This window comes from Hemibagrus wyckioides, linkage group LG10 (assembly GCF_019097595.1).
Source record: "Hemibagrus wyckioides isolate EC202008001 linkage group LG10, SWU_Hwy_1.0, whole genome shotgun sequence".
Taxonomy (NCBI): domain Eukaryota; kingdom Metazoa; phylum Chordata; class Actinopteri; order Siluriformes; family Bagridae; genus Hemibagrus; species Hemibagrus wyckioides.
The window spans coordinates 15,662,200-15,734,288 of record NC_080719.1 but is presented as its reverse complement, the minus strand read 5'-3'; the positions used below and the strand labels follow the sequence as shown (position 1 = coordinate 15,734,288).

Genomic DNA, 72,089 nt, shown 5'->3' with positions numbered 1-72,089 from the left:
TTGCTCAAGCTATATTATTTTGTAATAAGCAAGCCTGCAGCATTGTTCCAAGAAAATATAGCTAATCTTGTATAAAATAGCTAATCTTGTTCTTGGTGTGAAGTAGAAGAATATATGTGTATCTAATCACATAGCCATTCTTACTATTAAAATTACTGGATGCAGGCATTTGCAACATTGCAACAAAGTGCCCCCCTGAGTTGTCCTGAATAGGAAAATGAACAGTTTTTTTGTATTTGGCAAGTTTGCTGACAACAGGCCTCAACAGCTTTTTGCATGAACAATGCTCGTAAACGACCATATATAGAGAGGTCCTTGGAGAACAATCTGTGGCAGACAATGCAGTCTTTTGACTTCTCTCAAGACCTCGAAGGTTATTGCAGAATCCTTTTCCATGTTCCCTACCATGCCGGAGCAAACCCTGAATGGGACACCAAGCAATTTGGGGCATCGTTGTATCCCTGTGACCACATTTTTCACACTTATCTACTGTAGTTTTTCACCACAAAATTTACTTTTGTTTACGTATTTCACAAAAACCTGCCAATGGCATCCCAATAGCAATAATCTTTAATCACAAACAAGTTTATAAAATAGGTCCTGAGCACTTAGATCTAGCATCCAGTAGATAGTATTGGTAAAAGATATGAGCAATGGCACAATTTGAAGGCAATTCTCTAGAAGAGTGATAGTCTCCTTTTCTTTTCTGTCCCACTGTGAGAAGAAACATGAAAGCAATCTCATTTCCTAATCCAAACTTTGCACAGAGACATAAAAGCTGGTGACTTTATTTCTATTGTAATTGTTTGGGAAGAATAGAATCATATATTTTAACCATAGAAATTCTAGTAAATATGATTTATATATATTATCTAGGCGGCACAGGCCTCAGGGTGTTTCAGCAGAAATGTGTTTGGCAAACTCCAACATTGATAACAACTAGATAATAGCTGTCACTGTGATTTAGGTATTTATATTTATATTAAAATTATATGGGGGGAGGGGTTAATTGTTGCTCAGATGACAGGATTTCTTGCTTTTGGATTCTACTGTGGTTGAGATGTAAAGTTGGTTGAAATAGTAACCTTGTCCGATTACATATTGTAAAACGAACTTGATAAATTTAGCTTTCATGCTAATTGATTACTGTCCGAAGCAAGCAGCAGTGTTAGACATTAGAACAATTTAGTTTTGGTTTAATTTGCAATGAAATCTTTAAGAAGTAAATTTGTAAGTAATTAGGTTTGCATGACCACAAACTCTGGTCCTCTCTACTCTGGTGCACTCACCAGACTTGCATCTGCTCAAGTACAATCAGTTACTTTTACATAAATCTTATGTGCCTGAAAAGATTTGGATGCAATAAAACTGCATGTATAAACCACTCAAATTAGTAACGGGGTTTGTTTTATCCTTTGGGCTGCAATGGTATGTATCTGCTCCTGGTGTGTAAATACACTGAGCTCCAGTGCAGTGATGCCCACTAACTAGCCTACCTTCCTGCGTCTAGACAAAAGTATGTTTCTCTCATACCTGAACCACAAGACTTTATTTTGAATACAGACCCACAGAGAGTTTTGTGAGAGACAGAGTGAGTTTGGAGGCTGCAGTTTGAACATTAATGGAAAACACAGAGCAGATCTGCACAGGCAGCATTTGAAAGCGGGGGGAGCTATTGGAGCATTCACCGCCAGACGGGTAGCTTTATTGGAACCACGGGGTTGCCCATGGGATGGTTTTGCAATTGAACGTCATGACAGAATCGGGAAGTATAATATGTGCCAAAAAATGACATCAGTTAAGGGGCAAGATGTCTCTTTGTTGACCAAAAAGAAAAATAAATCTAGGAACTGACAACTTTCAAAAAATTGTCATGAATGCCACATGAAGTAATCCTTGCTTAATTGAAATTACAGACACTAAAAAAAGGCCAGCTAGGTTGTGTAACTGTGTTCACCAGACAAGAGGTATTCACCCTTTTGTCCACACATTTTACAGATAAAGAAGGGTTTTGACACCTTTGTCAGAGCACAACCTGTCCCAGAGTGCAATAAAGATGCATGAAACACATATCAACCAGACAAAACTGCAATAAACAACGACTACTGTAAACCCAAGACTAGGCCTAAAGACAATAAACAAATGAATGAATGATAAATTGAAATACAGAACTAAAGACATGAACAAGAATTGACAGTGAAAATGACATTAGAATGTCGTGGAGTCAATGCAGTCATATTCTAGGAAGAAAGGTAAATGGTGAAATTGGCACTTCTCTATCATGATGTTCAGATTCTAGAGAGAACAGTACTGACAGGACCTATATGCACCTCCAAGTTGTGTCCTACATATATGTAACCCTGTTACCTACGTAAGTCTGAGAACACAGTAAAAATCTGGGATTTTGTTTAATTTAAATTTGGAAAGTTTTACTTTTAAAGTCACAAATTGTCTAACAAAAATGCAGAACATCTTGACTGCTCAGATGTTGCACTATTAGCAAATTGTGTAATATTGTTAATATAAGATGTTAACTCTATTGTGCAAAGGTCAGATTTTTCCATGAATTTTATACCTTCTATTGAAGCACATGTTCAGATGACAATCCAGTGGATTTGATTTGAAATGGATCATATGATTTTAAAGCTAGTTTGTGTCAGCTTTGGTGCACACTGTAAAAGTAAACATTCAAGTAAAAATATATATGAATATTTTATTTCAATTGTTGCTTATAGTATCATTTGTAATTGAAACCTTTGTGTTAAATTGAAAAGGCGTGGCAAAGAGCAGCATTTTCAGTACTGGTCTTAGACTTTTAGATCCCAGTGTATACAAATAAACAAATACATATATGCAGTATATACTGTACACTCATTGCAGGCTTTATTAGGAACACTATACGAATATTGGGTAAGGCCTCCCTCAAATCTTCATGGCATGGATTCCAAAAAAAATGTTTCTTGATTCTGGTCCATGTTGACGTGAGTGCATTATGCAATTCTTGCAGATTCTTCATTTGCACTTTGTGAATCTCCCGTTCTACAACATCCCAAAGGCGTTCTATTGGATTCTTATTTGGTGAAAGGGAAGCCCACTGAATGCCCATTTTTGATGAGTTTGTGCCCAGTGCAGCCTCAGGTTTCTGTTCTTGGTTGACAGGAGTGGAACTCGATGTGTTCTTCTGCTGTTTTAGCTCATCCGCCTCAAGGTTCGATTTGTTGTGCATACTGAGATGCTTTTGGCTCAGAACAGTTGCTCAGTGTTCTTATCTGAGTTACTATAGCTTTTCTGTCAGCTCGAACCAGTCTGGCTATTCTCTGTTTCTGGAGAATGAAGGCGTTTCTGTTGGCAGAACTGGATGTTCTTTTTTGTTGCACCATTCTGAGTAGAAAGTGTTGTGGCTGAAAAACTCAGAAGCACAGCAATTATAGAAATACTCAAACAATATTTTGTGTAGATAGAACATTTGTTTATCTTATCTATATTTGCTGTTAAAAAACACACACTTAAAATAGATTTAACTAGTAGCCAAATGCCAAGACACCCCAGCTATTACTTAACACAAGTACAGCCTTCAGACTGATAGTAAATGTGACTCTTTTTTTTTTTTTTTTTTTTAAACAAATGAGATCTCTCTTCAGAAATGCAGACCATGCCAAGTTAGTAGCTTTCACTGGTGTCCACTTAAATGGAGAATCACACATTAACTTGCTACACAAGTAAGTGTATTATGCATCCTTTGTATTTCTTATTCGTTTTGATTCTTCTTGAAATTAGAAGGGGCAAATAATGATCAATGCCTAAGAATTTTAGGCACTTTCTGTAATCTGATCATAAGTACCTTTTTATGTCTATCCATGCTGGCATCCTATGTTTATACCTGGACTGATATCTATGGTCACCAATGTCTCTATCATCAGTTTATGTTTTATTTGCAAATTGATTTCTCCTCCGTTGCCCAACAGCAAGCTTCAGTAAAGTCTGTTCAGACAGACTTTAGTGGCAGCAGTTCCACCTCTGATGTTACTGAAAAGACACAAGTGATTAATGCTGGCAGCCACTGAATAAGAAGCAGCACATGATCTCATGTTTTCATATCAGCGCCAGCACTAGTGAACCTGTTTTGTATAGTTCTCCAAAGACTGCTGTTAGTTATCAAAATACTGCTACAAATCTTTTGTCTACAGTCTGTGTGGCCCTGCTTTTATGCCTATAATAAACAGTTGTATTTGCAATTTAATTTAATTTCTGGCATGTCACAGAACAGAGTGGGGAAGCATAATAAATAGTGCAGATGCTAAATTACTAAGATCTGCTCAGGGTTACTGATGAAGGGCAGAAAGATTAAAATCTATGGAAATAACAAAGCTAAACACGAGGAACACTCTCCAAAAAGTGCCAAATCATCCTTTAGACAAAGACCAGCAAGCTCCTGACATGTCTGAGGCTTATGAGGCATAAATTAGGCAGTGTTAAACTGTTGGATATTTTGGCCTTCTACTTTTGATCGACAAACCATATGTTCTCTGCCTACTTCAAACAAGGGTTTCATATTCAAGTGGCTCAAACAGTGGCCATAATAATAATATAGTGGTAGGAAATTTGTAATGCAAATTTCTCAAAAGCCAAGTCAGGGCTGAATCAGCAACATTCAAAGTCCAAAGAACATCATAATGCACTCTCTTCAAGTAAGAAATGCTTTAAAGCATTATTTAGCAAAAAAAAAAAAAAAAAAACGATGGAAGAAACAGAGTTGTAAATATCACATTTCTGTTTTTCTGCTTGATGACGTTAGACATATACACTGTGAGAAATGTGATAAAGATCTGACCTGCTAAACTGCACGGAGCAGCACTTTTCACTAGATACAAAATGAAAATGAAGTATGATCACTTAAAACAATACACTGTTCCAGAAATACTCTAGGCAGAAATAAAGCTTGCTTTAAACTCAGACCACATCAAACAATCATGGACCCAAGGCAGCACCAGACTCTCATGAAACAGAGAGCCTCAGCAGATCTTTGGGGTGTCTCGTCAAGACTGAGCTAGACTTAAAACCACTGTGGAAGCAAAGTGGAAGTTTGGACTGAGTTCATGTAGGGTTCTTTAGCACAGACAGACTGTAGCTCTGGGCTTGTAAGTAAAATCATGAGAAGCAAGTATAGTATTTTTAGCATGTCTGCAAGGAAAAGCAGTCACCAGTAATTATCTGGTAATGTAAGACTAAACGTATTTTTAGACAGCTAGGTCATCATTGTTTGAAGAAGAAGGGTAATTGCTTATGCAGATGTGGTCTAGTCGAGATGGATTTAATTGGAAAAGGATTTATAGGTAGGAGTCATAAATGGAGGGATATGGAGCTCGAAATGTAGAGGCCAAATGGCTGGATGACTTATTGAAGAACTGCCAGTGACACTGACAAATGCTTCTCTTATACATGAGAGCCATGGAAAGTTACATTAAAAATCTATTAGATTACTGCTCATTTAAATCATATGGCCAGTGATCACACAAAACCTCAGGAACATATTTGGATGAGTTTCTGCCACGCTCATCATATGAGGGGCATGTTTTAAACTATTTTCTGATTTTTATTTCAGATCGCCTTGAGGTGCTACTGCACATCCTTCCCATGTGTTTTAATACCTGTATTCAGATTACTGTCTTTTTCACTGGTTTAGATTTTATACATATAATCCAGTTTAACTGTTGACAATCAGGATGCATGACACAACTGATGTTATGTAAAAACCCATGGATCAGCACAATGATGTTTCTCCTGGTGCTTTTCTTTCACAAAAGAAACCTATGCTTCTGTGCTATCTTCTATTATTGTGGTGGTGTGTCAATCACAGTTCTACTGTTACTTGCATATCAGTTATCAGAGATTCTACAGTAAAACACTGCAGTTACTATACAATACCATGAAAGAACCTGGTAACATCATAGTACAAAGTTATATATAGTATACACCTTACAAATTAAAACACAACTTACTCCTCCGTAGACATTTCATATAAATAAACAAAAAATTAAGAAACTCATTTAAAATAGAATGAACAGAAATAGCGGAATATGATGTTCAATATGTTATATGTAATAGCAGTACAGAATGTGTAAACATTACAGGATGGAAAGTGATGTACTGAACGTGAAGGTCAGTTACATGCAGTTACAGTAAAGTACAGTTTGCAGAATGACAGTGGAGTAAACAAGTCTTCCTAAAGGATCTGAAAGAAGGAGATGTCTTTGTTGAGGAGTCTGATGGCCTGAGGGAAAGCTTCTCCTGAGACTCTCCATTTCAGCCATCAGACTAGTCAAGTCAAGTCAAGAGACTTTAATTGTCATTTCAACTATATATTGCTGATGCAGTATACAGTGAAATGAAACGTAGGTCCTCCAGGACCCTGGTGCTACATAAAACACAGAGATACATAACACAACACAGAAATAAGTCTAAAGAGTTGTTGTTGTTGTTGTTCTTTCGGCTCTTCCCTGTTCGGGGTCGCTACAGCAGATAATTTGGTCTGCATGTTTTGATTTGGCACAGGTTTTACACCAGAAGCCCTTCCTGATTTTATTCACAACCCTCCCATTTTATTTGGGCTTGGGACCGGCACTGAGATTTAACTCTTCAAATACGGCTAAAAAGTAAAAAGAAGAAATAAACCTATTGACATAAAGTACATGTGCAAGACAAGAGACAGTGCAAACAGACAATACAATAAACTACAAGATAGATACCAGACATAAAGATTGTGCTGACCAGTAAACAGCCTGCTGGGTTGCAAACCAGTAGTAGCAGCATTTAGAAAAAGTTAAGATGTAATGTGCAAGACTATAGAAGCCAACGAGAAATCATAGTTATAAACATCATATTATACATGACTGAGTATGGAAAACATAATAGGGGTGTGTTGTTAGAGAAAAATAATACTAAACAGAGTGCGATTACTGTTAGCCCAAAGTGGATTTATTTCTTAAAACAAAATCAAAAGTCCCTCTAAAAGATGTCCTAAGATGTGTTTTATATCTTTAAAGAGCATGTCATATTTTTAATAATTTTGATAAATGTTGCAGTATATATGTGGAAACATTCTAACAGGTATATCCAGTCTCTCTACTTTTCTCTTGTGAGTTTAATAAGAAATAAATGCAGCTTGTCATGTTACACAGATGCACAAAGCCCTGAATGTCCTGAAAATGTCCTGTTTCAGAAAACTTAAAATGACAGATATACCGTTGACTCTTACAAAGTGCTGTCACCAGAGATTCCTTTTAAAAATGGAAGAAGTTGAGCTGAGGTTGAGGAACTGTCAGAGTGACAGCATTTCTTTGAATTTCAGGGGCATAATGGGTTCATATATCATTTTATAAAAGGTTTTCTGTGATAGGCCATGCCCAATTTAAAAACAAATCCAAATACAGACATAGATACTGGTACTGCATAACCCAGTGTATATGAATAGAAGTTCATCAAACACACATCTCAGGAGTATTCGATTATTATAAAGTCTTCACTCCTGTGTAGTAAGATCTTTTGGGCGTTTTACAGCAAACATTAGATTAGAATTTTTTTTTTTTCTGTAGAAGTCTGGTAAGGTGCTCTGTAAAAAAAAAAAGTATTTAAGGAATTCAGAAAGGATGAGCAGCTGTTTGTGAGCAGAGCTGAAAGAAAAGACATTAAGGAATAAGGAATGAGCGCAACAAAGGAGAATGAATTTGCAGAAGGCTCCTGTTTGGGGGGGTTAAGTGGAGCAGACAGTCTGGATTTGTCATTAGAGGATGAAGACGATGGTGAAAACAGGCTTTATTGAGAGTCGTAGTAGAGTGTAGTGATGGGAAGAATACTATGTTCTAGCAGAAATCAACTCGCTTCTTTTTTTCTTCTTCTTCTTCTTCTTCTTTCACAAAAAGCAGGCCATACATAATCGTGCTATTTTTCCCCCTCCTTTTTACTTCATTCATATATTAAAAGAAATGAATGGCAACCATTATAACTATGAATAATCTCCAGTTAAAAAAAAAAAAAATCAAATTAAACATTGAAGAACTGAAATGGTCAGGGATAAAGGCTACTGCTCTGGTAAAACAGACGTGATAGTGGGATACAGTGAGATATTAGTTCCAAAAGGTACACACATGACTGCATGATTAATGTCTTTAGTTGCACCTCCTGTGGCCTCTTAAAGAATTTCTGCTGAATGGGTGGCTTCAAAATGTTTCATAATATTCATTTTGAGCTTGCAATGATAATTTCACAGATTCTTATGGCTACATGTCTAACTATTTTAATGCTGGCTTGAAGATGCAACCCTTTATGAAAAATCAAAGTAAATATTTAAATGGTTAAATAATATCTAGGTTTGCAATGAAGACACGAACCTCATGGACAGGTATAGTTTGTGGAGGATTACTGCAGTGAAGTAATATTGTGGCCAGACTTTGGTCTGACAATCTGTCAGCAGGCTTAAGAGTCTTAGTATTCAGTTTCGATGAGTTGGTTCTCTTTTATGCGTTCCCTCCCAGAGAACCCAAAACCTCTGACCAAAATCACAACCATTATCCAAATAGATGGACAGTGGAGAATCTATTACTTTATATGGCTCTTAAGAGAGATACTACCCTATGGCTGTAAAAGGCTTTTTTAAACCACAAGAAAGCAAACTCTTCAAATGTAGAATATGGTTTTTTCTCACTCATTCCACTGGTGTTACTGGCAAGAAACAATACCTTCTTACTGTTTTCTCCTCATGATGATTCATGCCACAGATATTTTGGAATTCTACAATGTTCTTAAATATGATATGCTGATCACAGACAGAGGAAATTCGAATCAGACCTTAATGTGGGAACCATTTGTGATCTACAGGAGACTGAGTCCCTGCAGAAATGGACTGGCAGTGTTGTAAAAGTGACGTTTGGGATTTTAAGTAGTGCTGAATGAATCCTGACTGTTTGACTATTGACCTGCAATACTGTCCGAAATTAGGAACAATCTCCTGTTTGTTATCAGCGTAATAAAAAAGTTTCATAGCTAATGCCACAGCACTGGTTTGAACGCTCCTCCAGCTCCTGTGATGGAATACTGCTGCAGGAGAGACTCAATATACAATATGTAAGGTATAAAACACAATGGAATGCTCTGTTATAGAAAATAATTATCAGTGATGATGTGTCCTAAGGTTAAACTAAGTTACTGAAGTTGATTCCTAGAACAAAATGTCCAGAAGTGGTTATTCTTTATATACCAATCAGGCATAACGTTATGAGCACTAACAGGTGAATAACACTGATTACCTCCTCATCATGGCACCTGATATGAGCACTAACAGGTGAATAACACTGATTGTGTCCTCATCATGGCACCTGTTAGTGGGTGGGATATATTAGGCAGCAAGTGAACATTTTGTCCTCAAGGACAAAAGGACATAAGGATTTGAGTTTGACAAGGCCCAGATTGTGATGGCTAGATGACTGGATCAGAGCATCTCCAAAACTGCAGCTCTTGTGGGGTGTACCTGGTCTGCAGTGGTCAGTATCTATCAAAAGTGGTCCAAGGAAAGAACAGTGGTGAACCGGTGACAGGGTCATGGGCGGCCAAGGCTCATTGATGCACATGAGGCGGGAAGGTGTGGTCTAACAGACGAGCTACTGTTGCTCAAATTAATGCTGGTTTTGATAGAAAGGTGTCAGAATACACAGTGCATCGCAGTTTCTTGCGTATTCAGGGTGCCCATGCTGACCCCTGTGCACCGCCGAAACATTCATGTGCATATTACTTTGACACATACCACCTACCTAAGCATTGTTGCAGACCCTGTACACCCTTTAATGGCTGTGACCTCTTTCAGCAGGATACTGTGCCATGCCATGAAGCAAAAATGGTTCAGGAATGGTTTGATGAGCACAACAACGAGTTTAAGGTGTTCACTTGGCCTCCAAATTCCCCAGATCTCAATCCTGTTGAGCATCTGTGGGAAGTGCTGGACAAACAAGTCCGATCCATGGAGACCCCACCTCGTAACTTGCAGGACCTAAAGGATCTGCTGCTAACATCTTGGTGCCTGATACCACAGCACAACTTCAGGGATCTAATGGAGTCCATGCCTCGTCGGGTCAGGGCTGTTTTGGCAGTAAAAGGGGGACCGACACAATATTAGACAGGTGGTCATAATGTTATGGCTGATCGGTGTACTTCAGCAATACATCAACAAATAAATGTTTTTATTCATTAAAGAACATCAATATTTTTGTACCTATTTATCCATTTGCACAGCCTGCTTCATGTCACCCAACAGATTTTTCATTAAATTCAGGTCTAGACTCGGCTAGATCATTCAGTAACATCTGATCCTCTTTTGGTTAAATCATTCCTTTGTTGATTTGGATGTATGCTTTGGGTCATTGCCTTGCTGAAAGATGAAAGTTCTATTTATCTTCAGTTTACTAGCAGACACCTGAAGGTTGTGCATTAAAAGCAGATGGTATTTGTAACTATTTATGATTCCCTCCAGCATTTCTGGTTGAAGAAAAGCAGCTTTAAAGCATGATGCTGTCACCAACATGATGCACTGTGAATATAATGTTCTTTTTGTTGTCTTATTTTTCACCAAACATACCTTCTGGAGTTATGGAATTATTATACCTTTTGCCACATGCTTTGGGGCATTCAATTGGATGTTTGTTGTGACAAAGGGCTTCCATCTAGGCGCTGTACCCCATAGCCCAAACTTATGAAGAATATGAGAGATTGTTATCACATGTGGTAATCAGTACTTGTCAGATTCCTGCAGCTCCTTTAATGGTCACTTTGGCAGCCTCTATGTAAGTTTTTGTCTTGTCCTTTTATACATTTTGGGGAAACACCCTGTTCATCTCTAAAATGTTTTAGAGATTGTTTTTCATTTAATTTTTATACCTTTTATATGGTAAAGTTTATATGTAATTTCATATTGAGCGTGGTAAAAGTTCTGACATGATTGATCTTGGTTTCATTCTTTTCATCACTAAAACCTGCTGGTTTTAGTAGGTCAGTGTAAACCTTTTATATCCATTGTATATTGGATTTGTGCTTAGCACAATCAAAGTCCTTTTTTATACAACCATATCATTTTGGGTTACAGCCTCATACTTTTTAGTCTCAGCCTCATGCACTTCACCACAAAGTATCTGATACTCACTGTACACTTTCCAGGCCACAAACCCCTTAAAGGTTGCAGTGTGATATATTATCCACTATTCTGCACACAACTGACATCAGGACTTAATCAGCTTTTCAGGGAAAGATATAGTTACTGTAATGAAAAAAGTACATGCTTTATAGCTACTGTATGTTGAAAAGACAGCACTGCATTTAAACACTGAAAAATCGAGGACAATCCTTTATTCAGTGTAGATATATATTCCTGGGTTGGTGTTTTGTAAAAATCTCTACAGAAGAAAGAATCTGAAGACGTTTGGTAGGATGATGCAATGTGACCAACGTTGTTCAGAATTATTGGTAGGCCTACTAGTAATTTGTAAATCACATCGACATGGAGAAGGACAAAAAAGTTAGCCACACCTCATTGGTGGTGGTGGCTCAAGTGGTTAAGGCTCTGGGTCATTGACTGGAAGTTTGGGGGTTCAAGCCCCAGCATTGCCAATTTGCCACTTTTGGGCCCTGGAGCAAGGCCCATAACCCTTTCTGCTCCAGGGGTGCTGTATCATGGCTGACCCTGTGCTCTGACTCCAACCCTCAAGGATGGGTTATGTGAAGAAAGAATTTCACTGTGCTGTAATGTATATGTGAAAAATAAAGGCTATTTCTTTTCTCTATTATTTACACATAAGTTTCAAAATATTCTTTAGCTTTTACGTAGCTTTTGCCATGATAACGTAGTTGATGCATTTTAAATTCCAATTTAAAGGTGTTGGAACCTTTAAACCCTAATTTTTTTGCTAGTAATTTGCTATACTTCAACAAAATGCCTCAAAACACAATGGAATTTGAAGGAGGACAATGTCTATAACGTTGCTCTTGCTATAGATCAAATATGGTGTTTTTCTGGGCAAAATAGTGGAAGATTCTTGACAGGCCAAGTAAATCACTCTAACCTCACTCCCACTGAGCATGCATTTCACTTACTAAAGTGAAAACTGAAGGAGAAACAGGCCTGGCAGAGCATCCCAGGGGATGATTTCCAACATCTGGTGATCAGAGATTTCAGATGTTTTAGGTCTAAAAATGACTTATATATTATATTATATTATATTATATTATATTATATTATATTATATTATATTATATTATATTATATTATATTATATTATATTATATTATATTATATTATATTATATTAATGCGTTCTTTTTTGCAATTATATGTATAGAAATAGTGGATGTTTCTATAGTTTACCAATTCCAGACATACAATACTTCATTAATTAAATACAGAACAAAAAATATCTAAAAAGTAAAAAGAAATGTCCAATTGTTTATTTAAACAGTCGATATTAATAATATTTACTCACACACTCTACATAGTGATTGTAGATAAATTCAGAAAGAAGTTTGACTTGACATGATGCGCATTCACTGTAATGGCCTATTCTTTGCATGAGAGCAGTGATAGACATTATTTATGACAACCACAGTCCAGTAAAAGGAGCCCAGAAAATGTGAGTGAAATTAGACAACCCCAAAAGGAAATGGAGATTTCACACATCCATTTGCTAAAGTCATTATGCACACAGGTTCTGCTGAAGGTCATAAACCAGATAAAAATCTGAGGTCATGACTAAGATTGAGCATTTGTCCCGGCTAAAATTAAAACTAATAACTCTTATTTATTATTAAAGTTACCCTTTAGATGTCAGCATGTTGCCACTAATTGTCAGAGGGCCTCAGACCTGTCTTGAATTGACAATGTCAGGAGCAGCATATGTCCAAGCAAAAATCCAGATTATTTTATTGCTGCGACCGTGACAGAAGCTTGAAGAACATCCTTCTTTCTCAAAAGGAAGTGAGCTTATCTGAAGTATGTGTTTTGTTTTGTTTTTAGCCAAACTCAAATGTGGTTTTATCACCATCTTAACAAAAAAAAAGTATTAACAAAAACAAATATCTGTAGAACGTGATTGTATCTGTTTACACTTCAGTAATGCCAAAGGGCTCACAGAGGTTTTTTTTGCAGGTATTAAAGGATAAGTTATACCTCATACCAAACCAATGAGATGAAAAAGACTGTATGCAATTTCACCTTTAGTACGTAATTGTAGGAAATGTAGGAAATCATTAAAATGAGCTATACTTTGTCCTGTTTCTTAATCCATCTTTGTAAATGACTGTAGGCATTTGTCAGCTGCGCTTCCACTTTTAGAAGCCCAGCACATGCTGTGGTGTAATTTGGGCTGAGCACATCATTCCTGTGATGGCATGCAACTTCAGAATTAACCTGAATGGAGTGGCAGGTGCAGGGACGTTCTGACATGCACGGAAATTTTAGGAGGCTCTCCGTAGGAGAGGAAGGATTGGTTTTACATCAGTCTCAGAAGAATGAGTTCAGCCAGAACCTCCAGAGAAAAATACACTTCTGTCTCAGTAATGCCTACATTTTCCTCAAATCCAAAAATAATAGTTTTCAAAACCAAAAAATCAAATACTTTAATTAATCAGAGGAAAGAGGAGGTCTGTTTTTCCCCCAATATGATTTCATATTTGCAAAAAAATTCAACACATGTGTATCCTTAAATTTAAAGATGGGGTATTTCATATTTTTATATCCATTACAAATGACATAGAAATGATCAAAATAATTTAATTTGATCAATGCTAGCGTCACAGACTCTAGTTCTTCTGTTAGTCTTGTTACTGACACTATAGATTTGACTAATAAACCTTTGACTTATAGACTTTTATATACATAGACTGGTTAAAAAGAAATTAAGGCACAAGAATTAAAACTGCAGTAAAAATCATTTTAAAAAGATCGTGTGAAAGAGCTGAAGTTAAATGAAAATGTCTTTACATTCCTCCGGAATAAGTAACGTGGTCAGTAACATATAAACTAGTAACTTGCTTGGCTTATTGTTTTTTTTTAATTCATGAATAAGTGGCTTCTTAAAACCACTCTTAATAAGTTAAGAGTCAGATAAGACTAGAGCATGTTATTCTGTAAAAAGCTGTGAAAACAAGGTTAGCAAACAAAACTAGCTATCTAACTGAATTAATGTTAATCACAAAGCTAATATAGGACTTGTTGCTAATTACAGAGCTTGCTTAAATTATGAAAGCCGTGTAGTAAATTAATCTGCACTACCAAATTTATGGCATCAAAAATATGCTATCACTTGTGAGACTGCTAGCTAAGTTACTGACCTGTGGTAAAGAAGCTAAAGAAGGCTTTGGTGCTCGAAAAGCAGATTCAGGAAAACGTCCTGTGACTACATGTACTTCTTTAAAGGAAAACGTCTGTTTTCAGACCAGGTTGCGAGTGAAGTGACGTAAATCTTCGTGTTTTGACTGTGTTATAAGCAAACATTCAGTTTGGATAGATAACGCCATCACAATGTGATACCTTGAGATGGACCATTCCTTCGTCTCACATCAACTTTTGGACAAAGAAAGACGCATGTACTCAGGTTGAACTCTAATCAGGCCGCTCTCAAAGGGCCAACTGTTGTTTTTAATGCAGTGTGAGACAGAATTCAAAGCTGGAATTTATTTCCTGTTCAATTCCCTCCACAACTTGATTGTATCTGGATGAGAGGTAGTGAGCACACAATGGACGTGGCTATAAATCTCCAGCTTCTGAGTTGTTCATTGGAGAACTTGTCAAACACAGAACAGGTGTTTTAGTCTTTCTCGATCATTTGTCAGCAGCTGGACTGCATGCTAATTGCAAGTAAACCTTGAGCGAGTTTCTTGGTTTAATGTAGTCTCAGTCTTAAAGATAAATTAATGAGAACCATATTTTTGGAAAGTGTAATTGTTAATTCCTGCCTTCTGAGTTAGGGGACTTTGAGGGAGGTTGCCAGAAAGATGCATATTTCTTTGGGGAGGGATGTTTTTGATTGATGAGCTTCCCTGGTGAATGGTGGAAAAATGTTGTGTCCAGTCTTTCTCACAGGGGTGAGGTAGACATTTTGCTGAAGATAAGTTACATGCCCCAATCAAGACGTCTTATTAGGTTTTGCATTCCAATTAATTTACATTTTTTTTTATCTGATATTTTTTTTCTCATTCTATAACTAACATATCTATCATATACACAAGGCACTCTTTTTGACTTCTTTATATGTACTTAAATTTTGATTTCTGTTGTTTTTCTGAGCTTTTTAGTTTTGTTGTCTTTTTTTCTTTGCAGTTGTTTTTCTGTTTGCAAGATTCGGTGGTGTGCTTCTGATTTGCTTTTGTGTTTTTAATTTCATGTAGGTTCCGAGTTCTGTCTTTTTTTTTATTTGTTTGTTTTGTCTTGGAAAGATGTCAGATGGCTTATTTTTTGCAGTCCTTAAACAAGCAGCACAGCACCATTTACTTTTTGTCAGGGATCTAACACACTTCTCCATCTCTCCTGCTTGCTTTTCTACCTGATCTTATGGTTATATGATGAAAGTTTTATTATGTAATATTAATGGTTAGTGTATTAGTCAGTCTTTGACTATTCCCCTGCCAATAAGCTGATGGAAGTTTATGTCTGGTTCATTTCACACAGGCTGATGGAAAATTATTGTGAACCGTAATTAAATTAAAGCACGCAATTAGGGCCCCAATTTACTGCATTTTTTTCATCTGTCATGGTGAAAAAGACAGCTAATTGTTTTTGGCTGTAATAATTAAACAATTTAACATGCAAGGTTTTAGCAGGATGTCTGAACAGTTAGTCTTATAATTGTAAAGATATGAATATGAAAAGATTTCCAGAAATATGGCTTATTTTCCTCGAAAATTGTGGACATGGTAATAAATGGAAAATATTTGACAAAATAGTTCAAATTTTTTTTTTGTCCTAATGAGTCTAACTTGCAGCATTTGCTCCAGTCAATACCAGACTCTTTTTGTACTACAAACAATTTAATCTAGAAGTCCAGACATAGAATCAGACAGATCTGACTCATATGTAAAGAACGAGGTTTGTGCTGTCACTGGAAAATAAATAATGATAGCTGGTTGTTGGGAATTATTAATTTCTTTCTGTTTACATTTACATGAAATGTTGTGCAACATCTGTGAAAAGTTATCATTCACAGTCACTAAGAGTCATTCTCCAGCTTTCTACTGAAGTTAATAAGACAGAAAAATGTAGCTTGTTACTGAGAAACCACAAACCCCTCTGTCCTGAAGACCTTTCCTTGGAGGAAAGCATAAAGTTACACTTCTGACTAAAAAGAATTGTTCAGTAACTGTCTCCGTACAGAAAATATCACGATTTCAGTTATTATATTTTTATTTGTTAAATAAGAATACTTGTTAAAAAATCTGTTTATAATTAGACTTACATAATATGGAGAGGTTTGGATGGAGTGGGTTATTATGTTATGATGATGTTTTGAATGTTATGAGTTCTAATCTCAGAACTGCCAGACTTCCAAGTCAAGTCAAGAAGTCAATAAGCTTTTATTGTCATTTTGACCGTATATAGCTGATATATAGCAAAGTTATGCAGTGAAAAAATTTTTTTTTAGATTCTTCAAAGTTTCCTTGATGACAGCTTTACACACTTTCGGCATTCTCGCAAACGGTTTTATGACAGTCGGACCGTCATTTTCTACACATGTTGAGCATTGTGTATGCATAACTTACATTTACTCAGTTCGCATTTAGCAATTTTCAGTTCTGTTGCACATTCCATGTATGTTATTTTGGAATGGGTCAAAGTTCACAGATACAGTATATTGGAGTTTGCTTTAGGGTTAAATGTTGGAAAGCAAAAACCCCAAAAGAATTCCAAATGACGACAACTTACCTTCTAACCTACAATTGTGCAAGTATTAGTCACAGCAGTATTAATAACTGCTTATCTGTGTGCAGTGTTAAAATAATAAAACTCAATCAGACTTGTTCAAAGTTTTGGTATTGGATTGTAATTCTGCCTCACATTGCTTTAAATGAATGCAAAATATTATTTTAATAATATTATCTGTCATGGAAGGTCAGCATGTATTAGTAAGACAGTGGTAGTACAAATTTATTTTTATTATACAGAATTTCTTTTAATGCTGAAAAGACAGACATCTTATATTTCAACACGGTCTGAGTCACTGTCTTTATTTTTTCAGTGAAACTAATATTTCTCTCTCGGAATCAAAACCATGGAAGAATCATGGAATCAGAAGACATTTGTGTGGCTTCATCGAGACCATTGGCATGTGAAAAACATTACAAAAAAGAACAACAGTGAAAGAGTTATACTAAAATGGCACCCTTGTGGTTCACCTCACCATGCTTCCTAGCTGGGAATTATATACTGAAGTTTTACCTTGAGTAAGTGCTTTTGGCGGGACATGCTTCCTTATTCCAAGCCACACATGACTGCTAATTCACAACCAGTTTATTTTCTTACTACAGTAGGCCTATTGAGTGGGTTAAATCATGGATGCAGGCGACCAGCAGAGAACGTAGAGTGAGTTGTCAGCATGTCTACATGTCACTGCTTCTGGAAGCACCAGTCATAATATAATTGCACAACAGGTCTTAAAGTCAGATATGTGAATCTTAGCCAGGGGAACGCGTTTTTTTTATTTGTTACAGCAGCTGAAATCAAACTCCTCCAGCACTAAAGCTTTATTATGTATTGTTTAGTTAGTTATTTAGTTTGCCTATCTAACTGGCAACCTTAATTAAACAGGTTTAATCCAAGATGTTCAGAAATGAAAAGCTTTTTGGCTTCATATTTTTAGCCAAAATATTATTAAATACATTTGAATAGTTGATTAGTTGGATTATGGTCATAAATGAAATTTGTATTGAGGTAATTTATTTAATATAAAATAATATAAAATATAAAATAATATATTTATGGATAGGATTCCAGTCCCATGTATGGGATGCTATGGATGAACCGGTGACCTTGGAGCTGTGAGACTGTAGTGCTGTATCGATTTTTTTGTCTGAAATATACGCATCTTATGTTTAAACAGAATCTCCCATGTTCACATACATATTTGTAAATGTAATATCATTGAGCCCCAAATGGCACCCCAATTCTGGAATCACCAGTTAGACAGACTTTTGTTTGTCAAATACACTAAACTAACTACAAAATGGCAATAAAAGGACAATTCTAGTTAAATATCTCTAACTTGTACCTTTCTATCTCTGCACATTGTCTCATTGGTTGAGAATACACATTAAGAAAACACCAATTTATTCGAAAACATAGCTGACAGACCTGATTACAACTACCTGATTAATTCAGCCGTGTACTGATTGTGCTAAGCTAATTAGAAAATGTTAGACTAATTAGGGTTACATAACCTACTCTCTCCTGGGCTCTAATCACTGCTCTCAGTATGATTTAACTTAATTACAACATCTCAGAGGGCATCCAACATCTCCCAGGGGAGAAACACAGACCAAACATCTCTTACCAATGTAATATACCTGCAGAGTGATAACTATTCACTTATCTCTACTACAAAATTAGGGTTAGGAGTGGGGTTTATTCTTATAGCTTTTTAGAGAAATTCTTCCATCTGAGATTAAGAGGGGATTCAATCATGAATGTTTGCTTAACTTGTAGTAATTTTTTTTTTAGTGAATCTGACAGAATTGTGGAAAGGTCAGACAGGGACCAGTTTTTTTTAAAAAATTCTTATATTTATATTTTTATGCTTATTTTCCAGATATGTAAATTAATGTTTCAGCAGTTTATTGGATCATTTTATTCCTGAAGTTTTAGGCTACGTATAGATTACTCAATCTTAGATATAGATAATATATAGATATATATAAAAAAGATATAGTTTGTCTTAAGGCAAATATTTTGTCTTTACATTTTGTGCGACGATTAGGCCATGTACTGTTTTTTCTCTTTATATCTTTGCAAACCAAAGTGCATCCAAGGTGTAGTGTGACGTCTTCATCCATTAAGACAAACAGAAGTAATAATAAAAAAAAAAACTCTGGCTCTGCAAAGATGTAATATAAGTTTCTCCAGTGTATTGTTTGCGGAAAAGGATTAAATCTTTCTAAAGGATAAAAACCCTTGCATGTGAAAACACTAAATTTCCATCTGAGGAACACGGGATTGTTTTCATTTTCTCTGAGCAGCATCTGCAGCTAATATTGAAGGATTATTAGTTTTATGGGTAAGATTAGTTTTTGTATCAGGAACATCGGCTGTTTTGTTTCACTGTAATTAAATTAATTATTCTTACTTCAATATTTCACCTCTACTTGTGAACTAAACAATAAAACAGAGAAGGAGTCAAAGGCGTTTAGACCACACTGTATCTCTGTAAATCTTTTTATAACTCATGTTTTGGGGTTGTCATGGTCTTGTGACCATGTAAAAGCCAGTGGTATTTATCAGTAAAACATCAAGACAAACACTATAGGAGAGGTGCAAAATATACAGTCTGGGTATAAGGCCCTGTAAGGGGTAGGTGCTACCCTGCTGTTTAGCCATTGCTGCTCACGTAATGTATTTTATTGCAGCAATTATTCTCTTGTGAAAACTGCCTCAAGTTTTAGACTTGATTAATGGACTAATTTCATGTAGATGGAAAAAGGGAAAAGCATCTATACACCACAAATTGTATCTGGTATGGAATCTGGTATGGAAGTACATGCGATATTTGTGCAGCTGAATATCAAGTGGTGTACAAGTCTTAATAAATATCAAAAAATGTGAAAAATATCCTTATACATATAAAACCTGTTTTTAAACATCTCTCAGACAACAGCACTGTTGAATTCTTGACTCTGTTCAGAATGTCATCATTTTCTAGTTTAATATTAATACATGATTTAATATGCTATCATTTCTTTAGTGTCATCTTACACAGGGACTTGTATCAAAAATGTGTTCTCTGAGGAGACGTGTATTTAGCATTTTTGGTCTCCAGTGTTGGTTCTTTGCAACCTTCTAAGATAAAGCTGTAGCTTACATCATGGGAAAATCCTCAGGAAGGAAGGCTTTGCACCAAAGTCTCTAAATTGGTGTGGTATAAAAGGAATAATACACTTTGAAATATGTTGTTAAAGAACAATAATTAACTACAGCGTAGTAACAGTAACTTGCATTGGGCCACATTACACCACACTGTTGATTATTTTTCTATAACACCATGTCATGTTTTGTTATTTACTGCTTATAACAATTTATATGTTGCAACATATTTTTTAAATACTTCATTTTGAGCATAATCAATTTGTTTAAATTACCTCGTTTTAATACTATGTCTGTATTGCAACCCAAAGTATGATGATCACAAGAAACCTTTATTTACAGTTAATGTGAACAGACATTGCAATAATTACTTAACAAACGTTATTATGTGATCAAAAGATGGGGATTGTCATGCAATATAAGTTACCAAAGACTTACAGGAAATTCCAAAGAAGGATTTATAAAATGCTTTTATTACAACCAGAGATTTCTATCCAGACTAAAGTGGCAGCCGTATAACTTACATTGTATGCTAGGCAGTGGAGAAATTACCAAAAGCACATTTGGCCCAAGGATATTCCTGAATAAGTTATAGTCTCTCTGAAACCAGCCAGACACTTGAGAAAGGACATGTGCTTGCACTCATGGCACAGGAGATTTTGAAAGCTAAGAGGAGGCCAAGTTACCATTTCTGTATTGCATCAATGTAATTGGTTATTATCTCAATATTCCAATAGGCTGCAAATGTAATGCATATTGTGGACAATCTTACAGTAGGCAGCTTGACCAGATCATTACAAAATAATCTCAGCTGTTACCTTCAGTTTTTTATATATTGCTTGAGATATAGTTTAAAGCCTGCTGTTTGCTTTTTGGTGACACATGTGCATTCCAATTAGGACCAAAAATAGTATGAATCCCCTAGCTGTTAAATGATCTCTGCTTAATGAAAAACATATGATGCAAATGTTAAACTATCCTTGTTAAAATCTGTACAAATTAACAAATGCTTTGAATAGTTTTCCTATAATTCACAATGTCCATGGTTATACTTGGTCCAGTGGGACACATTAACAGCTCAGCTTGTCAACACTGTGGACTCTGCAGACAGCAAGACTGAATATTTCTACCATTTATAAGCCATGAAACATAATTATTTTTATGGCAGTTTTGCTCACTAGTCCCCTGCATGCTCAGGGTCAGGATGGAAAGTTAGGATTAAATGTAAATAACAAAAATGTTTAGGATTTCTCCCTTTTTAAAATATTTCTTCCTGACACAATCGATTAACTTCATGGTAGGATTCCAGACACCAGTAATACCAGACACCTTAGGCCCAGAGAACTAAATATTGTACTGTGGAATTAAAGTTCCTCAAATATCCACTGTAGCAAGATGGGTTATCTAGCTGGGGCAAGGCGTTAACAAGGATGAGCATAATGATGGACATTCAATGATAAACTTATCCTTTTACTTCAGATGATGTAGCAGAGTCTGTGGATGTTGCTGATAATCATAGTGATAACTTATGTCTGTACTGTAAACTTATATAATTCTTTACCATTTGGCAGAAAGGTTGTTTTTCCATAATTAGATTAGTTTAGATATCTAGACTTTTTGTGGAATATAATCAAATATTTAAGCTATTTTCTCAATATAGTGTGCCACACAAGTCTAGGAACAAAATCATTGTTTCTATTATTGTAATGATAGAAATGTAATACTGCTATATATTAATTGTATTCTAGATTACATTGCCTGAATTACATTTAATGTACGCTGTGAAGCGTGTTTTCTCTGTGCTTTTTCAATGCATCTGATTTGTTATTGTTCTTTGGGACTCTTGGGGTTCAGGCATGCCCACTGTAAACACAACATTCACCTCATTAAGTGCTATGTGACTTGCAGGTAAAATATCCAATTAGCATGCTATGATTGTTAACCTGTCTCTGGGAATTAAATGCTATCAAGGGCTTTGGTTTCAGAAGTGGAGGAGGTAACATCCTGCTGGAGTCCATCCCCTTGAAAGCACATATACAAAAAAGAAAACAACTAAAAGCTAAATTATGCTTTTGTACATATAGCATTTGAAGCCAGGATAATGTTAATGTTCTGAGTAGCTAGAAAACTGTAGCGTTATTATTATTTAGTGCTGTAAGAAGAGATTATCAACTCATCATATAGAGTTATATCATTTCTTGTTATCCTGCTTGATAGATTTTAATATTTCAAATGATTTTTTTTTCTATAACAGGAACCCAAGATCCAGTAATGGATTGAAATTGCAGTTGGGAGTGGGTGTAGTACACTGGTCTATGTATCAGTGATGTTGTCTATTTCAGATAAAAATAACTCAATTTCTATACATTATTCAGATTCAGTAACTGTTCATAGGTTGAGCTAAAAGTGCAGATACACATGATGAGATTATCACTTCAGGTAAAATGTGTTTATTTCCGCTATAAACGGTGAAGAATCTCTAATTGAGAAAAGCTGAAATACTGCAAAATGTCCATCAAAAGAACACTTGTAAGAAAGGTTGCTTAGGTTTTGTAGGATCTTAAAATTGCTTAGAAATAGATAGTAAGCTGGCAATACATACTTTGTGAAACAGATTTAAACTTGCATAGAGATTAGCCCAACTTTTAACAGTCCTAACACACATAGCAGATTTTATTTGGTTAGGGCTCTCAAGTCATTGTCAGAATTATTGCACGTCAAGAGACAGACAGACACCCATAAGAAACAATATACTATAACTTATATACAAACTATTGGATTTACCATGCTACACTGTACTGTTATGATTAAAGCAATGCAATACTTTTAATTTTATTGCTTTGACTCAAATTTTGTTGAAAAGATTCAGGAGGTAGTTTGGAGTCTAAAAATGGAAATGTCCTAATTTCAAACCAAGGGCTATTGTATTATTCAGTTATTCTGTCCAAAGTATCAACACAGGTTCTGTTTAGACTGCCAGTGAGATTTGCTTTCTTTGGCTTAGTTTAGTTGTACTTTGGTCAAACTGAAATATGCTTGAGTTACATTTGGGCTATTACTTTGCTAATTTGGAAAAAGAGGGAGCCAGACTAGCATTGTTTCTACTTCATTAAGGCTCTAGTCCACTAAACCACATGCATCACTCCTACTGTGAATACCTGTAACAGAATAGCAGGAGCCTTTTTTATGTACATTTTAGCGCATAATGTAGATATTATAATGTTGATCTTAAGTGGTATAAATGTAAGATCCAGAAAAGCCTGAAACAATGCACTAGTATTCATAATGTTTGAAACCTGTAATAAATAAAATTGTCCATCCTGAACATTAAAGACATTTCTTATTATATCAAGTACTTTTGGGGGAATGATGAAGCATGGTAATGACGGTTCCCTTCAGAAAACTGGATAGAATGTGTCCAGAGTGCGTTTATAACAAATAATTGAATTTGGCTCAGAAAACACTGAGTATCTAATATCCAGACTGACCGAGTTTGTCATTTCCATCATCTCTGTGAGTGTCTTCAGCCAGTATCTTCCCAACAAACTATACACAGATGAGAAGAAAAAGGAGTTAATTACTTCTCAGTGGCACATTTATATATATATGTGTGTGTATGTATATGCAGTATACTTACATTTTGGCAGATCTACTGCCTCTGTTGAGTCCGTGTACCAGTTCTTCTCCTGCTGCTGCTGCTAACTCTGCGGCTCTGCATCCTGCCCTGCTGCTCAGAAGGATATGCCACCACCTGTGCTGACCCTCTTCTGACCTGTGTTCCTTGTGATTCCCTCATGTCCCGAGCCATTTGTGACAAGGTTTGTCCAGGATTTGTTTGCAAGCGCTGAAACAGGCTCTCGCGGTTTACAGTTCTTTTTGGGCAGCTGAAGGTCAGAGCCACTCCTGAATCTGATTTCATCTCCCTTGAGAAACCATCTGAGGTACCATCAAAGCAGCGTCCTATGGCAATCTCTTTGGCAATGCGTGGGTTCTGGTCTGTGACAGTGTATATTCCATAGTTATGGCCTAGTGGATCCACAGGAGCTAACATGGTAAACGCATGAGATTCGTTGTTTTGTAGAAGAGGTGGGTGCTTTGTAAGGTACTCTTGGAGAAGACTGTTGATGCCTATTCGTCGACAGTTCCCTTGTGGAAGGACAGTAATTAGAGACCGGTCAACAGCACCTTGGTCAAAAAGCATTCCACTGCATTTGAACTCCAAGCAAGCAGCAGAGGTGTTAGGATGGTTTAAGTCACGAGTGCTGCGTATGTCCCTAATTCCATACAACTGACCCCTGGTCTGAGAATGGGTGCCTCCAAAGTTCTTTGACCTAACCATTACTTCTGTTTCCCCGTGAATCTTAACTTTGACATAGCAAGCCCTGAACTCCTGTGGGTTTGGCCACCATGACAGGTAGTCCCCAGTCCAAGTTGTGAGATCATTCTCCTGAAAAGGTACCACATTATACTCATATTTGTCTTTCTCCACACGGAAGAAACGGAAATGATTTGCATCAATTGGTGCGTTTTCACATGAAATTAGATTTTGATACGGATATATTGGTCCGTTGGTTTCATCCAGATTATTTGGATTTGGCTTGGCTAAATTTATTCTAAAAGCAGTTTTTTTGAGTGCTGGATCATCATGATCTGAGCGTTGATAATCTAATTTGTCTAAGTACGGTTGTAATACGCCAATGATGTTAGGATTCATTTTTGGTGTTGATGGGGCTGCTTCAAGTTCTTCACCTCCCATTGTGGCTGTGACATAGGCTGTGTATGCATCAGGTCTCTGGGCATCACAGAAGGCTGGAAGACAAGCTCCATTCGGACCTGTTATCACACTGTCAAAACGTCCCCAAGCTCTAGGATTTGATGTGTATCCAGGCCTGGGCTCCAGGTTTATAAGACTGATCACCACACCTTCAAGTTGCTCAGAAGGCAAGAATTTGTCACTCATGTATGCCCGAACCTTGACATAGCAGCGGCGATTTTCCGGTACATCCAAGTTGAACAGTCTGCGCTCTCTGATTTCCATGTTTCCTATTAGGAATGTGCGCTCCTCTCTTTTATTCCTCCCATTTCCACCAGTAGTAACCTGAGTAGGTTGAAAATTACTCTCTTCCTCCCAAATACCTGTGACTGGATTGAGAGACCACAGTTTCATAGTAGGTATATGCTCTGGCATTTTGACATGTTCAGTGTCAAGGAGCACCTGGACTTCTCCAGCTCCAAGGATCTCCTGATTTGCCTCATCTCTGAAATCAACAGAAAACATCCCATATGTCCTCAAAGGAAGTACATCACCTTCATCACCCACAAAGTTCAAGTCTCCTGGAATAGCTGCAGCTGTTGTGACATTGCGTGGATCAAAGAAAGTGACACTTGCTTTAACTGTACCTTCGTATGTTTCCCCGGTGTCTTTGTGGAAGGAGTTGGGAGGTATCACCAGCTGGCCGATGGGATCCTCCCCTTTCACTTCACCCAGATAAATAGTATTGCTTTCTGCAGCATTGATGTCAATTGGTTCCTGCTTTCGCATTACTTTTACATCATGGTAAACTGAACCACCCTTCTTATCAAAAACAAACACTTTGAGAGTATCTAAGAACTTTTGGGATGGGTCCACAAAGTTCACTACCAGACGTTGAGTGTCAGAGGGTACCTGAATTGTGAACCCACCCTGATAACCAGTGATTCCTATTCGGTCCTTTCCAATGAAAATGTGTCCAAATCGTAAGGGCTCATTATTGTCTGCAGCAACCACTCTACCCCGTACCAGAATTTTGGGTTGGACACATTTTTGACAGCCACATTCAGTCACAACCTTTAATGGAAGAATGTAACTGCCACAGTTGATCTCCTTTATTTCCATTTGCTTAACACCACAGCAGAAACTAGATGAATCTTTGCATCGTAGGTCAAAGTCCAATGACCCAGGACATTTGTTGTTAGTACATCGACCAGCATTATACCACTTGGATTTTGTGCCTGACTGTTTGCAGTCTAAAGGCAGTTTAATCAGGTGACTTTCAGGTGTAGAATTACATGCTGGAGTTCCTTTGGCTGTAAATTATGAAAGGGCATAAAATAAACTTACTAAGTTAAACACATTCACTTTACCACATCTGACAAGCACAGCATTCCAAGAAAAATAAATAACAAAAATTTACATTGTAAGACTAAATGCAAATAAAAAATATTTGACAAAATTGAGTTTTATGTATAATTTGTTTATAATTAAATTCTCATTAGGCCATAATAAGTGTTGTTATATAGTGCCATTATATAACAATGAATATATGTTAAGTAGCAGTAGGTAGTCTCTATCATATTCCTGAATACCAATTACAACCAGCAATGGAAAAAAAATAAACAAATTATTTAAGTTATAAAAATGGTGAATTAAGAACAAACTGCAGAACAGTAATATTGACAGTCCCAATAGCTTAATAAACTAGCTAATGCATTTTAGCTAGTTCTCCCCTTGCCAACCAGAGAGGGAGGGCTATGTGGCATGTGCTTCCTCTGATAAATTCCTGCTACTTAAGCTACATCACAAGAAATCTGAACACACATGGTGGAAAGTACTAACAAGTACAAGTACATACATTAGCTAACAGAAGTCCATTATTTTTTTTTGATTTGTTAGCAACACCTATGTTACTGTTATTACTCCAAAATGGCCATACAATTGCTGTTAGTTGCCAAGTGAACTGCCTGTGTGGCTATTTATTCATAAAATCAGGATTTCCAATTGCTTTGTCTTAAGTATATACAAAGGGATTGAGCTCCACCATTTTTGTTTGATATCTCTGACATCAGAGAAATATATGAGAAATATGCCATTTTAGTTTCATGATGAAGTGTGCAACTACAAAATAGTTTATATGACTACACTTGTTTCATTTGTACATTTACAGTAAATATGGCTGTCTTAAATATTGATTAAATCAAGAGCTTAATAATCAGTTTAGTGAATATCTAGATGTATGAAAAATAAATTATTTGCCTAAATATTCACCTATAGATCAAATTGTTTGACCACATGGCAGACTCAATAGATTAGGCTCCAAATTAATGGCTGCATTGAAATATTGAGGTGGGATTATAGCATTACTTTAAAAGCTACCCACCTATGGAAGTCTTGTAATAGACTACTTTTTGCTGTAAATTTCAGTGGTACTCAGTTAAAATCATAAAGTCATTAAAGTAGTGTCTAATTATTTTAGCACATAGAAGCAGGGTTTCTGTAAATCTACACTTTGAAAAGCTTAAAGGGTAATTGTGCAATAAGTAGTTATGTGCATCAAGGTGAAATTGTATAATAACCTGACGTCATAGATTTCATTTAAATTCCCAGAGCTTCAGACCATTCCTTGACCACTAGTTAAGTGCATAGAGAGGTCTAATCAGCACCAACACAAACATCTGCTAGTCTTTGCAGGCACATCACTACTCATGGTATTTTCTTTTTTTTACAGCAACTCTCACTGTGCACTAATATTTGTAAAGATCTTCATATACTATTCAGTGATTAAATAATTCTGGCAGATGAATTGATTACGAACTTACCTAAAACAGTCAGAAATGCAGGATTGGACTTAATGGTTCCTGTTAAACTGTTGGCTTTGCAGTAATACATCCCAGTGTGTTCTGGTTTCAGATCACGCAAAACCAAGTCTCCTTCATACTTGTATAGCTTCTGGTCCAGCAAAGTTCCATTGTGATACCTGGTGGGAAACAAATTGTTTAAATATGCCAATGTAATAATTTATATTAAGATAATAGATAAGACTTCTCATATTCCTACCAGTAATATTTATCAGGTATGGGGGTTCCAGTTGCTTTGCAGCAAAGAGTCACACGTTGTCCTTCATATCGTGCTTTGTCTTCTGGATGTTTGAGAATGTATGGCTTCTCTGCAAGGAAATTTATGGCAAAAACTTTAGGGAAAACTACTTCCAGATGCTAGAGAAAGAACAATAAATTTAAAGAAGCATAAAAGAAATATTGTTGGGAGTACCAACATAAATAAATTTATTGGTTTTTCATCTGTTTATATATTTCTGTTACTGGTTTTCTCCAGACATCTTAATAATCCTGGTTCATCGGTCCAGATGACAATTGAATGTTAACTCCATACATTCTAAAGGCTGTTGAAATACTAATTATTGCTTTTAAGTGACAAATGATTCAAAAATTGTTGCAATGTGACAGATATAAGCCAAAGAGTCATTGATTTGCTCTACTTTCTAGATGAAGAGCAATCATGCATTGATCACTGCCCATTTAGCTTCCTAGAGTTATTATTGCCCCATAGTGGTCAAAATATGGAACTGCAACATGTGCAAAGTGAGGCCCACTGGGGAAGGAATCATGCTGCCCCATGCTCAGGGGAAGCAGGGGAAGCTCAGGGAGCAGGACAGGACAGTTAATACCAAAATTGCCAATATGGGCTAGTTGAAGATCTTGTTTTAAAGCAAATAATCTTAATCAAATTAAGATTGTTTAAAATAATCACGTCCAATGCAAAGTGTAATGCATATCTTGCAAAGTTTAGGAGATCTCTGTACATTAGAAAATCGTATGTATCATGGTGACCTTGTCTCCCATGGCCAATATCTTAAGGCTAGTTTTAAGTCTTAAATATGATTTTTGACATGTGACTAGAACAATATCCTGAAACTTGGCAACCTTAAATAATTATGCTAGTTTTTTGCCAAACAACTTTTTGAACGAAACCGTTCAAAATATCTGTTACACTGTATGTTGTCGACTGTATTTTGTCAACTTCTTTAGAAGGTTCTCTTAAGCCTCTCAACTTTATTTTATGTCTTATAAATGTCATCTTTCTACGTCATGGTCCAGAGTCGCTGCTGCATGGCACTTACCTGAGGACCTGAGGAAAGCTCGAACCCAGAGGTTTTTACTGCTATTCCTGAAGACAGGGACAGTGGCTGGAGCAAACTTTTCCTTGCTGATGAGAAGTTGAGTCTCAGGGCCTGAGCACATGCCATGGATCTTGAGCAAACCGTTATCATCTGTCTGGGCACGGATAACATTTGGCTGGTCTGCCACAGCCACACTGGCTCCAGACACCGGAACTCCAGTCACACTCAGGATTTCCCCTCGTAATGTCTGTCCCTCACAAATGCAGTGGCTGCACTCCTTATCTGGGTGTCCCTCGGGACACACAAGTTGACATGCCACTATAATTTGCACAAATATAAATCATAAATTTCATTTATCATTGCACTTCTTGCTTTTTAAGACTGTGAAGGCTGTGACTAGAATAGGCGATAGGTTATACCACACCCGGACATGGAGTATTTCCACACTTCTGGACTTCCACTGGTCGTCCTTTGCAGCGGATTGTGTCAGATGATTTGTTACAAGTTCTCCGTCTGGTTCTCCGACCTTTCCCACAGGTCACTGAGCAGGTGCTCCACTTCCCCCACTCATTCCATTTGGCTGGTTGGAGAAGAGATGATGGAGAAGAGTTTTGTATTAAATCATATGACCTTTTGGCATAAAATTAACTAAACAGGATTCAGAAAGCCTAATTTTTCCCATTTGGTCATTAACTAATTCCCACCCCAGAAAGCTCAGGCTAGCACACATGACCTGTACCAAACTGAGGGGCAGAAAGGTATCACATGCTTCCTTTGAGACATGTGAAACCAGCCAACATGTGGCTCATCACAGATTATGACATGAGCTCACACATGACCGTAATTAGTTAGTGACACACTGATGGACAGGGGAGGGATTTTGCTCTCTTGCAATACTGGGTTTAAGGAGGGGACACACCCTTGGTGGAACATTAGTCAATAAAAGGACACTACGCACAAATACATTCACCCACTCGTTCACACCAGAGGGCAATTAAGGGTCACCTACTGGCATGTTTTGAGAGGCAGGACGAAACCAGAAAACCCATCTCTGGGAGAAAGTGCCACCTAACCCTAAGCTAATGGTTGAACCTGGGACCCTGGAGCTATGACACAGCATTTCAGCAACACATTCTCATTTAAATTCACTGATCAGTTACCTTGACACGCTGGAGTAGAGCACTCTCTCCGTTCAGCATGAGGGCCTGGACAGGTTGGGGTGACCAGCTTGGACAGAGGCTGTGTGCTCATGCATTTCCGTCTGCGCACTTGGATGCCCACATCATTACAGGCAGTGGTTGAACAAGGACCCCACTCACTCCAATCTGTCCAATATGTTTGAACTGAAAAAGTGAAAGAATTACAGACAGTTTAACACAATAGATCATGTCAAAAAACATGCAGTGATCCATCTCTTTGTTTCACCTATCCACTTCATAGCATGTGGTAATCTACCATGACTGAGTTGTTGCTTGCATAATGGTACCTGGTGGACACTGGAATCGCACATGGTAGTTGGAGCAGATGCGTCCGTATGGTTGTTCTTTATTAATGCACCAGAAACCTTTCTCCAGACTGGAATGCACCACCTCCCCGGTGTCTGAAGCAGGTACCCAGTCAGTGGTACGGACCTCCATGGCAACAGGCCGGACACACACTCTTTCTCGGTAGTAAAATCGGATAGCCTCTAGCCTCTCATAGTCCCCATTACCACCAGGGTGGTCAATGTTGAACCAGGATGTCCACTCTGTCACTCCTGTATTTCAAGGTGTATATATAAAAACTTTAGTTACAAAAATATTGGAGCATCATGCCAAAAACCATTAGCTTTGAGTGTCTGCTTTTCTTAATATGTATCTTATTCTCATGAGGTTTTTGTTTCACCACAGAAAACTGTAAACGACTCTAATATTTTTTGTTCAGACCTCATGCTCCTGTTTTTTAAATTAAAGCTCTTGTTAACAGCTTCCCTGTCGTTGCCTTGTGTTTGTATTATATGAGCTCAGATTCATGGAGCAGTGGAGTTTCAGGAAATGACGCCTGATGCATTAATGTATTTTTATGTGCTGGCCACCAAATCCACAGGGTCACACTTATAAGCTCTGGTTCATTATCATGGCAGTGATATTCGCAACAAAGAGGAATTAACCACAAAACAAACATTTAATTTTAGTAATAAAGACCTGTGGTCTGAGGTTCAAGGATGCTGTTGTATGTCAGCTTCGTGTTCCTGTTCCTATGGCTCAACTTTCGTAGCTGTGAGCTGTTCCAGCTAGAACCTGCAGGCAATAAGAGAGAAATTGATATTATCAGTTCAGCCACATTCAACCCTACATTCCTGTATGTTCATTTCAATGACACATTGTTGCTTGCAGTTCTGTATTAAAACCATCTCTTCACAGCACATTCCTATGATTGCAATAGTGTCTGCGTATGCAAGAGGAAGGTTCAGTGTCAAAGGGAGATCTATAGAAGATACCTGATCTTTAAACTGTGTCTCTTGGGTGTCTGGTTTTATAGTTTTCTTTGTCTTGGAGTCAGAGTCCTGCCCTATTTCTATTACTTTGAGATTCAGACTTGACCATCTGGATGATCTCCAGCCAGATATATATGAGCCACTGATACCTGATTCCATGATGGGATGTGTTTAACTCTCTACACTTCAAAATGGTCCAGGAACTCATGCTCACATATGGAAAAGCACTGGATCTTAATTGGATCTGACGCATGCTCCATACTTCATGGCTTCCGTTCCCAAAAGCAATGCAGACATAATGAGATTTCTCAGGTTAAGGTGTTGAAGTAGAAGTAGTGTTTGCCTTACACATCCAAATGAATTTGGCCCGAGAGAAGCTGCTCCTACATCTGCAGAGTTACTCTGCAAAGTCTGGAAAATGAACTAGAAAACTGTAACTGAGTTGGATAAACTTAAAAGGTAGGCTTTTTTTCCTGGAACAGTGATGGAATAGGTGAGGAATAGGTCAAATGAGGTGCCTAAATGAGTCGTCCACAGATAATAGACTGGCATTAGCAGTCATTAAGGCCAAATCTGTTTATATAAACATAGGCTACATAAGCTGAATAATTAGTGTATGGTGGGATGTAATGAGAAGATCTGTGCAGACAGGCCTTTCTTTCAGCAGCAACCTGTCTAGCCAAGCTGTACTTCCCCTCACTAGAAATAGAGTGATGCCGTGACAGCTCATTGTTACTGGCTCTATTCTCAGCACATACGCTGAAGTGCTTATCTACAGGAGACGTGTCAGTCTGTGTGTAAGCTCTGCTGGAGTGATGCACTCCCTGAAGGCATTTTCTGTGATTATACTCCTTTCTAAATGAGTATGGTCCTCTCAGGTTATCAGTTAGCAGACAGTGTTCTCACAAGTTTAGTCTTAGACTATCTCTTATATACACACAAGTCGAGTCTTTGAGAAATTCCTGCTTCAGTGGTGTGACAGCGAGTCTATTGGGCTGTTCTTCAAAACACCTAGTAGTTCCATAGCCTGCTTGACTGTTTTTTTTTTTTATTTACTGTATAATTTAAGCCTTCTTAAGCATTATTCTCTCAATTACTTGCTTCAATATAACCCGACAACCTGACACCTGTCAACACTGAAAGAAGAGCCAGAAACATCATTCAATAATTCGTTCAGGATCCACCATTCCTCCAGTAATAACTTACTGACCATGTAATAGGACACTGCTCTTTCAGTGTGGGTGTGTGTTGAGGGATTTAGTGTGCCAAAATTTATGTTGCAGTGGAAACAATAGGTTAGTTACAGCCCAAAGTATGCAAGCATCTTTTAATGGCACAACTGTGTCTTCCTAACTTAGTTCTGCGTGCTGATCCCTCATAACAGTGTTCCATTTATTCTAGGAAGCAGCGATCGCTTAACAAAGTCAGTATGAGTTCAGTTAACTGTTCCTCTGATCGTTGTCACACTCTAGCACTTTTCCAAGTTTTATTGCACCAAGTTAATAATACAATGTCTTTCCAGATTTCTCACGTCACCACAAAAGTCTAGTGTACACCCAGTTGAAAGCAATTACAAATAATCTATTCATGAATATTATTCATGCTACGTTGAAGCATTTCATTAGCCTGGCACAAAATATATATTGCATTCTTTTGCTCTGAAGATTAGACAAATATCCGTGCCAAAAAATTAACCTGGCAATCTTTTTCTACAGGTCTGGAAGCTGTTAAAATATTCCAGAGGCTTACAAGAAGGAAGGGTAAAAATCATTTCAGCCAGCGTGTTATGTAAGTGCCTGGATAAACCAGGAGTGGTATGATGATGCAGCTATGCCATGGCATTTCATTTCAGTGTAATAACTGTGGTGTGAGGACACTGGAAAGTTCTTTAACACCTGTCTTTCATATAATGAGCACCTAGTAACAAGCACATATTTGTTGAAAATCATCCCTTTCAGACAGGAAGCTTGGGTAGCTACTGAGCTGCAGACTGGATTAAATGCAATTGAATGAATCCAAATGATGGCCAAAAATGATGTGTGTGTGCATGTGTTTACTCTTAGTCCATACACATGTGGAAGTAGTTTTGCCTTTTGGGCATGTGACTTGGCTAAGGTCTCAGACCTTGAGGTCTGTCCCATCTGTCGGATTAGGTTCAGGATCAGATTAGAAGCCACTGTCTCTTGAGATTTTTTTCTTCTAGCATCTGTGAAACGTTATTTCAAATTAAACTGTCTTACAGTACTGAATAATGACAGTAATCCAGACACAATGCTACTGCGGTTTGGCAGATCTTTCTGGTTTTCTCATCCCTCAGTGGGATACATGCATCCTGACTGCTGAAGAACATTTCAGATGTTCATTCAGATGGCACCGGCTCTGTATCTGACATGAAATCAGAACACTTAACCTGTCATGAATTTACATTGATTTCACTTTTTCCCCCTTCTCTTCGCTTCTTCTCCCACATCAAAGTGCCTAAGATATATGTCTTCCTCAGGGGAATCTGGGCAGCTAAACTGAAGCGTGAGGCAAGCATCTGGAGAATGAATCATTTAAATGAGGCAGATGATCAAGTGGCAATATTTACTTTGGAGTGCACAAAATGGCCTCATCTCAGCATGGACAAGCTTGGCACCGGCAAAGCAGCTAACAGCTCATTAATGAAAGACTGATTGACATCTGGATATTTAAAACCCAGCTGATTTAAGCCATGTGCCAATGTCATCCACCATTTTCCATTGTACTAGCAGAGCAAGAGAAAGTGCAGCTGTCTCCTCAATTTAGGAAGCAGGTAATAAATTTGGTGAGGCTGAGGTGTAGCAGAGTCAAAAAGGAGTGGCAGCGGACAGGCGAGAGGAAAGTTGGAGAATTGGTTACCCAGGACGCTCACAGATTTTCAAAGATTTTTATTTTATTTTATGTCTTTAAAAGAAGTGAGGGGTTATGCGGGGACAAGCTTATTTTTATTTTTATTATTATACATTATTATAATAATGATAATTATTATTATTATTATTATTATTACTATTACTATTACTATTGCTATTACTATTACTATTATTATTATTATTATTATTTACAACTATTTGTATCTGTATTCATAGAGCACCTTCCTTACAATCAATGTCACTGTACACACACATTAAAAACCCCTTTAAACCAGTAATGGTGTTGTTATGTGGAAAAAAAGAATTTGTGTATCAAGTTGATCAATTATTGTAATGCTTGTATTAATCTCATGTGTGACTTAAAATTCACATCATGATTTAGTGTCTCAACTGAAAGCACTCACCTGTAAATGCACCTTAAGCATCAGAGGATAAAGCATACACAATCAACCAAGCCAGTGCTACAGATATCGCATAAGAACTTTCATTTACTCAAATGAAAGCTTCACTGGGTACGTACCTTGTGCCAGGGCTATAGTAAAGAGGGTGCACAGTACCAGTGCCACCCACGTCCACTTCCTCATGGTGCCAATCTTATGTTCAGCAGCCTGTCCGGCTCAAATCACTGCAAACCAGAAAATGTTGTTTTTGTCAAGTCCTCGGAGTGACTTGACGAGAAAATTACACAGGTGCCTTTTCTCTGACCTTCAAAATACGTCTGATGACTGTTGCACATTTCTCAGAGAACAGAGTTTTAAAAGACAGGCACTGTGCTGGAGCAGTCCAATCCAGCCCCCTCCTGCCTGCCATTGGCCAGAGCACATCTGAACCCATGTTAAAAAAAAAGATAACTGGAAGAGAGAAACAGAGTGGGGTCCCTCACTGAAACTGTTTGTTTATTAGACTAGGAATGTAATGTGTGCAATTTTTTTCTCATATATATTCACAGCAGTTATGTGAGGTGCTCTGCTTTTATTCTGTATATGGATCAAGTGTTCCTTTTATATGTGTGGTGTCAAATATTAGCTGGACAAAACATTAACTGCATTATTACTGCCATTTATTATTTTTGATTTTATTGCCATCCAAGAATTGTGTTTGCACTTATGAAAAAGATTCAAACAGAACTTTTTTAGAACGTTGTGTGCAAGCACAATGAGCTCACACACATCTGATACCTGTTTAAGTATGTTCATATCTAATGCGCATTTCACTATTGTGTCATAAAACCACACATTCAAATTTGTGTAAACACAAGTGACATCATGTGAAGAATACCCTTCATGTGAAAAATAACATGGATAATGACTCGAATGAGGAAATGTGAAAAATTAAATCATGTAAATTCCATGTGAAATTAACACAATACCTTGTGCATTCGTGTGTAACACAACTGTGTGAAAATCACATTTGAGGAAAATGGGGAAATTATGTGAAAGATTAACGGCACATGTTTACCTGAGGAAAATGAATTACAAGTGAAAAACAAAATTATATACGTGAAAAACATATGAACCCTAAAATGTACAGTGCCTGAAAACCACATATATTATAAAAAGTATATTTCACTTTTGATAACTTGTCTCATTTTTCATGTTAAGTTCTCTGTATGGGTTTATTTGATAACTATATTTACTGTAGGTGCTTATGCACTGATGTGACACTAATCTGTATGCTTAAACAGTTTTATCCTGAAGAGTGACTCAGTGGATTACAATAATTTGTCAGTGTCCTGGCAAGAAACATTTTTAGTCTTTTATAAGGTGCTCAGCTGTTCAGACTGTAAGAAATCTCTCTCGTGAATCTTGCGTGTGGACTTCCCCTGTCAAGGCCTTTGACTGACAATAACCACGCAGCATTATTGAAACGTTCCTCGACAGTAAGTCAGCAGCAGATGGTCCTTTTTTATGTCTGTCTTCTTTAACCTTAATGACCACCTATCGCATGATTGTCCACTGCCAAACGAGGAAACAGCATCCTGTTTCATGCGGGTCAGAAACCATTGTGCGCTGAAGCCTGACATTCACATCAGGAGCTACTGACTCGTATCTCATTCCTCATCAGTAACAGTAATGAAATTTTGAAAACTGAGTGTCACTTGCCTTCATAGTTGGCAAGAAGATTTCAGAGCTTTTATCATTTCCTGAGACAAAATTATTTTAAGGTCTGTTTGAAGATGTGGAGTGATTGAAGTCATAAAAGCAATAAATCAAAACACCACACTTGGTGTGGACTGATTACTGAAAATTACTGGGGAAAAAGAGGTTATAAAGGATAGAGGCTATAATTTGGATGTGAATGAAAAGAGTCTGCTCAATACCAAACAGCCAAATTTCCTGTGAAAGCACAGACCAAAATATGTTCTTAACCTCTGTCCTCAGTCTAAACAGATTTTCAGATTTTCCTTAGTTGACATATTGAGCGCACATGACTTCAAGTCATCAATCATCAGCATGTTCTTTGGGTGTTTGGAGATTAAAGAAGTTTCTTTTTTATTGTCTGAATTTTTACGATGCCACTTCAAATGAAATACTCTGATATAAACACCAGATTTTTACAAATATTGCATGCAATGTATGCTTTTCGATAACCTCAGTCAACCTGATGTTAAAGATTTCTTGAGAGAGTAATATATAAATGTCCTGAAATGACCTTTGCCCCAACCTGTGTGTTTCTCTGGATCATTTATACTGGAACTGTTGTTAGGGAACAAACCATCATTCTTGCTCTCATGCCATTTTCCTAACTTTGAGTAAATCTTGGAGTAAAGATAATATACTCTATGGTCTAAAACATTAACGTTTTCCCCAAAATTTTGGCTATATGTCTGTAACATCCAATTGTTACCCTGTTCAGTGATGGCTAAGAGTGACCATTAATCTTAACTTCAGAAGGCGTTGTGGTTTAGAAGCATGTGAAAACACATGGGACGTTAACAGGTTCAAAGAGAATTTATTTGAATTCGAGATCTAAACTGGTGTTAAACACAACCTATTTAAGCTAAGAAACTATATACCAATCTATTCACTGTTTAACCATATGAAAGGTTTGTGTTTTGGGCAACCTTGTGCTATTTAAAAAGTGTCTTTAAAAAAAAGAAGTACATATAAATATAAGATAAAAATGGCAGCAGAAATACAATATAATTGTATCTGTTACATAGAATCATTTAATGCATTCACCAGTGGTACTGTCTAAGACCAACTCTAATAGTAAAGAATATTGCAGGTTTTTTAACCGTAAAATTTAAGGAGGGAATTTAATGAAGGGAAAAAGCTTTGACCAATTGTCAGAACAGTCAGAAAAATTTCTATCATGTGAAATTGCATAAATATATAAACAAAAAAAATACAGAATAGAATCTTTATTTTCAAGCAAACCAAAATAATAATAATAATAATAATAATAATAATAACTTTAGCTAAGCACTTTTACCTAAGCACATACCCACATCATATCCAGTCACCACAACAGTCTCTGTGCACAAACTTCTAGACAATTTACCACAGTAACAACCTATAAAGTACAAAATGTGAATGTGTTTATATAATTCATACATCTCCAAAATATGTTTTTAGTGGTGCCAGTGTTACAGTTCTATAAAACAGTCGGTCCCTGGAAATTCAGGCAGATTGAGTTCATATTTTTTCTGCATGTCATACGGAAGAAAACGTCCGGCTAGAAAATGCTTCCCCGAGAAACTTGTGGCGCACTTTTTGGGGACCGTCAGAGAGATGAGAACCTCTGGATTGATCCCATCTTTACTCGCTTCATCTACATCCCAGCCTTTAGAGTAAAAAAAAATAAATATCATTTACTTAGTAAACGTTTCACATAAGGGACCTCATTTATGAATCTTTTAGGAAAGATAACACTGTTTTTCTTTATGGAGATAAATACCAATTAGTTGTAAATTACCAAGCATGTTCACAGCACAAAAGTACAGTTAGTAATGCCCACAAAAAAGGTAAAGAGAGCTGAAAACTAGAAATTGAAGAATGGTTAAAGAGTGGCTCCTACACCTTTCCAGTTCTGCAGCTCAGCCACTGCATTGCATCAGCTACCACAGGAACACAATAAGTACTCTTCCTACAATAATAGGGTGCCATTGTGCTAGATGTGTTATGTTCTAGTCTTATTTGTCTTAATATTAAGATTTCATTCAGGTCAGTTTACATGGAACAATTGAGTTTCACAAAATATAGTTTTATTAAATTCATTTGTGCAATGGAAAATAGCAACTTTTTTTTTTTTTTTATAAAATTCCTCAGTAACTCACAGAACTTATACAATCTGAAGCAGATCAATTAAGGTTCATTTTAGTGAGTTTTGTTTTACATTATATATTTACATTTACACAAACTCATGAGTTCTTGCTAAATACAAACATCCTTCCAGACTAACTGGATTTTCACAAATTTCTTTGTCCCTGTGAACCATTTCCATATAAATTCATTCACATCCTGATTTATAAATGAGGTCAGGTTTTGAAATGGATTGTGAATAATGCTGTGTGTTAGTGAGAAGATACCTGAGGGCACGTCCACACTGGCAATGGGGATCTTCACCTGTTTGAGGGTCACCAATATTCCAGAGTAGGGCTCTCTTACATCTTTAAGATCTATTTCTGGCCCAACAATAGCATCAATCACTAGATTATAGGCATCGTTTATGAGCTGGACCTGCACAGCACGAACAGACAAGAATAAATGAGGCTTTGCACTGAATGCTGACAGCTCATCTCCCTCCGGCTACTAAAGACTATTCGCTTGGTAACAATTAGTTACAAGTGGTTTGAAAAACGCCTACCTCGGTTGGAAGATAAGAAAGGAAAGGAATGTCCATCTTCTCACACTGAATGGTAAAGTCCTGATGTAAGTTATCAGGAGAGCGTTTGGGATAAAAGATTGTGGGCTCATATTCCTAGAAGGACAGAAAGAGAACAATATTGAGTTGATCAGCAAAACACAACCATGATGAGATTCATGGGTCACAGTAGCTATGTGATCAGACTCCTCTGGGCCTCATTGGCTGCTTAGAGAGAAACTAGTGAAAAATGGAAAAGCAGACAGATTTGACCACACATGGAGCTCTACCTCCATAAACGTAGTTAGTGTTTACAGCAATCTTTGTTTCTCCTGCCAACCGGGTAAGCGGAACATGAGTCAACAAATACATCATATTATTTTCACACTGGTTTATAGAAGCGAAAGAGGATCCTTGGAGTATTTTCGTAAAATGTAGTTGAGAATATAAATGAAGTGGTGTTTCAAAGTGCATTCAAAGGGGCTCAACATCGTCATTCAGCCTGAACGAATACAAACAAGATCTTAAACAGACAATATAACCTAGGGCAAGTATTTGTGCCATGCAAATCTATATCCAAATCTGTTTATGGTTATTGCAGACACTACATGTGTGCAGCAACAATCTACCCAAAAGTATTGCTTAGGATATTCATTTAAAAATCAAAGTTGAGCTCAATATTTGAAAGAATACCAGAACATGTGATACTGTATGTAGTGAGTAAAACACGAGAGCATGCTAAAGAAAATAATCGTTAACTGAGAGGTGATATCCAGCACAATACGAAGTTGATTTACTCCATTACCCCTGATTTTTTATACTTTTCATCAGTGAAGGGTAACTTTAATGTTGTGGGACATCCATAAGACAAGTTATCATTGACATTACAGCAGCATGAAACTATCTTTAACACTTATATATTGTTCTGTAAAGCTGCTTTAAGACAATGTCTATTGTGCTTTACAATTAAAAATTAAATTGAAAAATTGAATTGAGTTTTATCCTCATCAACTTTTATTTTTCTCTCTCTCAAAGTTTTTAAAAAGTCTATGTTATCATGTATCGAAATGCAAAAGCAAAACTTAAACTGTTACAAAAAAAATTCTTACAAAAGTGCTGACACTGGAGACGCCATCGAAAAATGATAAATAAATGTCTCCTTACAGAAAACTATAACACATGTTAATGGCACAATAATTACACATGTTTTTATTTATTTATGTTTGCCATACTGGCCCCTGTGTAAGTGGTTACTACAGCAACAATAATATTTACATGACCAAATTAATTTAGATCCAGTGAAACTACATGTTGAAAGCCGCTGATATGTCAAATTAATTAACAACCTCTGGTCAATCAGCAGCAAACACTGAAGAGTGTAGTTGTTGATAACAAATTGTACACGTTATACAAACTAATATAGTTTTAATGCTTTAATATTAATGTTACCTGGCCCAGAATTTCACATACAGCTCTAAGCAACAGACAAATTTAACTCACTTTACATTTTAGTTCAGTTCAATTTTTCTAGCATTTTACTTGTCTGTTTTTTTTCTTACTATTTCTTCTGATCAGTTTTTTTTTTGTATGGTACCTATACAATCTTGCTGTGAATCTACAACAGCAGCTATAGGAACTTTCCTGTCCTATGAATAAGAGCATGTCAATGTGCTTTATGCATTCCAGGAATGCTGTAATGTAAGAATGAGTGCTCTCTTGATTCTCAAGCCAAACCACAGCCCTTCACTGATAGCTGTACAATTGCTTTAGCAGATTTTATCGATATTTTCCAGTGGCTGAATACTGATATGCCATAAATATGTCATCTCTAACACATATGGTGAAGTTATATAGGAGCATCATATCCTAAAGTAGATTATCCTGGTTTAAGCATGTATCCTGTTTTTCTCTTTGAGGAATTAAAGAAATAGTGGTGTAGAAAGGCTGCATCTTTTGATATTCCATGTGTGGTTATTATTAATACTCACAAATATGCGCAGGTGACGAGCACAAACCAAGCCAATGGCACCATTTTGCTCTGGCCCACAAACAACCAAGACCGTAGGTTGTTTCTTGGTCAGAGAGCTTAGAGGATAGGCCTGCGGGGAGAAAAAGAGAGAGAGAGACACCAATGAGACGTCTCCATTTTGCCATCAAATAAGCCAAGTACTTTATCACTGTCAAAAGTTCTATCAATAGCAGATGTGGAACATAAGGGAGTGATGGTATCCATAGCTAAACCCATAACAAGAACCTCACAACAGTTGTAACGTGTGAAAAAACAATGTTTAGGCAACAGGATGCAGACTTTAAATATCGCCCTTTCCATTGGCTGCCTAAACTGAGCCGAGCATTCAGAGCTGTTCATATTTTCCTCGTTGGCTCACAGCTCCTTCAGGCGAAACGTCATGCTGAAATCTCTTGTGTCACATTTGCTCGAACCAAAAAGGGTTTGCCATCTATTCAGAACGCACGCGGATCTGAGTGTTCCTGACATGAACAATAAACCAATTAAAGGAAAACTTTTTTTTGTTAAACCTAATCTCTGTCCACCACATTTATAGCAATTTTCCATGGAAAGGAATTTTGACACATTTCTCTGCACTGAAGAAAAATAAGAGAACAGCTTTCGCAATACTCACTTATAATAGAAATATAGGGGCACTTGTTGGAAAGTCAATAAACAACTGTTTGGAACACATTATTGTAGAACGCATTCATGAATTCTTCAAATATATTTTTACATTAAACTCTAAATTTATATACCTTCATAAATAGGTCTTTCATGGATGGGAATACTTTTTCACAGGGAAGAATTTGCTATGTGAGTCAGAAGTAATCCACCAGCAGGACTAGCAGATGTCCTGGCTATTAGTTTATATTCATCGTTTTCCAAACATGTAGGTTTAACAACTAGACAAAAACTCTTTGTTGACTAATTTAGCATCTAGAAATGCATTTTAATGCACTACATGGTGGCATCAAGCTTCTGAATCCCACCACCAGATGCAACACCAAAGCACAGTCTGGTCATCAGTAAAGGATTTCTTTCAAACCCCTGCTGATTTCCTCCCTTGGTAAATTCCCACCCACCAGTCAGGTCTCCTGTATCATAATACAGCTCAAGGGTTGCTTCCTCTGACACATGTGAAGCCAGTGAACCACAACTTTTCAACTGGGATGGGATAAAACACTAGGAAGACAGTGCTAGCCACACACTCACAGTCACCAACATCCAGTTAGCATCACAGTCACTGATGGCTGCAGCATCACTGGGATTCAAACTCTTGACCACCAGATAACAAGCCAAACACCTTACTGGTGTGCCACATGGAAGCTGAGAAGAATCATTTTTATGTACGTATTATTATACATTATATCTTTTATGTGCAATGTGAGGACTGATCACTAAATCTCATGGCTCAGTCTTTGGCCAGTGACTTACTGGCATCATGTGAGGTCACAAAAACACAAACCCAAAGAAGAGAATATTATTTGAATAACATTATTTGTTACATAAACAGTGTGTAACAAATGTACTTACTTAGCATAAACTCACCATATGTTATTACAATGAGGGATAAAATTATTTGATCCCCTGCTGAATTTGTACGTTTGTCCACTGACAAAGAAATGAACAGTGTTTGAACAGTGAGAGGCAGAATAACAACAAAAAAATCCAGAAAAACGCATTTCAGAAAAGTTCTACATTGATTTGCATTTTAATGAGTGAGATAAGTATTTGATCCCCTATCAGTCAGAAAGATTTCTGGCTCCCAGGTGTCTTTTGTACAGGTAACGAGCTGAGATTACAGTAGGAGCACTCTTGTGGAGATCTCAGCTTGTTAACTGTATGAAAGACACCTGTCCACAGAAGGAAGCAATCAATCAGATTCCAAACTCTCCATCATGGCCAAGACCAAAGAGCTGTCCATGGATGTCAGGGACAAGATTGTAGACCTACACAAGGCTAGAATGAGCTACAAGACCATCGCCAAGCAGCTTGGTGAGAAGGTGACAACAGTTGGTGCAATTATTCCCAAATGGAAGAAACACAAAAGGACTGTCAATCTTCCTCGGTCTGGGGCTCCATGCAAGATCTCACCTCATGGAGTTTCAATGATCATGAGAACAGCGAGGAATCAGCCCAGAATTACACTGGAGGATTTTGTCAATAATAAGGCAGCTGGGACCATAGTCACCAAGAAAACAATTGGTAACACACTACGCCGTGAAAGACTGAAATCCAGTAGCGCCCGCAAGGTCCCCCTGCTAAAGAAAGCACATGTACAGGCTCATCTGAAGTTTGCCAGTGAACATCTGAATGATTCAGAGGAGAACTGGATGAAAGTGTTGTGGTCAAATGAGACCAAAATCCAGCTCTTTGTCACCAACTCAACTCGCCGTGTTTGGAGGAGGAGGAATGCTGCCTATGACTCCAAGAAGACCATCCCCACCGTCAAACATGGAGGTGGAAACATTATGCTTTGGGGGTGTTTTTCTGCTAAGGGGACAGGACAACCGCACCGCATCAAAGGGACGATGGACGGAGCCATGTATCGTCAAATCTTGAGTGAGAACCTCCTTCACTCAGCGAGGGCACTGAAAATGGGTCGTGGATGGATATTCCAGCCTGACAATGACCCAAAACAAACGGCCAAGGCAACAAAGGAGTGGTTCAAAAAGAAGCACATTAAGGTCCTGTAGTGGCCTAGCCAGTTTCCAGACCTTAATCCCATAGAAAATCTGTGGAGGGAGCTGAAGGGTCAGCCACAAAACCTTAATGACTTGGAGAGGATCTGCAAAGAGGAAAGAGCCCAAATTCCTTGAGATGTGAGATGTGTGCAAACCTGGTGGCCAACTACAAGAAATGTCTGATGTCTGTGATTGCCAACAAGGGTTTGCCACCAAGTACTAAGTCATGTTTTGCAAAGGGGTCAAATACTTATTTCACTCAATAAAATGCAAATCAATGTAGAACTTTTTTGAAATGTGTTTTTCTGGATTTTTTTGTTGTTATTCTGCCTCTCACTGTTCAGATAAACCTACCATTAAAATTACAGACTGATCATTTCTTTGTCAGTGGGCAAACGTACAAAATCAGCAGGGGATCAAATAATTTTTTCCCTCACTGTATATAATGATATTTACAGCCTTTTAAACCTAATCTGTTCATGAAAGCAACCACAATATGGGACTGCACAGTACCTTTTTCAGTAATTTGTGCGTATGTACAATATATATAACAATTTCCCTTAGAGCTCTTAATCAGTGAGTTTTAAGTGTGTTAAATGGATATTATTTCTGTTCATAGTACAAAAAAATGTTCAACACATATACTACAGTGGATAAGCTCAGATTAGATAAGATTAGCGTAGAAAACACTGGTATGTTCATTTGAGAAGCTAAATTCATTAGTTACTAGATTTTTGTTCATTAAGGAATTTTTCAGCTGACCGCCTCTAGGGTAAGACTCACAGCATCTGAAGCATCACTTCCAATCCTGCATTTTAATGTGTAGCTGCTCATTTCCAAGTAGATAATGGCAATAATGAAGCGAACAGCACTTGGAAACAGCATAATCACCTGAACTAAATGCCCCATTAGGACTAATCAGCTAGTATGGATGCTCCATTGGCAGGTGTCTAAGACAGAGTGCAAAACACAACTAGCTCACTGGAGAGACAGCTTTAATATGGCAGCATGTTTTCTCACTGGTTCCTCTGAAGGTTCTCACTCCTGATATTAACAGTCTATCAATTTATACACAGCCCTGTTATGGGTGTGTTTCCGTAATGGAGTGCAAAACTCAGTGGTCCATTGGTGAGTTTATTTAAAATGGTCTTCCACTGGAGCTCTGCTCCTCTGTTTTTGAAGCAAAGAAAACAGAAGATTTGGTGTCCTTGGACTGAAAGCCAACGGCTGTGTTTTCCAGTCCTGCTGATGGACTCTGAGATGCTCACTGGGATTTCATAATACTTGCTTTTTGATCTTTGTTCTACAAGAGAACTCAGTTAGTTGCCTATTTCTCCATATGCACTAATATGACGACATGTAAAAACCTGATGTTCTTGCCTGGCTGCTATGAGTACTGAGACCTGATCTCACGCAGTCAAAACACACACAGTGTTCCGTCAGTCTGACTGATGACAACAATATCCTGATACCCGGAATGAGGTTTGACCTCAGACACCAGTCTTGGAAAACTTCAGAACATAAAGTGCTTATTTCTAAAGGTGGAGGAGGGGGTGTAGGTTAGGTGGAGGACGGTTGAAGTTTGCTTTGGATGCTTGCTCTCCGGGTGAATAGCTGGGTTATGAAATCAGAGAGCAGTAAAACCCGACCACTGCTTTTTTCTAAGAACAACATTATTGATGTCATTCCATGTTCTGAGCTACTGACCAGTGTGTTTTTCTAGGTTACGATTTATGGAAGCCAGCGAGGGGTTTTGTTGATGCTAATTGTGACAGGAAGCTTGTGGTTGAAACCCTCAGAGGAAGCAGAAATGGGCAGCAAATAAAACTCCTGACTGAGGGAAGAAAATTTACCCACAGAGAACATCCATCAGGAAACAATCACAGGATTCACGTTGCTCTCAGGTAAGTCACGAGGAGCCTGACTGAATCCAGATGGAGCTGCAGGGCATACAACAGTCTGTTTTGGCCAAACTGGAATAATTCTGTCTGCCTCCTGTCTGGTCATATTTATGACTTTATAACCTGCTGAAGTCTAGCTGCTGACCACCTATAAGGAAAATAAAATGATCTGCATATTATCTTACCTTATTAACTTCATTAACACTTTAATAGCAACACTTAATAGCAACAAAAACAGGAATGTGAAGCACAAACTTGACTAAAGCTAAAAACTGGACAGTTGAAGCTTGGAAAAACATCACCTGGTCTTTTTCCAGTCTTCAACTGTCCAGTTTTTAGCTTTAGTCAAGTTTGTGCTTCACATTCCTGTTTTTGGCTGACATGAGTGGAATCTGATGAGGTCTGGTGCTGTAGCACATCCACCTCAAATTTCAGTATGTTATGTGTTGTGAATTCTGCTCACCACAGTTGTAAAGAGTGATTATTTGAGTTACTGTAGCCTTCCTGTCGGCTTGAAACAGTCTGTCATTCTCCTCTTTCTCTCATCAATATACTTATATGTTAATACATTTTTTGAAGCATTTTAATTTGCATCTGGAGAAGATATTTCAGTTATGTTTCACCCAAATATCATTTTAACTTTATATTAATGTGCAGCTCTTCAGCATACACATAAAAAATAATGCCTCGATAAACAAACTACTGAATTTTTTTTACACAGACTCTTTAATCATTTCCCAGGTGGAACATTGTTAAAGCATTAAAGCACAACACAGGAGGTTGGTTGTTCTCTTTTTCAGTCCTTTAATCTCCAAGAAAAAAGTCATGCCTGTCTTTTTAGATTCTTTTTTTCCTCAATTTTAGGAGAAACACTTGACAGTTGATACCTAAATGAAGCACAGGTGAGAATCCTGATTAGGTCTCCTGAGACATCGAAGAAAAATGTTTAAGCAAAGACATTTTCTCCTGGGTGAAGAGACACACTCCACAAAACCGCCATTCTCTGTAGGAGTGTTAAAAGTGGACCCCAGAGCTGTTGAGTCTGACAAGTTGCAAGTTCTTTCCATGCCTGCTTGCCTGTTTGGCCAGACCATGGCACTCTTTTGGAACAGGGATTAAACCATTGTGTGGAGATGATGAAAACAGAAATGGCTGCAGCAGAGGAAGAAAGCCATGTAGGTGTGTGGTCTTTAAGATATATGGTCTTTGAAGCACAGACAGAAGGTCACTGCTAAAGTATCAGAGTGGGTCACAGTTGACTTCACTACATGCTTTAAGTAAATGGTGGGTTCTTCCTCATTATGCTACTTCTAATGCTTACTTCACTTATTCCCATTGCTGTTGAACATAAAAAGGTTTCTGCTCTGTTATGGCTCTGTGAGTAATCACTCTTCACTATGGAACAAAGACAAATCAGTTTTTTCAGCAGTCCCCAGGAACATTTTATTTTAGTCTAGCAAAACCAAAATATGTTGAATATACTGCTTAGCTTTTTAATGCCTAGAAAGTACTAAAAATGACCTTTACCCTCATAAAAACGTCAGGGTCTATGAATGTCTTCCTGATGTCCTGACCCCTGCACATGGTTAGACTTTGGTATTGGCTACATTATTACAAAAAGCCAAGAGGTCACAGATGAAGTTCAGAATGACCCCCAGTCCAAAAAGTCTGTTAGCCTCCTGAATTAGATCATGAATTATTAATGAATAAGAATGCTATGTTCTGTTGGACGTGCATTTACCGAAATTTACCGAACTGTATTAACTGTACTGTAGCTAACATGTGTCACAGGTTGACACAACTGTATCTCAGGTTGCATTGCCATTCTTAGATACAACCTGCCAAAATATAACATTATTCTAACTTTTGAAATATAGATCAATGCTTTCTAAGATATTTTATCAGAATCCACCATCCAACAAAGGTGTTGGTGCAGAAATACATTTCAACTAGGATGCACAATCAATAGTTCGCTTTAGATTATGTGTGTATATTTCTTTTTTCTACACTGTTACCTTGGTGATGGCAACGGCACAGGCATGACCCCAAATCTCAATGAGCTGCTGCTGTCCAAAACGATAGTCTGTGAGTAGCTCTGTTTCAATGGCGGCCATCTCTGTTTTACTGGAGAGAGTGAGAGAGAAAGAGAGAGAGAGAGCAGTGAGGAACAGATTCAAGAAGACAAAGAGAGGAGGACAGAGAAAGCGAGAGGCAGAGTTCAGACAAAGAGCATGAGAGAGATGGTAGAGAGAGAGAGAGAGAGAGAGAGAGATGATACTGTTAACAGAAATGTTTTGAGTCATCAAATTGATAGACAATAATGTGTACTATGTGTATCATACAGCATGATGTCGTGACTGAAGTGCTTCCAGTGTACTGATACAGCCAGAATGTGAATTTATTCTACAGACGGGAACTGATTAGCCTGAGATCCGGCAACTGATAGGCTTTGACAAGGAGCTTAATATCAGAATAGAGATTGAGACAACAAACCATAACCATACGAGTTAGATACACGATGAAGGGCCCATCGCTTTAATGGAAACTAGAATGAGAGAGAGGGGGAGAGAGAGAGAGAGAGAGAGAGAGAATGTTTATTCCATTAAAGACCCCTGCTGGAAGGTTTCAGTAATACTGACAACCCCATTCAGGACTCATAGACATGAGTGACTACTGATCCCCGTTCATCAGTACCAGGATTTTTAGTTTTGCCCAGTTAAAGCTCTACATCTTCATTTGACAGTTTCTGTCCTCCAACTGTGCAACACTGCAGAAAATCATTTTTGGCCTCTTTATTTGGTTTTCAAAGTTACATTTTTGCAGTTTCCAAGACAACGGGTTCAGTGAGTTGCTTGTTTTAAATTTAGCCAGTCAGCAGCAATAAGAACTGGGCAAAGACTACATATAAAGCTGCTGTTGAGCTGATATTTTTTTATTTATCATGTCATTAATGACTTCATTCATATTGTGCTCTCTCTCTCTCTCTCTCTCTCTCTCTCTCTCTCTCTCTTTCTCTCATTACAGATTGAGTGGTTTGTTTACAACCTGACTGTATGAGTCTCAAATGGACCCAGCAATAATTAGAGCCAATTAAATCTGTACTTTTTCACTGTGAATGAGCATGGTGATATCACAGTTCTTCCTGTGTATTGGAAAGAAATAATATAGCTACTTCCATGGGTTTTATTCAGTGTCCCTGTTTATTAGTTTATATGGTGTAATGACAAAAGGGAATATTTGCCATCAGAGTGTTCGAGATGGTCCTAGTTGAACACTCATATTCAGCATTAAAATTGAAGAAAAAAAAAAAAAAAGTTAAAATAAATCCATAATATAAAATGCAGTCAAATAGCAGTATCACTGGCACCCCTGCTATAAAGCACACCTTCATATTTACTGTAGGTTGTGATCACTGAAATGCTAAAGGTCAGCAAGCATTTATCTGAATCAGTTAGATGCTTTGATCATTGTGCTAGCCCACTGCATGAGGACGTTTGAGCCTCGTGGCATTTACAGTCTTGCGGGTGATTGCTTCCTGGCTTACTGTGATACAATGATATTTGCAAATATACTTACCCCGGTATTTTTACTTTTCTGATAGTTGGCTTCCAAATTGAAACATGTGCTTGCCATAGTTGTGTGCTTCAATTTAAAACAAACAAATATGTGTGAAAAATGACAAGAGAAAATATGGCATAATAGAAAAGAAAAAATGCCACCTATATAGACATCCATAACTGATTACTTAAATTGTGCAGTGAAATGTAGAGTCCCATCTGAAGGTACAAGGACAGCAAGGACAATTCGTTGCTTCTGCTATAGACTGAAGACATTAGGGTTTGTAATCAGATGACAAATATTAGACGATGGAACAGAATTTCAGCTTTCATTATGCTGATATTTACATCTAGACGAGTTAAACAAACAACTTAAAACATGGCACCTTTGCTGGCAGACCAATTTATAAAGTGTAGGAACAGTAGGTCTTACAGTTAATTAAAGTAAATAACATTACATAAGACGCACTGCATCACCAAAGGTTTGTGAAGTTTTTCCAGGCTTGTACTGCGGCTTCTATTAGTTGTTGTTTGTTTTGGAGGGTTTCTCCCTTCAGTCTCTTCTTTAAGAAGTGAAGAGCTACTTAATTCAGTGAAAATATGAGATTGACATAGGCCAGTTCAAAACCTTACACTTTTTTCTTCTGATGAAGACCTTTGTCTTGCTGTAATTGTGTTTTGAGTCATTACCTTGCTGCATGATGACATTTCTCCAAATTAGTCTGCATGAATTTCTCTCTAAACTGGCAGAAAGCATGTTTCTGTAGAATGAATTCATTCTGCTGCTATCATGAGTTACATCACTAATAAAGATTATTGAGCTTGTTCCAGAAACAGCCATGCAAGCCCAAGTCATAACCTCCACTGTGTTTGACCAATGAGCTCATATATTGTGGGTCCTTTCTTTTCTTCACAATTTGGTAGAGGTTAATCTTGGTTTCAGAACAAAGCTGTAAGCTTCTACATTTCTGCTCTCGAAATCTTCTTCAAATGTTGGATTGTGATACCTTCAACACTGCCCTGTGGGTGTTGTTGGTGATGCCACTGACTAAATGTTTCTGTCAACATCTGCTGCTGTTTTCCTTAGCTACCGAATGAATGTCTTCTTGTTAATATACCAGTTGTTTTATTTTCATTTTTCAGGACATTTCAGATTTTTCCAGTGGCCAATGCTTGTCTAATGTATAAACAGTACACAGAGGTTCTCTCACCATCCTCTCTTGATGTTAATAAGAAAAATGTAGTTTGTCATTTTATAGAAGCACTCAAACATCTTCTGTCCAAAAGGCTTTTCCATGGCTTAAAACTGGAGAAACTTTCCACAAATCTTAAGCATCTCCTTGAAGACTTTTTTTTTAGTTACATAGCAACATGTTTTAATCAGTTTATTATTAATCATGGATTATGTAGATTACATGTATTGTGTATCCATGGATCTAAAGAGATATCTGTGTAGCTGTTTGGATAGAAGTAATAACATATTAAACAAGCTAGCACTATTTTCAGAGCTGCTGTTAGAGAAATGTTTGGCCAATCACATACATGTATTTAACAGAGCTGTGGTCTAAATAAAATAAGCTATAAATAATCGATTCCAATAAATAATTCGATTCATGATGTTTTTCCAAATTTGTTATATAATTTACTAATATCTATGATTATTTATGATTATATGATCACACGCTTTACACACAATGCAGCAAGTTATCACCCATCCTAGCACAAACTAAATTGTGATACCTTCTTTTAAAACTGAAAAATAGAAGTAACCTATCGACCAAGCCGCACTGAGCTGATCTCACCACCAGGGGGAGTCACAACTCAGTCCCGCCCAATATCAGAAGAAATATGCCACAGACTTTTAAAAATCTATTGCAAATTACTTCACAGCTGTCTTTGTATGCTCTTATCTACCTGTTTAAATGTTTTTCTTATTTATCTGATGAATGTACTTTTTTTCCTTTGTCCCACAAGAAGTAAATGTTTATAATGAATTATTTGTAGTGTGCTTAGCCATTCTGCTGCTAACTGGTTGGTTGGTGCTGTATTTTAATTATACATGTGAAAAGCTTGTGGTTGTGATGTTACTGCTAATTAATATTAATAAATCAAATCAAACATTAGTGATATCTCTCTCATGTTTCACTGCTGGTTCCCAATAGCAAATGAGGAAGTCCATCTTTTCACCATAATTTTCAAATGAAAAGGAATTTTATATGAATGGGAAATCCAGTGTAGAAGTAGTAGTCAAAATCTTCATACAGACTAAAGTATTAAAGTGCCGCTGCATCGCTCTGTTAAGATAAAGATGAAGCAAGCATTAAATCCCACTGGCACCTCTACGAGCAGGCAGCCAAAGCAAAAATACACAAATGTCAATGAAACAAGTAACAAACAAACAAAAAAACACCTCAGAATTTCATTACAAAATGAATCTTTGATGTCACTGAAGATCATGTTAACTATTGAAATTAATATGTAAGTTGTTCCATGTGGATTTTTCCATTAAGAGCAACTGTATCAAGATGCAAGTTTTCTAGCGTCTTCTCTTTCAAGTTTTCCTTCATGCCCCATGCAGATCATACGGATGTGTAATCACATGTATATGGTTGATTACGTCCAACATGCAGTCAGGACGCCTGCTGAACCCCCACCAGAGCAGCATCAATAACACACGCACTCATACCAACCCCCTAAGGTGAAGCTCCACATGACTTCAAACGAGCGCTCTTCCCGCAGGAGCACAATGTCAGGGTCAAAAGGCCTCGAAAACATGGATGAAAGACAGTAATTTTGCCTTCACTTACTGAGCCATCAGAGAGGAGTACTTGAGCCTGGCCCATTTTATAACAAGAGAGAAACCGCATGAAGCTTACTTTTTTTAATTCGTTTTTCTCCCCTTTGGTTGCATCACTCTTGTAATCCTGGAATAGATCATTAAAAAACAGCCTCTTCAGCAAGCAGCATGCTCAGATTTGTTAGCCCTCACTTCCAGCACACTCAAGGGCCTCTGCTGGTGTGAGTGTATGAAATAAGGCACTAATTACATGACCACTGCACAGCACAGGCAGAGTTATTTGAGGACAACACAATGTTTCCTCGATCACACTACACTGAATCTCCAGCCACTATAAGGTGATATTTTACAAAAAAATCAAATGTCAAATATTTTCCCTCAGCCCGGATTTATGGGTTATATTAATTAGACATGCAGTTTGCACTTCTAATCTTGCACATATACGCTTGCAACTTATTATCTACATTAGACTTTTAACATTATTGTGAATGCTGGCTTTTTTTCTTGCTAAGTCAGAGAATCTTTTGCCTCAAGTCATTGATAAGATAACAATGGACATTGCCATAAAGCAGCTTCCCAGAAATACAATGAGAGGAAAACAAGTGAAAAGGGAACCCATCCTCATCTGGGTAACTGTGTACTACATGGTCTAAAAGCACAATTATGTAACCAGGAAAGTCTATCTTGTTGAAGTTATCAACTGTTTGCCAATTATACATTACCAAATAATTCTTTTCTGAATCAGAGCAGGTGTGAACACTGGATTTCCACAAGCTAAATATTCTCTTACTAGTAAGGTGGTTTCGAAAAAAAGCACCTGCTGAATAAATGTAAACGTTATCACAGTAAGTGGAAATGGATGGTTGTTTCTGGAAGAAAAGTGATGAATAGAGTGAGTGGAGGTGGAAAGTGGAGTGGAAATCAAGCAGCAGCCATAGTGAAATATAAATGGCCAAAGTGAGAGCAACCATGAAGAGTAGATTAATTACCCAGATGCCTCGAACCATTTCAGGCTGGCTCATGTTACTAGGCATTAGAAATAATAGCACCCATCTATAACCCCTTGTTCAGAAAAGCTCAGGGCTTTCAGAGATCATGCTGGTTTTGGAAGGTGAATTATACAGAAACGTATACAGCCCCATATCATATTATTCACATTTAAATATCAGGTTTTCTTTGTAACATTTTTCTATTGCTGATTCAGGTACACAGGTTATCTCAATATATCTCAGACATCTCAACAGTAATATTTAACATTATATTTAACAGTAAATCAGGACAAAATTCAACCATATGTGAGTTGACCTATTTTTCTGCGGAAAAGTTTGGAAACATCAGAACTTTCTGTAGTATTGCATGAAAATCATCCTGTGTCCAGATAACATCAAGTTGACTTACAGCAGTAAGAAATTCAGCTCAAAGAACACAGAGAACTTGGCATACTTTCTCAGTGATGTTCTGTGGATGTCATTTGAGGACACATCCTTTGGCTATCACTCTAGAGATGCCAGGAAGTGATAAGTGATAGAAGTGATAGAGAGCACAAGGACTGATGGACAGGACTGCTAATTAGTTCCCAGAGTCAGAGGTTCATGACAGAACTGATTTAATAGCGTCAGAGGTGAAGGCTAGCAGCAGTAGAACTGGATCAGCAAGACCCTTGGCAGTGAAAACCTGACTTTGGATGATGTGTGTTTAGATTGGAAATTAAGTATTTATTGAATGTTTTTCACTTATTTTAGCATTTTCCTTTTTGACATTAATCGCTTGGGATATTTTAAGTCTAAGGTTATGTTTTATTCCAGATTTCAGTTTGCGCAACTCTCCTTGTGCTCTGACAGGTATTGAAATATATATATATATATATATGTGGCTTCATTCCAAACTGTTTCTGAGTCCTGAACTTTTTCATTTCATTCAGCCTCATGACTTTTATCTTAAACTTATCACCCTTTATATCTGATCCTCTTAATGTCCCTGTGCTCTCACTTAAACCCTCCAAATCTGATTTCATAAACTGAGTAAAGAGGTAAACCATGCATTTCAGATGATTCAAACATCTGAAAAATAAAAGAATGATAAACATATGACCGAATCAAAAGATTTACATCAAACTGGAAGACAGAGATGTGCAGGCACTGTGGCTCAGCTGTCTACTGATGAATGATTAATCCTGAGAGTTGGACATGATGAGGCCTCATTGGAGGCCTGTAGAGTGTTGGGGGGCAACTGTGTCCACCCACTGCACCTGTAAATGTCATCAGGCAGTGTCCCAGCAGGTTGCTTGCCAGACAATGACTTTCACCTGGACAGATGAGCACAGTAAACAAGAGCAAGCCACATTAGAGCGTAAATCATTTTTCTCCCTTTATCGTGAGTAGAGATGCTCGTTGAGAGCACCAGAGACATCCATGCAAAGGCCATTTTTCAGGCTCGGGACAGGGAAAATCGATGATCGCACCATGAAGATCATTCTGACACGTCCCTGTGGATCTCTCTGACCCTGGAAGCCATCTCAGTCACACCTCACAACAGGTTTGCTAACTCAATTTGGAAATTCATTAGGTTGGCCAGGGCAGATGCTGATAAAGCAGGCTTTATTCTGTCTCTGTTGCCTGGAACAACAATACATCAATGTTCATTTTTCGAAGAGATGCTCTGTGCTCTGGCTGGATAGATCTCTCCAGGCATTTTTCTGGGCTGATTGCCCACCTGCTTTGTCAGTGGGGTTGCGAGTAGATGAACTGTGCTTGACTCTGGAGAAGGGCTTCACAAGGACTTCATCTAGACCTCAAACTCCACAGGTCCAGTCATATCCAAGAGCTATAAAATATGAGCTGCTTTCTCGTATATTCTAAAAAAAAGTTCCACAGGGGGCTGTCCAGTTGTTAGACAGTCCATTGATTTTCAACAGACCAGACAGTGGACTGGGCTTAAATGTGTCTGCAGTAGTCACGGCATGCCAGCAACAGGAAAGCATGGCCATGAAATGCGATTAACAGCCTTATTTTATGGGCTAGGCTCACTTCAGTGAGACTGCATTACACAGTAATTTGGGACACAACCTTCCAATTGCCCTGCACTCTGTAATTAAATCCTGGCTAATGCTCGGATCCGAGAGACTATAGCCGTAACACAGAGGGGACTGGAGAACTAGGAGTCCATGCTGGAAAACAGAGGAAACCATAGTAACGGACAGCAATTCAGCAGAGATGCACACATTGTCTGCAGAGAGACATAAAAATAGACAGGAGGAAAGGTACAAGTCCCTCAGGTCCAGTTAAAAACTCTGAGTGAAAGCAAGAAATTCAGAAAAGGAAATAACAGAATATTTGTGAGTGTAGACAATGGCTTCATGGGTCAAAAAACATGTCTGTTTGTGGACAATAGGACAGTTTTGTTGAGCATGTAATTACTTCAGCATGCTCCAGTGCAAATCCAGTGGAATGTATAATTGTGCATTTTAGTATCCAGAATGCAGAAAATATCAGAAACACACTATAAAGTCCAATAAAATAGTCCAAAAAGTCTGAATTCCCTACCAAGAACTGTTTTCATGCATAAGTTATGAAGAAGACAGAATAATACTTTAGTACAGAAGGAGCAAAAGTAAAGAAAAAAACATGACACGGAGCATGCTGTTCCAGAAAAAATAATCAACAGCAGGGCAGTGTTTTGTGGCCTGAAGCATCAGTTTCTTATAACAGTATGTCCTCAAGGGTTTTATTTCTGCAAGTCTGACATTTTTAAAACATGAGGTTACTTCCTGTTATGGTTTACATTATAGCAGCTATAAACAATTGTTCCCTCAGCAGCCTCACAGATTTTGAAATGATTAAGACAATAAATTCTTCCTACTATGTTAGAGAAGCAAAGTCTTTCCCGTATCTGAAAAAGGAAAGTTTTAACTCTGACTGCTGTGAAGCACTGACACTAGAGACTCCTTCCATAAATTTGAAATAATCGTCCCACAGAAAACTTAATGATTTTACTGTTTATGTGATGCTTCTGCCAAACAAGTCCCTGTGTAAGTACTGCAGAAGCGACAGTGTATTAGAATGTGTGAATTAATATAAAACAGGCAGAACAGCTGTCTGAGCTATAATTATAATATCCAGTGTCACCCAGATGAGGATGGGTTTCCTTTTGACTCTTATTCCTCTCAACAGTTTCTTTCCTCATATCGTCTCGGGGAGTTTTGCCTCACCACTATCGCCTCTGGCTTGCTCATTAGGGATAAATTTAGAAATTTTAAATAAACAGCTTTCGACTATTTATAATTAGTAAGTGTGAGTATAAATTTCAAAACCAGCATTTATTTGGCAACATTAAATTTTTATTGCTAGTGCTAAATTTTGTGATTTTTTATTTTTTGTTTTGTTTCTGTCTCCCTTTAATAACTCCTCTTGCTGAAAATATGCAAGTTAATTAGGGAATAGTAAAATGATTACAGTTCTCCAACTGGGTTGTTGATTCACCGGCCCAGACCAATATAATAAACTCACAGAGATCAATGAGATTACAGCGCAAACATCAAGGTAAAGTACTTGCTTATATCATATTATTTTTTATTAGTTATGTCATGTTATATTTCCTAAAAAATTACCAAGATGGCCAAACATAATTAAAAAGATAAATAAATATATAAAAAAGGTAAAAAAATAAATAAATAAACAAAAGGAAGTGTATAAACATGGCATTAAGGTATATTTTATATATAGGCATTAAGGTATATTTTATATAAGGAATTTTATATATTATATTTAGAGTCATATAGATACCAAAAATAGAAAAGCAGTAAGGTCAGAGAATGAGAACATATAAATAAAACACAAATACGCTGCCAGATGGCTGCTGTTTTCTTTTTCTGTCTTTGTTTTTTTCATATACTCACTCAATAATTTTAGCTTTATTTATTTATAATTGAAATTAATCACATGAGAATTATTTACTTACATTTTTCTACATTCTTTAGCCAATACTGGTTTACTCAAATGGAAAGATTTCAGAATTGTCCATAAACAGGCTACACAAATACATTGCCTGGCCAATACACTGAGACTAATATTTCCATTTGGACCACTATTTTCTTTGATTACAGCATGCATTCTCTGTGGTTCCGTTTTGTTTTTTTTTTCCGACAACATTTCTTCCTGAAAGATGATGGTTCACCTCTATCCTTCCAGGTTTTTATAATGCATTGGACAGTTCCTAAAACAATTTTAGTAGTTTCAGCAATCTCCATAGTTGTTTTCTTTCCTTGATGCAGGCCAATAATATGACCTTCTTGTGACAGACATCTTTTCCATTACCACAGGATACATCTTCCTACATGATTGCTGAGGAAATGAGACGCTACTCACTGCATCAGTTCACTGCCAGCTGAAATATATTAATCACTGCAGTAATTATCCAGTGCAAGGCTCTTAACTATTTGCTTAGTTAAACCTAGGTGAGACTTTTGTTTTTGGCCACGCAGTGTGTATTCCTATTGACAAGCAGCTAAAATGCAAACATTCCCAAATGATTTTTTAAATCTACTCAAGCAGTGAAAAAAAACAAATATAATGTTCTTCATAATAACCAAATAAATATTGTATTAGTTTTAGAGTAGAATTACTCCACTTAATGACCACTTAGTGTCACCATAAAGATGCCTCCACAATCTTTAACTTCAAGCAGTAAATAATGGTGCACTGCTCAGGAAAGTGAAGATTGAGTATTAGCACTTTAAAAAGCTTTGAAAATTGCCTAGATTTTGGAGACAGCTCACATGAGGTGAATAAACTGGTAAATCTCAGCTGCCAAAAAAGACAGAAAAAAAATATTAGACCATGCAAGAACAATAACGGTAGACTGATGGTATAATTTATGACCTTATGTGCTTATGTTCCTTAAGTGCCTTTTTGGATAATAATTCTCAAATTATAATGAGCTAAGACAATATTTCATTATGACTTAAATCTCCTCTAGTTGCATAATGCATAATATAATGAATGTATGTGTCCCCAGGTTAGGTTTTTCATAGTTTAATTAATGTAATACATTGTGTTGCTACCAGTACTGTTATTGATGATGCTGTTATTGGAGCCCGGAAATGGTTTCTAATTTATTCTCCGATTAACCATCCTCAACAGAAATGAGAAAGAAGTCTTATCATGTCTGACAATAACAGATGTACAGAGGCAGCAAAATTGTTCCCTGATGCAAAAGCCTGAATAATCAAAGGGAACATTTTGGGCTCTGGAAAGGTCTGTAGCATCTGTCACTATTTCTTCCAGTTCAGTGCTCATTTTGCCCAGAAAAGCCCAGAAGAAAGGAAAACAATACTGGAACTCCACACTACAGCTACCGAGTCAGGAAAACAATGTAATGTAAATCTGTTTCGAAGTAAAAATCATACATTTACTTATAAACTTGCTCAGTGCATTATGAGTGATGAGTCAAAACAGGAGAACTGTATAAGATTTTTCCAAGTACTTTCCCAAATGAATGGAACAAATTTACTGAAACAGCATATCTGACCAGCAAGCTACATTAAATCAATTATATATAAATATACATATTTCATACATAAATATATGTGTTCTGGAAAAGCTGACATTCAAATGCTTCCATTAAAAGTTTTAAAAATCCCTTTTTTGTTTTTGGAAGATGATGTGATGGCAAGCTGGGGCTTCTGTCAGTCTCTCTAACTCAGACTGACATTCTGATGCCCCCTGCTGTTAAATCCTCCAAGGAAAACCATTTAACATTCTCAATAAGAAGAATCAAAATAAATTAAACACTGCAAACTTAATAACATTGAGGCTTAACACCTAATTCACTGGGATTGTAGAAACTACATTTACATCTGCAATACAGTCACTTAAACAGTGCTCTCTAGCATTAATAAGCAGACTTTAAGTGTCATTAGAACTATAATTAGCATCGTGTGTGATGGTCAGATGAGTCTAAAATCAAACTTTTTGGTCTTGTACATAATCAGCATGCAACGAAAAGACTGCCATACAAGGGAGACCACGGGAAAATATGGCACTCAGTCATCAAACTTTGGAGCTATTTTGTGGGTGGTTCGGAAGATCTTGTTAAGATTGATCAAATCATGTATTTGCTAAGTACCATGATATTTCAGCCTCAAACCTGTTTGCCTCTAAAAAATAAAGGCAGCAAATTTACATCCAAAACAATAAAAAAAAATAAAATCAGTGTTACACAGTCATCTTAGTCTCATTTTTAAAGGGAAGTCCACATGCATAAACTTAAAATGTTTAACTCACATGTTCATGGGATTCTGTCCAAGTTCACTGTAAATGGGTCTCCAACTTACACTATCAGAAAATTGTCTCTCAAATTCATCTCAAAACCCTCAGACTTCAGTGTATAGTAAAACAAAAGATTGCCATTTTGTATACTTTCAAGGGGAATGTATTTATTTAATAGTTTTTACACATTTCCCTTAAGTGGAGAACAGTGAATATTATAGAAATTAGAATATTATTTCTTCCTTAGGGAAGGGAAGGATATCATTTCAGATCCAGTTGACTGTCACGTTCAGGACAAAAAAAGGCCAGATTTCAGTTTGTTCTAGCATTCCAGAACAAAGTAATACCCAAAACCAAACCTGAAACAGAATGATGGAAGAAGCACTGTCTACAGAATAAAAAGCTCATTATTGCAAGCCTAGAAGCTGATTTGTGAAACGTGGTGGCATGGGCACAAGTGGCTGCCAGTGGGACTGACTCACTCGGCTCTGATCATGCTTCTGCAGTAAAGTGAGCAGCAGGATGAAGGCTAAAGTGAACAGAAGCATCTGTTCAAATCAAACAAAGATTTTACAGTTCATCAGGTGATGTTTCACCTTGCAGCAGGCAGTGTTCAGCTGAAAAGGATATGCAAAACAAGACACTTAACTCAATATAATGTTAATATGTACAATTAAATACTCAAATGACCTTATCATCACCGTTTGATTCTTAGCCACAGTGCAGAGTTACTATATACAGACTGTACTGATAAATTCACTCAATATATATTTCATAAATTATTACAGGTTCTATGATGAGATTATTGTAAACATATTTTCATTGCATAAAGCTCAATGCGTCACCTCTTGAATGCTTTTTTTTTTTTTTTATTAGTCACCATCATTTATCTCGCTTCATTGTCACCATCATTGGCTCATTACCATGAAGTCAGTGTGCTGGTGCACTGTGTATCTCTGCGTGGGTGGACAGTGCCAGGTGTCACATTGTCGCTGTCCAAAAGCCTCTATAATTGGAGCTAAATGCAGTGTTGGCTCTTTACCACTAAATTGCAAGCAAATTAACTAACATCAGCTTAATCTCTCCGAGTTAGTGCAAGAGGGTCAGTTGTATAGGAGAGAACATACTCACTGAAATAAAATATGAGAACATACTCTCTGAAATAAATAACATCAGAATCCAAAAGTGTTTTAATGTGGAAAATTATTTTTCAAGCAGTTTTCAATAAAGCAAATGAATGAAAGAATCCAAAAGACAGAACTATAAATCTGTGAAAGTTGTTACATAACAATGCTGCAAAACATCCAGTAAGAATGAGCACATGACTAGGAAAAAGTCAGGAGTTTGGTCAGTCCACCCGAGGCAACTCTTAAAGGTTCTGTCTTACTCCTTGACAAAGCTAAGAACTTACATTAACCACCCAAAGAACTCCTGAGGAACCCTTTTTTCTACGTTTGCAGAACAGGCAACAAATGTTTTCAGAGTATTGTACCTTACTCAGTGGTTTTAAACCTTTAAAAAGAGTTCTACCTTTAAGGATTGAAGACTTGACTTTAAGAGACTGGACAATGTGAATCTTTTAACACTGTTTAAAACTAGAACCATTTCAGGAAGCCAAGGACCCTTAACAATACAAGAAAAACCCTAAAGAACCTTCAAAAAATACATCACCTATGGGTGTAAAAGGAAGCCAGTGTATCTTGTATCAGTGTATCTATGTACAGTTTACATATGTGTACAATTTACATATACAAATTATTTATCATAGTATACAATATCTTCCTCATTGCACACATCTAAATCATTGCACTCATTGTACATAACTCCTCTGTATACTGTTTACATATTTAATTATTATCATGGTATACAATACCTTCTTTATTGCACCACCTATAATCATTTGCTCATTTGCACTCATTGCATTTACTCATTGCATTTACCATTATACTGTTTATATACTGTTATATATGCAAATTATTGATATATTTTTGTATATTGTTTATATATGCAAATTATTTATTGTTATATACTTATTATATATGCTAATTATTTGCACTGCGAAATGCACTTCTGGTTAGATGCTAACTGTATTTCGTTGCCTTGTACCCACATGTGCAGTGACAAAGTTGAATCTAATCTAATCTAATCTAATCTAATCTAATCTAATCTAATCTAATCTAATCTAATCTAATCTAATCTAATCTAATCTAATCTAATCTAATCTAATAAGACTGGGGAATTCTGACTAAGTCCTACACGAGTACAACAAGAAACAATGGCTGAAAGAAGATTTTGAAGGCTGGATAATCTGCTTAATCACATGATTTCTACTGACTTTGATAGTCAGGAAAGCGAATCATCCAACCCTCCACCCAAAAGCAGCTATGAGCCACAACAACTCAAATCATAAGACTGCGATCTCAGCCAACGGGCAAAAAATGTTTGTGAACACAAGCTCTGAATGCCTTTCAAAGTTCGCCTAATTTCTTTATAAAATGTTTTCTACATTTTCAATTCAAAGCATTAATGCTGCAGGAGGCATGCAAATAAACCTGATAAACACCACTGTCTGTTGCTGGTGCTCAAAGGCAAATGTGATGAAGGAAAGAAAGGAAAGAAAGGGAAGCATACCCATGGAGGAAGATAGCACTCTTCACGCCTCGTGCTGGCAGTCAGAATCAGGAGACACAGTGATGAAGAATCACCACCAAGTGATAATTAACCCAGTGAAGAGGTGAAGAAGCACCAGACAATAACGCTATACTCTATACATATACACAGCACTCACTACAGCCACACAGACAAAAATTTCCAACACCTTTACGCAATTTCCTCAAGGATTTCCTTGACAAAACCTGGGATAAAGAGCTGAGCTTGAAGCCACAGAACAAAACAATGCTTCTCAATTTCATTATGAGAAAACCAGATGATTTAAAAATGGAATCTGAAGCATAAGGCAATAACAGAAGCCTGGTCGAGGGCACTGCCACAGGGACATGCACTTTCTGTGGGTGTGATTTCACTCTGAGACACCCTGAGGCAAAGAAACACCAACACCACAATCTAAGACTTTGTCCACCACCCAGAAATGTCTCATTTGGTTCGAGAGAAAACTAAATATCTCACAGAGACAGCGTCTTTTTTATATATAAGCCTGCTTTAGTTCATTAAATAGGAGCCGTTTGAAACACTTTAAATACGTCCCTTTATTATAGGTGCCATTGAAAGAGAAATCGCATGTGGTGCAAATGAATTGTTTGTAAGGGCAGTGGTGGACATTTACATAATTAGAATTCAGTAGGGCGATTCTTCCAGCTTTTACTAAACTGGCTTGTTAATGAATGTGTAACAGAGTGAAACCCAATTACATCCTGTCTCTGTGCTGTATCACAGAACGACATAGCTGCAAGGCAGGAAAGTTCACTAAAACAATCGCTAAAAATCCAGACCAAATGCGGTTAATGGAATAATCCACCATGGATGATTTTAATATTATCTTTAATAATCTTTATAATTAAATTGTGGTCTTGAGTCAAATACTGAGTTGACGTCTTTTAGTTTTTCAGGACATGATGCTCTATCTTCACTCCAGTTAAAGGTTTGCTGCATTACCCACAATGCCAGAGCTATTTAAGCTCTCGCTTCATCTTTATCTTCATCAAAGAGAGCAGTGCAGCGATACTTTATTCCTTTGGTCTGTCCTGCTTTTTCACGTCCTCATCATCTTTCCTCTACTCAAACAGATCAGCATTCAAAACCTCAACTTTCAAGTAAATACTAATATGATTCTATCACATCATTAATTTATATTTTTAGGTGCTCTTTTGACACATTTCACTTATGGTCGTGTTTTCAGACGTTGGGTTTCATTTTTCAGCTGTATGAATACTTTTTTCAGGTGATTCCATATTATCATCACATTCAATTTTAAGGCATGACATGGGAAAATGTAGCCTCAGAAGTTTTTCATAATTATTCACATGTTAAAACCTTATGACTACATGTGAAATGTATGAATAGGAATATTATGTATGAAGAGTTTAGTGCCTTTACTCGGTAGTTTACTGGTGATTCTCATCCCATGATTACATACAGAAATGTGTATGCTGAAGTCTATTTGGCCATCATGTACGTGTGATCACACAGGCTTCACTGGATCCGCTCCCACTGTTTCTATGGTGACGTAGCATCCGTGCATGGATGCTGTCCTCGCTTAACACACGCTCTGAAGCAAACACACTTATGCATCAATCCTTCCTGATCTTATTAAGTGTTGACAGCATCTTTTCACTAAACATGAAACAGTCATGGGCACAGAAGGTCTGATTAAAGGTTTCCACCTCCATCTGGACCTTACACCTTTTTCCGCACACACACACACAACTTCACACAGCACAGTGAGGATTACCGATTTGTGTTCATATGGCTTCCCTGGTAATAGAAATGTGAATAGAAATGTAACCTGTCTAGAAAAATATGAATTAATGATCAATCAAGGAAATATGCATAAAATAAAAACAAGATACAATATTTTTAGTCCAAGCTCTGATGCTAATCCTTGATCACACTGATTTGGTCTGTAATTTTTAAAGCTCCTCAGTCAAATCCATTCACACAGCTTAAAAATCCAATTAATGGCACAAATAAATCCAAAAGGGATTTAGAATACAATAATGAATGTGTCAGATGTTTGAGCTTCGCTCTAGGATCCTAAAATAACCCTTAGGCTGCCCCTATGATTCTCTCCACCCCCCACTGGAATGTAGCCCGGCTGTTGTCATGGCGATGGAGAAAGTACAGGAGGACCGTTTTTCCAAACCCTCTGATTAAAAGTGCTCTGTCCTTGTCTCTTTTCTCCTGTTATCCTATTATTATCAGTGGTTCTCAAACCAGTTCAAGGCGGTCCACACTCTTGCTCTTTCCCAGCTGACACAGCACTGCAGCAGAGCAGAAATGTGGATGGTCCAGGGCTACTGAGTTTAAGAGCCACTTGTGTTCAGTTCAGATACCAGAGCTAGCTGCAATCCACTTCAAATGTTATATCACAGCTTTGTTCAATTCTAACATCTGTTTTGTCAGTAGGTGTTAATTTATTTCTAACTCTATATAAATAATAATCTTTTATATAGGTTTATATTAACACACTCATTCCACTACGGTACAATTTCTATATTAGCAACTCAAAGGGACCTGTATAATGGATGCTCCACATAATCAAAGACTAATAATAAACTGATTTTTATTAGTGTTTACGAATGTGTTTTTACTTTAAAGAAAATTTTTAAAAAGTATAATCATTAATATTTTGAAGTGTTATATAAAGGAGGCAGTGGTCAGTACTTCAGGAGGTTTTCCCCCATAGGAGGGTCTTCAGGATAGTTTGTGCTTACCAGTGTCTGTGTGGCATGACCTGCTGTGTGTATGTGTGTGTGTGTGTGTGTGTGCGCAGGTTGCATTATGGTTTTAGTAACTTCAAGAAAGAAAGAGAAAAGAGGCTATTGAAGGAAATGAATATGTTATAATGTCAAATAATGTCATAAATAAAGTGTTATTCATTAGTAAATTCTAAATGATCATGACATGCTGTTATAGGAATGTACCCCACACCAGTGTGGTAATACACCAACCCGGCATGGATTATTTTCCGTAACAGGATGCCCCTTCTGTTATATTCTTTCCTTAATGGCTCACTGTCTGCTGCACTGATGTACTAATGATTTCTCTTAATGCATATAGATTTATATGAAGTTGTGGAGATAAATGGTTACTAAAGTTCTACCCAAGCTACAGGAGGAAGATCAATAATGTAATTTGTAAAAGATTTGGCGGCGTGAATTAGATAAAGTATGTGTATAACTTGCTTACATTACCACAGATAGCATGGATGACACGTCTTAGCCTGGGTGTAATTGTCTGCATACCAGAACAGGCTTCAACAATGAAAACACAAACAAAACTCATGCATCTTCTTTTACCCTGTCAATAAAGAAAGCTATCAGAATGGTCAGTATTGTATTCTGCATATTCTAAGCATTTAGAATGTAAAGATACAAAATGAGTGTTTCTGTAATGCGATGGAATGAGTTGGACCATAATGTTCTACCATTTTAGGGATAAGGGTGTTTTTGTGTGGATTAGTGGCATTATGTGAAACTTACATCCCAAAGAAAACAAGCTCTGGGGGAGTTAAGGACCTTATTAAACACCCAACTGTGGCTCAGAGCCTGTTGTTCACCAGCATACAAACTCTAAACACTAATCTCACTCTGACCCCCAAAATACAGCCAAATTCTGAACAGTTTTGCTGAGACATTTGCTGCATTTAAACTCAACAATATTTGTCAAACTGAGCCAGAATCAGATTTCTTCAGTGGGAATCTTCCACCCAGACTTAGACAACTATACTTGTCAACTTGTCGTGTCTTGTCAAACCATGTCCCATTACTGACAGCATATGATTTCATGATTCCTAAATGAGAGCTCAACAGGACATTTGCAGGAAGATTTAGCACAGAACTGAGAGCATGAAACACAGTGACACAATGTAAACTGCCAGTATTACTGAGGTTAAATGTAATCACTGATGCATTGGGTTTTTTAATGGATTGATAACATAATGCTAATGAACAATAATCAGCAATAAAATTTAATTTAGCATTGAAATAACTACGTTATTCATGCTAAAGACCTTATCACTCAGAAATATGGCTCATTATGGCTCACAGGCTTATTTGCAATATGTAATATCTTCCTAATAGCATTTATGTGATTAGATGGATGAATCTGGTAACAGGTTGATGAATGACGGCAGGGATCAAAGATACAAATGAAGGAAAATTAACCAGCTTGCTCACCAGCATCTGGAATGAAAAAAAGCTCTTAGTGAAAATAAATGCCTCCTTGGAGGATAAAAAATCCTATATTGCTAAATGAGAACCATCTTCTTTCCCACCTATTCTCCCTGGAAGTAGACGTCATCTTCTATGAGTCCTGCTACTGAGGAACATTAGACACATCAGGAGATAACACCATCACCCTGAAACATCATCTCTTAATATCTTTAGCCTCTCAACCCATGCAAGATGGAAAATGTTATTAGTGAGCTAGTGAGCTTATTAGAAAAGCATTAACCTCTTATACATGTTTACCTTTTCAAACCCTAACACGTTATGCATTGACTACAATACACAATGATTTAGTTCAACTGAAAGTGTAGTTTGTAACATCTTCAAATGTTTATAACTGTTTATAATAATATCACTGAAAAAATTCCTTAGAAAAATTGCAGTTTGTGAGGTAGTGCATTGAGTACATTTCTTAAATTCCAGTTTTCAGTTCAGACCCTGAAAATAGCCACAGCTGCAAACAAAACAAAGCTGCTTGCTTTGGTTGATTTTCCTTAAAAGGCAACTCCTACACATAGTAAGACACATCACAGATATCACACATACTGTTTGTTTGTTGGTAAAACATCAGCGAAATGCTATTTATTGATCGTCATCTCCTCGTAGTAAATCACAGTGATATTAGTCATTCGTGAATGTTTGTGAAACCATTTATGTGGAAAAGTACAGATTTTCTTCAAGTCTGCTGTGCTGCCCTGTGATATAACATGAGCAGCAGTTAGAAAAGATGCGGGTGGCTTTACATGTCTCAGAGGAAGCATGAGCTAGACTTCATGTTGGTAGCTGGTGTATGAAAGTGGAGATCTGAGTGGTGCAGTTGACCAAACTGGGGAGAAAAATTTGAGGGGGAAAAAAATGACTCTTGGTCCCAGTCTTCCTGAGATGGATGCCCAATGCCCCTGAATAGGATAAAGTGATAACTGAAGACTTTAGCAAATATTCAGAGAAGACTTTTGACATTGTTAAGGCATAATGTGTACATTGTGTGAGATCTGTGTATCTGTTTTAAAATCAAATACAGAAATGACGTTGAGTGAGAGAAATTGATGAACCATCTATTATTCCTTAGATTTTAGTAGGTGTGGTTTTTTAAATAATAATTATTAAATAAATAAATAAATAAAAGATTTTTTTTTTTTTGCTGGATTAAACTGGACTGTAGACTGCTATTAAAATTCACATGTATTTTTTTTAGGACACAGTAATCACACGTATTTTATTTAGCGCACTCTTGAGCACTGAACCTCAGCAACAATGTCCAAGGCAACTGGCAGCAATTGGGCCACTGGAGACTAGCCTTATCTAAAATGTGCTAACTTCTTCTCTCTATAACACTATAAAACTTGATAGAAACACAGCCCTCTGGAGAGGTGACTCAGCAGAGCTGAACAAAAACACGCAGCCATGAGTCAAAGAAGTGCTACAATTGGAAAGCTATACAAGATAACATTAATAAAGAGTTTACAAAAGGATTAAAGGACAGGGTCGGATTACTGTCTAATAAAACCATGTGTTTAAAGACAGACCTTTTGCTTGATGTTATATCGAACATTTGTTTTGCATACTTTAGACAACATTAAAATATAATTCTAAAAGAATAACAATGATGACGTTTCAGTCATTTATAATAAGAAATCATTGATAAACTGCTGTGGTAAAAGAGGAAACAAATGCTGTGGGATGTTAACAGTAACTCAGCTTCATGTCGATTACCCTGTCACCTGATCATTCTCTCATTCTATCATTTATTCCTTACTTGTTATACGTTTAAGTATGACAGAAAGACATATCGAGGAAACTAAGCATCTGAGAGTTAATAACACTGCCTCATTTCAGTCTGAAGAAAGGTGCATTTTCCAGACATCACAAAATATTTCTTCATTCTGTCAAGTAATATAAAACTGTAATATAACGTAAATATAAAGTATTATAACACTGTTGCTACAGCTACTGGCAAATGATTAAAAGCATTTTTCCCCTTAAATTCCAACGATTAATAGATGATTACACATTACATGTAGCTTATTAATGACCTCATATTAAAGGAAATTATAGGGGGGAAAAAAGACCAACAACTGCCCCAGTAGCCACCTTTAAACTTCCATCATGTTATTTTTGAGTACAGACATTTCCTGTACATGGAAACATGTTGAAAGTCTTGTTAGTGTCAGTCAAGCATGCAATACAGACATGTGATGGAACATAAAGAGAAAAAAAAAAAAAACCTCTGAAGGATTCCTTCTTAACTAAATGAATGTTTTTCAACTATTTCAGTACTTCAAGTATAAAGATGCACACTGATAGCTAAAAAGACATGACTGAATGCCAACACTGCTGCTGAAACCCTTAAATGCTATCTTTGTGGTCTCAGTGAAGCGTATAATTTGTCAAGACTCTCGCTGACTGCCTTGTATTTAAACATCTGTGGTCTGACAGGATGAAGGCCTCTTCAGCTAACAAAGCTGTCATTATAAAAAATTAACTCTTTTTGTCACTGATGTACAATCCAGACTGTATTTACAGGAAAGAAGGCCTAGAGGCAGTTGTGAAGAGAAATTCTCTTCAGGTCAGATGTTATCTACACATGGTGACTTTTTTTTAGATCTTTCTATTTAAAGCACAGATTCTCCCTTGGCCTTGTTCTCTACTGTCACATTTTATTTGTTTCTGCTTGCATGGCAAACATACTGCACACAAACCAACCACAAAGAATCATACATTTAAAGCAGAGGTATCTTTTATAGTTAATTATGAAGAGTTAGGCACAGATGAATAGAAGAAGATTTTAACAGAAATATTAGCACCAACAAAACATGTTAAGGGAAACCTTTTAAGGTTTTAGGCATCGGTGCATGTTTAATAGGAATGTAACCCTACGTTTTCCATTTTATGAAGAGATTGTGTTTATTAACAAATAGTAGGTGCATTATTCCCTGTTTAAAAAGCTTGCCAGAAAAATTAACAGGGCATGTGGTTGAGACTTGAGATATGTTATGGATATGGTGTCAATCAACTGTTTTATACACCGATCAGGCATAACATTATGAGCACTGACAGGTGAAGTGAATAACACTGATTATCTCCTCATCATGGTACCTGTAAGTGGGTGGGTTATATTAGGCAGCATGTGAACATTTTGTTCTCAAAGTTGTGCTAGAAGCAGGAAAAATGGGCAAGCGTAAGGGACAAACTGTGATGGCTAGACAACTGGATCGGAGAATCTCCATAACTGCAGCTCTTGTGGGGTGTTCCCGGTCTGCAGTGGTCAGTATCTATCAAAAGTGGTCCAAGGGAGGGACAGTAGTGAACCGGCAACAAGGTCATGGCCGGCCAAGGCTAATTGATGCACATGGGCAGCGAAGGCTGGCCCGTGTGGTCCAATCCAACAGACGAGTTATTGTCGCTCAAATTGCTGAAGAAGTTAATGCTGGTTCTGATAGAAAGGTGTCAGAATACACAGTGCATGATGGATCAGGGCTGTTCTGGCAGCAAAAGGTGGACCAACACAATATTAGGCAGGTGGTCATAATGTTATGTCTGGTCAGTGTATTTACTTTCATTCAGGCACAAGTGAGCAGTCTAATAAAAATGACAGTATAAGTTTCATTCATCCATCCTTAGTAACTGTCTGGTCCAGACTGTTGTGGTTAAATTACTAATATACTACTACTAAATATTTTTTGCCAGTTAAATCCATTCGATTGGCTAAAATTGCATGCGTGGGATGAAGGTATAATAGTACAACACACGTGTGTAATTAAGACTAATTATGAACTTGAATGAAGTAGGTGAGGTTGAGGAAGAGTCAGAACCAGAAGTCAGAGATCATGTTAGCAGTGCTGCCGTTTCTGCCACGAGGTTTCTTTCTAATGTTTCGTGTATTTAAAATTTTACAGGGGTCAAGTTCAGGCCACGCCCACTCCAGGTTTAAATATGAATATTTATAGCACTGAACAGAGATAGCAGTGTTGTATTACACCCCAAATATGTGTGACATGTAAAAGGTACTTGTGCTATCTTAAAGGCTATGAGTGCAACAGTAAGAATTTCTCACCTTTGCTGTCAGTAAAATGTCTATAGCTTTGTTTTTTATTTGTCACATATAGCTGCATATATTAAATGTTGAAGTAAAACTGATGCACAGGAAAATGTGTGCGTATTTATGTATGAGGTAATTACACACAGGTTACAGATGCAATTCATGAAGCAGCTTATGGGAAAATATACACCTGAGTATTCCTTGAAATGTGTGTCCATTCAGTTTACCTGGGCAAATTGCTGGCAGTGATGTTGCCATCACAACAACAGGCAAAATGTCACATCACTTTTGAGCTCAGCGGTTGAGAGTCAATGCTAATCTCTGGGTTTGAATCCCTAGATTACCAGAATACTCAACTGCTCAGATCTGATGGATAAACAAGTCTATTAGACACATGTAAATGTGAGCGGTCGCTGGTCCACTTGTCAAAACAGGGCTCTCAGAGTCTATATCTTTGTAAAAGCTCAGTGAAATTCCAGTGTGCTGGCCATAAAAGTGGATATGAAAATATGAGGTAATAACACTTATGTTAGATTTCTATTTGATTACAAGAAAACAAATCCTATGGGCTTTAATATGGTGTGTGTAGAGTTTTGCATACATACACAAACATATATATATATATATATATGTGTGTATATAATATATATATATATATATATATATATATATATATATATATATATACACACACACACATATATATGCACATACATAAGTAGGGTAGCCTTTTTAGAGCATCCCTTCATTAAAGATGAATTACCTCAGAGCGGAACAGATACAGGTCACAATTCACAAATCTCACGGCTTTAATACCACTAAAGATCAATGCAGATCTTTTCAAATCAGCAATGTAGTATCAGACATGAGAAAAAAACACGAGTCTGAGCTTACCTGAGGTAGCGCATTGGCTCTGTGGTCTCAGGCTCTTTTTCACCAGGGCTGTGGTTCATTTTTGCCAGGCAGGGATACAGAGCAGGATACAGGTGATGAGATTCTTTTGCACTAGTCAGTCTTTCTTTCTCTCTATCTCTTTCTCTCTCCGCAAGCCCGTCCTCCGTCTCTGCTTCTCCTGTGCTGGCTGGGTGGATGATAAATCAGCCTCCACACATGGATCAGCTGTTCTTTCAGTCGCTGTTGGCCAATTAAGAAGCAGACAGTGCCAGAGAGAGGCGTCTGATTGGCTGAAGTAGCCAGTGCTGCTCGCTCACTCGAGGGAGGCTGCATCACTTCGTGTAGCAGCATCTAGAAAATATGTAACATCATGGCACAGTTTAATATCAGACGTTTCTGAACTCATTTGCATATTCATAACGATCCTGTCAAGGGTCTGTCAGTGGAAATCTGGAATTTCAGAATGAAAAATATTCCACTATTGTTGATGCATATCAATGTAATTACAAAAAATGGCAGGATGAATTTTAAAGTAAATCGTGCTTAGATGTAGCACACTAGATGTCTAAATTATTCATTTTAGATACACATGAAAAAATATTAGCACTCTTTAAAATTATTTGATTTTACAATCAAAGAAACCATTTGTCTGTCCTTGAAACAAAAATAATGATTTTACCTTCAGTAACACTGCACAGTTTGGCACCCTATCTTTTATAATGGCCAACGGCTATGGACACCTAACTGTCCACACCCATTTTGGGTTCTTCCCTAAACTGTTGTCATAAAGTTGTTTGCACACAATTATATAGGATAACTTTGTATGCTGTAGCATTAATATTTCACTTCACTAGAACCAAGAGGCCCAAACC

General features: G+C 37.2%; 2 protein-coding genes across 2 annotated transcripts; both read right to left on the bottom strand.

Moving 5' to 3' along the window:
- Positions 1-22,531: 22,531 nt before the first annotated feature.
- On the bottom strand, positions 22,532-35,071 carry cilp2 (cartilage intermediate layer protein 2). Its single transcript, XM_058400267.1, has 10 exons — positions 34,879-35,071; positions 31,175-31,270; positions 30,478-30,747; positions 30,152-30,334; positions 29,416-29,571; positions 28,992-29,309; positions 27,911-28,019; positions 27,673-27,830; positions 23,735-26,163; positions 22,532-23,643 (listed from the first exon to the last, which is right to left on the bottom strand). Exons 1-9 carry the CDS (start codon positions 34,940-34,942, stop codon positions 23,747-23,749), a joined length of 3,771 nt encoding a protein of 1,256 aa, XP_058256250.1. The 5' UTR covers positions 34,943-35,071; the 3' UTR covers positions 22,532-23,643; positions 23,735-23,746.
- Positions 35,072-37,294: 2,223 nt separating this feature from the next.
- Positions 37,295-71,432, bottom strand: yjefn3 (YjeF N-terminal domain containing 3). Its single transcript, XM_058400161.1, has 6 exons — positions 71,218-71,432; positions 47,776-47,884; positions 41,153-41,263; positions 39,168-39,281; positions 38,890-39,040; positions 37,295-38,144 (listed from the first exon to the last, which is right to left on the bottom strand). Exons 1-6 carry the CDS (start codon positions 71,274-71,276, stop codon positions 37,948-37,950), a joined length of 741 nt encoding a protein of 246 aa, XP_058256144.1. The 5' UTR covers positions 71,277-71,432; the 3' UTR covers positions 37,295-37,947.
- Between the last annotated feature and the right edge of the window lie 657 nt (positions 71,433-72,089).

What these genes read in the sequence shown, in the direction of transcription:
- cilp2 (XM_058400267.1), bottom strand. Translation starts at nt 34,942, where the DNA reads ATGAGGAAGTGGACGTGGGTGGCACTGGTACTGTGCACCCTCTTTACT. An exon ending in GCGATTCCAGTGTCCACCAG is followed by an intron (nt 30,335 to 30,477) that starts GTACCATTATGC and finishes TCACTTTTTCAG; the next exon opens with TTCAAACATATTGGACAGAT. An exon ending in TGCATTTCTGACTGTTTTAG is followed by an intron (nt 26,164 to 27,672) that starts GTAAGTTCGTAA and finishes CATAATTTACAG; the next exon opens with CCAAAGGAACTCCAGCATGT.
- yjefn3 (XM_058400161.1), bottom strand. Translation starts at nt 71,276, where the DNA reads ATGAACCACAGCCCTGGTGAAAAAGAGCCTGAGACCACAGAGCCAATG. An exon ending in GAGCCAATGCGCTACCTCAG is followed by an intron (nt 47,885 to 71,217) that starts GTAAGCTCAGAC and finishes CACTCTCTCCAG; the next exon opens with TAAAACAGAGATGGCCGCCA. An exon ending in CAGTGTGGACGTGCCCTCAG is followed by an intron (nt 38,145 to 38,889) that starts GTATCTTCTCAC and finishes TTTACTCTAAAG; the next exon opens with GCTGGGATGTAGATGAAGCG.